This window comes from Ictalurus punctatus, chromosome 14 (genome assembly GCF_001660625.3).
Source record: "Ictalurus punctatus breed USDA103 chromosome 14, Coco_2.0, whole genome shotgun sequence".
Classification (NCBI taxonomy): Eukaryota; Metazoa; Chordata; class Actinopteri; order Siluriformes; family Ictaluridae; genus Ictalurus; species Ictalurus punctatus.
In genome coordinates, this window is record NC_030429.2 from 12167003 (window position 1) to 12234763 (window position 67761).

The following is a 67761-nucleotide window of genomic DNA, read 5'->3' on the forward strand; positions in this document are numbered from 1 at the left end:
ACTTAAAATATATTTTTAACTAACCATTTATTTTCAATCTATAATGCGGGTTATACTTTGCGTGTACCTCATTTATGTGACCTCGTCAGTCAAATATCATGCTATGATTTAAAATGAAGAAAAACACTGACTGCGTTTACATGGACAGCAATAATCTAATTATTGACCTTATTCTGAATAAGACAATACTGTGATTAAGGTCTTTACATGAGTTGATTTTAGAATATTCCTTTCATGTTCCCGTTTTCCCGTTCCCTTTCATGTTCCCGTTTATGTATCGTATACAGTTTTGGGTGTTTCATTTGTAATTTTACAAAAGCTTCAAGTGCAGTTAATTATTTGTCATGCTGTACGTGCAAATAGACGACTGCTTGAAGCCATGGGGCTTTGCTGCGTCCCAAACCGCATACTTACCTACTATATTGTAGCCGAAATACATGTATTTCACCTACTATATAGCAGGTAAGTACGTGGTTTCGGACGCAGCCATGCTCTCGTTTGCGGTCAAACGGTTGAGCACTGCCGTGTGTGTACATGTCCTGTCGCAAAATGCGGTGAAAACTCCCACACGACGTTAATAGTGTGATTAAGGTGTTTACATGTCTATAATGTGACTAATCGATAATGTGACTAAAACAGGAATACTCCACATGTCTTAATTTGATTTGTGTTTACTTCGAGTATGACTTTAGCCGGATTAAGATGATCAATAATCTCTGTTTGCATGGTAGTTTCTCAATCAAAGTATTGTCTTAATCCGGTTAATATCGGGTTATTGTTATTTATCAATAGAATGTGTTTGGGTAACAGAGTAGAGTAAATATGGGACACAAATTGTACATTTGATATAATGTACATCTATGGTGGATTACTAATGGAAAAGGATGTATCAAGCCCAAAATGTTAAATGGAGTCACACATTTGAAAGTATTTTCAAGATTATATTTCAAGGTAAAGTATATCTATAAAGGATTGGAAAAGGCAAAGTGCTGTAACATTGTATAAATGTGGTACTACTCGTGATTTTATCCATCTTCTAGCGCTTTCTCACCAGCGTCTCAGTCGCCTACGAGGGGCGGATGAACTTGTGCAGATGACCTGGAAACGATTTCACCGAGTCGCGTGAGGGGAAGACAGCACGGAAGTTGTTTTTTATTTTATTTCTGCACATTAATTTGCTATAGTAGATGAAATAACTGCGTTATAAAGGCATATGAAGGAATCAGAAAGCGTGTAGCTGTTCAGAAACCTAGCGGCGGCGGCGAGAGAGTCGGAAACATGTCTGAACCAGCCGAGAAGAGATTAAAAATGAATTTTCCCATGTGTAAAGCACACCGCGCATTCGTGGGCAGTAAAGCGAAGCAAAACTTCCCTGCTGTCGTTGAGGAAGGTTTATGTGGAATTTCAACTTCAGTGATGGAGTTTGCCTACCGACTCGAAGCTTTGGTAAGAGTTGATCCAGTGCAGTAGCTACAGAGTAAACAAAACCATAATATTGCGCAACAGGAATCTACACCCTGCCTGATGCTTTACAGAGACGTGGTTCCACTTGTGTACTGCGTTTCTTTCCATAAAAGTATGTTTTTATCTGCTCCTCATGTGACTTCTGACTGTAATCCTAGACCTTTTAACAGGTTAGGTTACATGGAAAACACACCATGTGAGTAAAGAGCCATATGTAGAAGTAGCAAAAGTGTGATGCTTTATTTCAATATGGTTTTACTGTGAGGTGAAAAATAACAAAACGAAAAAAAAAACACTCTCTCAAACTTTTTGCAGTCAGAACAAACTAACCTAAAAAAAGGACCCCCCCCCCCCCCCTCAGTGCACCGAACATTATTTAATTGTGTGCAATAATATTTTGCCTATTTATTAGAGCCATAAATCTTTTCACTTTGAGCTCTCTACTAACAGAACACATTTTAATCAGCTTGATGTTATTTATAGGCCTACTGATTTTTGAGTTATTGTTATTGAGGTTTGGATTAAACCCATGGCTGATAATAAAGAACTCAATAATAAATATATTATTTTAAAAGCATGTCGAAATTTTGCCACAGACATAGACCTCATTTTGAGAACCACTGGTCTAAAGCATGTCAACTGCTTTGAGCATGAATGTGTTGTGTACCCAAACAGACGTGCCAAGCATGGAAATCCATGAGCTTTCTCCTACAGAGAGTGCAGTATCTGAGAGATTTAAGAAAGAAGAAAGAAAGTTCATGAAGATGGGATGGGCTCAAGCTGCTGTGTATCACAGAGCATGTAAACAAACCTAAGCAGTACAATTAAATCAAGACAACATGCTGCATAGTGCTATATAAGTGTTACATAATTATTTAATAAGCTTTACAAATGTACCACTAGCTTTTAGAGCCTGTGGTTTGAAAAGTACTTGCAATCAAAAGTACTAGCACGGCTAAACACAACTTGATAAAGGACAGGACATTTTGATATGGTTTTAAACATGATCTACTTCTCTTATCTTTATTATTCATTAATCCGTTATTATCCATCCATCCATTTTCTGTACTACTTATCCTACACAGGGTAGCGGGTCAGCCTATCACAGGGAACTCAGGGCACAAGGTGGGGAACACCATGCACCCTGCCAACCCATTGCAAGGCACAATCACACACATTCACACACTATGGACAATTTGGAAATTCCAGTTCCAGGACCTTCATTAGTGACCTAAAAGTGCCAGTTTTGGGAATTGAACTCGTAACCATCAAATCACTAGAACAGAAGAGAAAGACTGAAGCACTTTACTCAGTTTTATAATGTAAAATCCTTTCTGGATCTTTGAGGCAATGACTGTAATTTGTGCCTGCATTGTGTTTTTTAGGCTGAGCTCTTTGAGCAGGATGATCTGCCCTTGTCCCGTGTGGCTGCATTTTTCCATCAGGAGTCTACGAGGGAGCAGGCACGGGCCGAGGCTCTGGTACAATACCTGTCTGAACGTGGGGGACATTACTGCAACAAAGTTATTCGGGTAACATTGCCATACCTCAATTAGTTGACTTAAGACCTGTTCTGCATTGCATAGTGTTTCCCACTTGCGTTTCTAAAATAATAGAGGTACAGTTTGATATGGCTCAAATTGTAAGGAAGAGAATTTTTCATAGATATCTTGTGCTATTTTAGTGCCTGCAGTTATTGCCAAAATGATATCCTCATCGTATTACCCAAGGCATCCATGTCTCCCTATATACCTTTAAAATCTCATTGCTTCAGAGGGGCTCTTGGCAGGCAAGGGCAGTGGTTTAGGGGGGAAGGGGTCAGAGAGAGAGAGGGCTAAAACCCCATGGGCTTTGCGGGGATCTCGTCTCTAATGCCTGTCAGGGTATACGTTTCCCCTGAGTTCCGGAAAATTGGGGAGATTAATGTGAAAGCGGAAGGACAGTGCATTAATTGTAGTTCCAGATGTACACTGTGGCACTGGTTCTGCTGCCACTTTAGCCCGGGACCCCCGCCCCCCTTTTTCTTTTTCTTTTTTTGGTTTAACCCCCTTCTCTTCCCTAGTTTTATGACTCATGTAAAATTGATCCGGAGTGAGGCTGGTGAGGGTCCATCAGCAGCGATTTGGAACACCTTGTTATCCGCTGATGCATGGAGACTAAGGCATGCGCATGTTTAAATGTGGCCAAGTGAATCCTTTAATTGTAAAAATCATCGTCTTGCCGAAAACTATCTCTGCCTATAATTGTTTTCACTGTCTTTAAAATAGCTATATTAAAGGTCACCAAACTTTGTTTTCAACTTTGGCATTTTTAATGCAAAACAGCATCAGTTTCTTCCATACAGATTGTAGCATGAACATTATTTATGCACAGTTTATCTTACTGTAGATTCAAATTGGGGAAAAAATTATTGTAAAAAACATCTGAAGTTGGGTAACAAGAACTTAAGATGTAGTTTCTGTTATATATTTATTCTTTATGATGACAGTTATGGCATTATGGTGTGTGTGTGTGTGTGTGTGTGTGTGTCTGTGTGTGTGTGTGTGTGTGTGCATGTACTTGCAGAGACCAGGCACTGAGCAGGTGTGTGCGCTGCTCCCTGCTCTGGAGCTCATGCTGGGCCAGTGGAAGGAGGAGATGGCCATCATGGTAGAACTATGTCGGCTAGCACATGAGCATGAGGACCCTCACACCATTAGTGTGGTCAAAAGCCACTTCCTCAGACCACTTGTCCCAAAGATCAAGCTTCTGGGTGACTTATTGACCAACGCTCAGAGAGTGGGATGCACCATTGACGGTACTGCAGGATTCGGAGAATATCTCATTGACCAGCTTTACAAGGAACTGAACAGTGCTTAAACTTTCCCCTAATAATAAAACCTCCCACTGATGCAATAAAAACCTGACTTGAAGTATAGAAAAGAAATGCTTCTATCTTAGCTTGTGGGCTTGTTAGAACAGTAACCCGACTTCATTACTTAATTAATAAAGTTTTTGTGTTAAAACCAAGCCATTCTCTTTTGTATAACAAAACTTAATATTTCAATAGTAAGTGACTGATGATGTAAGAGTTATGTGATATTAACGCTTTCTTTGTTACCAAGGTTTTTTGATACATATCCAATACAATATTAAATGAGTTCTCTATTTGTTATTTTGTTATTTTGTGTCAGTGTTTTCCTTATTTCACTATCTACATTAATTAATTGAAATAATCAGGTTTATATACAATGCCCTCCACTAATATTGGCACCCTTGGTAAATATGAGCAAAAAAGGCTGTGAAAATTTGTCTTTATTGTTGAACCTTTTAATTTTTTGTTCAGAAAATTGAAAAAAAAAAATACTTTGCTCTCATGGATATCAAACAATTGGAAACACAACACACGTTTAACCAAAAAATATCTTTGTTGAATATAGGTGTGCAACAATTATTGGCACCCCCATGAATTCATATGACAAAAAATATATTTAAAGGATATTCCCATTGATATTTTGCATTTTTAGTGCACCTGGGTGACTAGGAACAGAAAATTATATACTCTCACAGGGGTATAACTATGAGTTAACACATAGGCCAAATTCCCTTATTCATTCATAACAATAGGTTAGACCAATGAATATATCTGTGATGTGCAGCAAAAGGTTGTTAAGCATCACAAAATGGGAAGCGATTATAAGAAAATAGCAAAGCATCGAAAATACCAATTTTCACCATTAGGGTAATAATTATGAAGTTCCAGTCAACTGGAAAGGTTATGAATCAACCTGGACGAGGACATGTTTCAATATTGTCTCAACGCACTGTGAAGAGGATGGTTCAAGTGTCCAAAAAACAAGGCTCACAGCTGGAGAATTGCAGAAATTAGTTGCCTCTTGGGGTCAGAAAGTCTCCAAAACTACAATCCGAAGTCACCTACATCACCACAAGTTGTTTGGAAGGGTTTCAAGAAAAAAGCCTCTACTCTTATCCAAAAACAAACTCAAGCAGCTTCAGTTTTCCAGACACTACTGCAACTTCTAATAGGATCAGGTTCTATGGTCAGATGAAACCAAAATAAAGCTTTTTTGGCAATAAACACCAGAGGTGGTTTTGGCGCGCACAGAGAGGTAGCCATATGGAAAAGTATCTCATGCCTTCATAGAATTAATTTATAGTAGTGTTTTGTTTAATGTAGGCCATGAGATTATTTGGGTCATAGTTACTTTTGGAACCAAAAATTTTTGCAGATAGTTTTTGGAGACCAAGCAATCAAAGCGAATCTCATGGCTCTTTGGCACTTTTCTGCCCTCTGTTGGTGTAGGTATAATTCCGGCGGTGGCTATTTTTGTGTGAAACTAAATAAAGTACATGGTGGAAATAGATTGTATGAACCAAATGAACTCATGTCCCGTGTAAGAATGCATTTATTGGATTTGAATCATAAAATGTATTTGCTTATCCAAAGCGCAGAAGACAAGCTGATATCATGTGGTTTGGTACCAACATGCCTACAACAACAACAACAACAACAACAAAACAACAACAACAACAAAGAAACATTAAGAAGAAATCTCATCAGCCGTTACTTAACTCAGATAATAATTATTAAAATCGAAATTCATTTTATAGACATTTGAAATGAATTCAAATTAATTACTCTAAAATTAAACCTTTTTATACTTCTAATCTAATGTGATTTGATGCTTCGTGGTTTTCTAAAATCTTTTTGAATGTGTTTAGGGTATATTTTTGGTTATCACTACAGTTTGTAATAAAGGATTGAATCGCATACTGTAAGATCTTCCTGAATCAAATCCCCGAAGCAAATGCTATTTATTATTGCAGTTAGACAATAATAAAACGCGACAGTGTATTTAATGTAAACCCCAAAATGTATTATAAATATATATATGATATATGTGATGTTCAGATAATGACTTCTTAACGCTTTCTGTGATTTCTGTGTTTTTGATTAATGTGGCCTACGTGTAGGTATTAATAGGTTAAAATTTAACAGCCAGAGAAATTTTTGTGTTTTTTTTTTTAGTTAATATGTAAATATAGATGTAGATTGACTAATGACAGCAAACATAAAAGTTTCGTTTTATTCCTCCCACATTTTGTATACTAATATACCAAATAATATATCTATCTATCTATCTATCTATCTCTCTCTCTCTCTCTCTCTCTCTCTCTCTCTCTCTCTCTCTCTCTCTATATATATATATATATATATATATATATATATATATATATATATATATATATATATAAAATTTGTGATTTTTGACTTAGAAATGAATTTATAACTGTAATCTTCAATGTTGTTACAGTCATTAGGTCTCGTGCAGCTAGAATGAAGCTCCGCCTACACTGTCCCTGCCTATTGGTCAGACGGAAAGTGACAGGACACGTCCCCATTTGGCTGGACTAGAATATAAGGTGTCAGGAAGCCTCCTCAGCAACAAGTGCCTGGAAGGGTCCTCACAGAGCAGTGCGTTCAAGCCAACCCGGCCTTACTGTCTTGTAATTTCAAGAACATTACGAAATATTAGGTTAAACACTTAACTAGAGGCAGGATAAACTCTGGGCTACATCTTTTTTACGCACAAAAAAATCCCCAAATTTTTTTTGAAGAAAGGATGGAGCTGTCGGATATTCCGTTCCCCATCCCATCGGCTGATGATTTCTATGACGACCCCTGCTTTAACACCAGCGACATGCACTTCTTCGAAGACCTGGACCCCAGGCTAGTGCACGTGAGCTTGCTTAAGTCGGATGAACACAACCACATGGAGGATGAACATATCCGGGCGCCGAGCGGGCACCACCAAGCGGGCAGGTGTCTCCTGTGGGCGTGTAAAGCATGCAAGAGGAAAACCACCAACGCGGACAGGCGCAAAGCCGCAACTATGAGAGAGAGGAGACGCCTGAGCAAGGTCAACGACGCTTTTGAAACCCTGAAGAGGTGCACGTCTACTAACCCTAACCAGAGGCTGCCCAAGGTGGAGATCCTGAGAAACGCCATCAGTTACATCGAGTCTCTCCAAGCCTTACTCAGAAGTCAAGAGGAGAACTACTACCCGGTTCTGGAGCAATACAGCGGAGATTCAGACGCCTCCAGTCCCAGGTCCAACTGCTCAGATGGCATGGTGAGAACCTTCTGCAGCTTTGACATTCCTTCAATATAATATTCGCAGTTCGTTTATTAGGCTACAATGGCTCCCCCCCCTCACTATCCAGCTAGTCATGTTATTTAGATTAGATTAGATTAGATTAGATTAGATTTTAAAATAGCTAATGAATTAAAATGATTCGTGTTGCGTGTTTCCTAGATGGATTTTAATGGCCCTGCTCGACCGTCCGGAAGACGAAACAGCTATGACACCACGTACTTCAACGAAACTCCAAATGGTAAACACGAATGTCCCTCAATGCCATTCTAACAAGAAATACGCTTTGGATATGCTGTAATGAAATACTAACCGTTTTGTTTAATTATGGGCTTTCCAGGAGATGTGAGGAGTAATAAGAACCCAGTGGTGTCGAGTTTGGACTGTCTGTCCAGCATCGTGGAGCGGATCTCCACTGAGTCTCCCGCCGCCTCCTCGCTCCCTGCGGCTGAGCTGTGTGACGGGGTCACCGGCTCTCCACCCGAGACAAGCGTGCCTTCTCCAAATAACACCTGCAGCCCGTCCGGCCCGACCCACGACCCCATCTATCAGGTGCTCTGAATGGAAAGGAGGAAACAGCCATGCATACATCCACAACATTTCAGAGAACGCGAGAGACAATGTAAATTAATGAGGACTACTACTCCTGTCATGAACTGAGAAAAAAATACAAACTACCACCAAACTGTTAAAGACGTTGGAGAACAGAAGAAAAATCCTTTAGATGTTCTTTCTTTCTTTCTTTCTTTCTTTCTTTCTTTCTTTCTAGAAAATTGTCAAATTCCATTATGATCGTGGCTCTACAGAAGTCAGTTTCTTAACTCAGCTTATTTATATAATAATGTCAGTGTTGCCATATGTGACCATATTTTTCCCTTTCTTTCGTTCTTTCGTTCTTTCTTTCTTTCTTTCTTTCTTTCTTTCTTTCTTTCTTTCTTTCTTTCTTTCTTTTTGAGACTACTTTCTGTCACTTTCATCTTTTATTATTTCCTAATTATTTACAGAGAATAACCACTGCAGATATGAAAATTAGAGGACCATTTTTTTGTACATGTGTATATAAGAGCTGTTTTGTTAAAAAAAACAAACAAACATACAAACAAACAAACAAAAAAAAAAACACGGAGAAACGAACAAACATAATTGTGTATTTAATTTTGCCTGTTTGAGACGTTTGTTGTGTCCAGCGTTAAACTTTATATTTATACATCTTCAACGAGTGAATGTCAAATAAATAAAGATATGGATTATTTATACACAGAAATGTGCTTTTTCTCTATTATATTTTGGCTTCTGCATAAAATAAAATGTACTTAATAAATTTTATGAGATATAATTTGGAGAATTTATGACAACGACAATTAAACCGTATTTATTTTAAGATATATTTGAAAAATACTCTAATTCTCATAGGCCTATTTAATTTTTTAAAAAATAAATAAAATAACTGATTATTTCAATGAGAAAGATATAAAGCCTACATTTTTAATGGCCTTAAAGATTACTGGACGCTGAAAAATCCTGGACTGGCCTTCTAATTTCTGGTTTTCTCACTGTTTATTATTCACCGCAATTGCTCTTAAACAATAAATAATAATAATAATAATAATAATAATAATAATAATAATAATAATAATAATAATAATTGTAATTCGGTCAATTAAAAATCAGCCACAAAATTTATCCGACCCCTAATGATCTAAAATCTTTATAATTCGTTAATAAATATTTGAGTAACTGATACGTGATTGGCTGTGAATTAACCCCGCGATCAAGATCCAATTTCTCTTTAAATAATGCTTGAATTCATGAAACAACTGTATATTCAAATGCGCGCATTTTTTCCAGAATATTCTCTAAAGTAAAGCCTGCCTCGCTCTTGACTGGTCTATCATATTGTGCAGAGACATTTTTTTTTGTCAGAAGAGGAAATTGTTGCTCTTATAAACAAATCATTCTCATGCAGCTTAATTTAGGTGATATGTCCAAGATCTCATAATGTATACTCTTAATAGTCATTATGAGATTTATAATTCTCCAAATGTACTAAATTAGAGAAAGAAATTTTCTTAATAATGAAATATACAAATATAAATAATATACTCAATCGTTTAAATAATGTATTAGAATTTTGGTTAATTTATAAATTGTTTACATATGAACTATAGATTCAATAGCTTATAGGCTCCTTTTTTGAAGCAGAAAACTTGATCTTCAACTGGATCATGTGAAATCTCCCATATGCTCTCTCAAGTTTATATAAAAACATTTTTGACTTACAGTTTAATATTCTGCTATTTTGGCATGAGAAAGGTTTCAGTATATTGGTTTACCCCTTTATTAATTGCGAGATGTTTCGATCTCATATTCGTAGCACGTCTGTAATTGGGTGTCACTTTTAGGTTGTCCTGAAATGTGTGCCTGTAGAATGAGTACATGAATGTAAATGACATTTCGGAAATGCGCTTAAATAAATAAACGAATAAACAAACAAATAAATAAATAAATAAATAAATACGGAAATAAGCAAGTAAACAAAAACCGGTGTAGTAGTAGAGAACACTAGATATGGCAACAGCGCCACCTTGTGTGCACACATCACACATCTTTTTTTAATGTGTATAGTCTTACTGTTCCTCTTACGTTGTAAGTATCTCGAAATTAACTTCTCGTATAATTATTCTTATTACTTATTTAATAAGAATATTATCGATTTTAATTTCATTATCGCCCACATTGCTTTTTATTGTGCTACACATCAAGGTAAGCAACCAGGCCTCCTCACACAAAATCAGTGCCTGACCTCACTAATGTTCTTGTGGCTGAATGAGCACAAATCTCCACAGCCATGCTGCAAAATCTAGTGGAAAACCTTCCCAAAAGAGTGGATGTTATTATAACAGCAAAGGGGAACTAAATCTGGAATGGGATGTTCAACAAGCACTTATGGGTGTGATGGTCAGCTGTCCACATACTTTCGGCCAGCAAAAATTTCCCTCTGAATACGTGACAGCATATTCAGAGGGATGGAGGAAATAATAGCTAAAGATGAAAAAGCTAAATACATCAAATATGTGTAATAGTTAATATACATTAATAACGTATAAGCATTTTACAGTGCAGGATAAAATATGTTGCTAAACATAGCCTAAAACAGTACATATTTGCATGGATAGTTTAATCATGATTAGTTGTGTTTAAATGACCCATTACTGCATGAGGCAGACCCAGCATTTTTACAGTGTAGATAAATCTGTTTAATTTTGTGCTCATGACTTTTTCGTGGCCACAAAATACTAAATTGAGGTCACAAAATTGTGATGCTTGAGCACAGTTTACTTTATTCATCCGCAAACACAAAACATTTCCCTAAAGCATTTGGTTCTCCATTTCATATTGTTTTGATAATTGTTTCATAATCTTTATCCACTTTTTATTTGATACAGCCCATCAAATGGTAAAAAAGATATCTTGGATTTTCTGGTCAATACAAACAGTATGTTCATGCTTACTCTCCTGTCTCTTGTTATTCAGCCATAGCTCTTCATAGCTCCCATAATATGTAAATAACATAAAATACTAAATATTGGCTATGTTGTTGTTGTTGTTGTTATTATTATTATTATTATTATTATTATTATTATTATTATTATTATTATTAATATTATTATTATTAGCCTATAATAATACTAATACTACTACTACTAATAATAATTTTATTATTATTGTTATTATTATAAGATTTTATTATTATTACAGGAACGTTAAAAAATAAATAAACAAATAAATAAATAAATAAATAAATAAACCCTGTTAACTGTGTGTTTCGAGCTCTCGAATAAAACTGTGCCCACGATTTGGTTTATTTGTGCTTTCTTCTACAGACAGGGATTTAGTGTAGTGTGGAAGGATAGGCCAGCAGTTTGCTGCGGCTGGGCCACAGCTTTTTAAACTCCGTTATTGACAGAGATTATTTAATCAGTTAGTGATATCAGCGCCAAGAAACGTTATGGCCAACATAGCAATACTCTAATTTTGGTTATCTTGATTTGAAGCTAGCTTTATAAATGTAAAGTGAAGCAGAACTCCAGAACTAATGACACTAATTTCAGTATTACACACACACACACACACACACACACAAAGCGCACCGTGGGCTCGCAAATTTCAATGGAAGTATCATAAAGTTATTCTGTGACCATGTTGATAATATAGTAAGATTTGTTGATGGTAGATTAAAGTGTCTTTAATGATTCGTGCCACAACAACTCCTACACTTAGCAATTTAACTGATCACGCGTTGATTTTATTTGTTTTATTATTGAGAGTTTCCTCAATCTCCTCATAAATCCTTGAAATGAATAGCTGTATTAAACCATGTTCTTACAGGTACCTTAGTGAACATCGAATCGTTTTAAAGTGCGTTCACAGCAGCGACAGACAAAGCGACAGGCGAGCATTTATCTCCTACACGCGCGCGACACGGAGCCGCGATGTGAACACCTGCAGCAGGGGCGTGGCCAGGCCTGGGCATTAGGGCTGTAGCGCCGAAGATTTTTTTCTTTAGCACTGAATAATTCTCTACTTGGAGCGATTTGTCACTGCGGTTTGTCAGTAAAAGAAGACAACAGTGTTGTAATTGTATATCTTCAGTGAACGGAGGCAAGACCAATCAGACAGGGTTTACAGGAAAATAGATGGGAATACTCGTGTCTTATTGGCTGACAGCTTTCAATTCTGTGAGGAAAAATGGATATACGCCGATTTTTTTGTTTGTTTGTTTTTTAAAAAAAATATATTTAATGTTTTATTTTTTAACTAGTAAAAGGTGAAACTGAAACAGTAACATCCTCTGATGCTGAGCAGGAAAACAAGGTGTGTAAATGTCTATATGAGTTCCAAATTATGAACATGATATGAGCAGAGCATAAGGAAATATAATGTACTTTACATGGCACTGTAGCAGCTAAACCCATACACTGACAGTTGTGCCTCCCCTTAGCTAGCGACACCAAACTAGCTTGATAGATAGCTAAAAGTTGGATATTTTTATAGGTCTGATATGTCTGCAAACAGTGATAAAACAGATTTTTTTTTTTGGAGAAGAATCTGGGCTCAGCCCCAGGTGATTAACAGTCCAGCTAATGCCCCTGATGCAAAGGTCAAAAAGTGACAGCTGATATGCGAAAGCTGAGATTTTCTCAACTATATGCAAGTTAGGCATGATGGGCAAAGTGACAAATCCAAACCACTGGCTCGATTGATTCATTGGATTCCATTTGGGGCACATGGAACACATTTTTTTCATTCCCAATTTTAGTCCCTATACCTGCATTTAGTTCCTATGCACTACTTGACTAAAACAAAATGGAAGAAAAAACTTGTTTTCACTATGCAATTACCCATAATGCAGTTGTTGAAGAAGAATGAAGATTCAGATAGAGGCCGGCGGGACACCAAGAGAGTTTGCATGGAGACATTGTATGAAATACTTTCTAGTCAGTTCACTTGGCCTTATGAAACGCTGATGGAAAAAGGCAGTAATCCTTGTCAGGAAAATGTTTCAAGCAATTACTAGACTGGAATTGTTTTTATAACAATTTATAGCGATTTATAACAATATTTGCATTATCTATCAATTTTTTTTTCCAGAAGCAGGTTTCTTGTTGAAAATGCTCTTTACTGTATGCATTTTTGTTTTCTGTTTCAAAAGATTAATAGGCCTTTGGTTAATGAAAATAACTGTAAATGACCGGGCCTATGAATGACAAAAAACAGCATCCCTACTGAGTGGCTTTAGAGTAACACTTTATTTACATGAAAAAATTGAGAACCAAACAGCAGTCCAAGACAAGGAAGTGTGAGTGTTGAACAGCTATTATTACAGAGACCTGCAGAGTAGCTACTTAGTAGACCTGTGACTATTAAAACTACAGATAGCATGGTCACTGCAGCTGGTGGATGGTTGCTTTTTAGTTGATTGCACAGTAATCGCCATCTGTCCATCAGCCATGTGCTTGCTAAGGATTGTGGAGCGGTCCACTTACTTCCTGCGGCGGGCGGCAGCTCCCTTCTTGCTGCTGTAATGTGGCAATTGCCAGGGACAAGCAAAGTCAGACACTCTATTTTTACTACTACCTGTTCATAAGCCAGGTTTATAATCATTTTTATAAGCCACAATGTAACTGTAAGTCTGAAGGTGTTTAGAGTGGCACATTGGCTTAAGTACAGTGTGTTCAGATTATACTGCATGCCACATGCCCAGTCACAGCAGGCATCACTTACCTTTGTAAATTTATGTCAAGTCAAACTATAGACTTGACATAAATTTGCCTTGAGACACAAGGCAGTACTTTCCGTTTGACTTGCAGAAACAAGGTGTCCAGAGATGTTGAGCGGTAATGGTTAATAGAAATGAATGTATGTTTAATGTATAAATGAATTTTTTTTTTATATATATATATATATATATATTTATAAAAATGGTGAAATGCTAGTTATTGTGCCATGCATAGAATCAAAATGATGATGTAACATTACATGGCTGATTAGAGCAGAATAGAATAGAATAAAATAATATGGGATGGAATGGGATGGGATGGGATGGAATGGGATGGGATGGGCAGTGGCGGTTTCCAAAAAAGTTGGGGGCACTGAGCAAAATGTAAATAAAAACAGAATGCAATGATTTGCAAATCTCATAAACCCATATGTTATTCAGAATAAACCATAGAAAACATTTCAAATGTTTAAACTGAGGAAATGTAACATTTTAAGAAAAAAAAGAGGTTATTTTTAATTTGATGGCTGCAACACGTCTCAAAAAAGTTGGGACAGGGCAACAAAAGGCTGGAAAAGTAATTTTAACTAAAAAGAAACAGCCGGAGGTTAATTGGTAAGGGGTCAGTAACATGACTGGGTATAAAAAGAGTATCTTAGAGAGGCAGAGTCTTTCAGAAGTAAAGATGGGCAGAGGTTCACCAATCTGTGAAAATCTGCGTCTTCAATTTGTAGAATAATTTCAGAATAATGTTCCTCAATGTAAAATTGTGAAAACTATAAATATCATCTACAGTACATAATATCATCAAAAGTTTCAGAGAATCTGGAGAAATCTCTGTGTGCAAGGGACAAGGGTGAAAAACAATACTGTATGTCTGTGATCTTCGGGCCCTCAGATGGCACTGCATTAAAAACAGGCATGCTTCTGTAATGGAAATCACTGCATGGGCTCAGAAACACCTCCAGAACTCATTGTCTGTGAACACAGTTCGCCGTGCCATCCTCAAATGCTGGTTAAATCTCTATCATGCAAAGAATAAGCCATATGTGAACATGATCCAGAAACGCCGCCGTCTTCTCTGGGCCAAAGCTCATTTAAAATGGACTGAGGCAAAGTGGAAAACTGTTCTGTGGTCAGACGAATCAAAATTTGAAATTCTTTTTGGAAACCATGGATGCCACGTCCTCTAAACTAAAGGGGACTAAAGAGGAGAGGGACCATCCGGCTTTTTATCAGCGTTGAGTTTAAAAGCCTGCATCTCTGATGGTATGGGGTGCATTAGTGCCTATGGAATGGGCAGCTTGCACATCTGGAAAGGCAACGTCAATGCTGAAAGGTATATACAGGTTTTACAGCAACATCTGCTTCTATCCAGATTCCATCCCATCTTTACTTCAGAGAGACTCTGCCTCTCTAAGATACTCTTTTCATACCCAGTCATGTTACTGACCTGTTGCCAACTAACATAATTAGTCGCAAAATGTTGTTCCAGCTGTTTCTTTTTAGAAACACTTACTTTCTCAGCCTTTTGTTGCCCTGTCCCAACTTTTTTGAGACGTGTTCAAAATTAAAATTAAAATTGACCTTATTTTTTCCTTAAAATTGTACATTTCCTCAGTTTGAACATTTGATATGTTTTCTATGTTCTATTGTGAATAACATATGGGTTTGTGAGATTTGCAAATCACTGCATTCGGTTTTTATTTACATTTTACACAGCGTCCCAACTTTCTTTGGAATAGAGTTGTATAGAATCTTAGCTTAGGGTCCAGGTGAGGACCAGTCGCTCTGCTGGAAGGACTGTTTAGTCCATACTGTTGCTGCGCTAAGCAAAGAAAAATGGATGTGCAATAGAACAAGCTAGCTAGCTAGCAATTTAATGTTACTTACACATCACAATTGTGAAATTGTTAGAAATTGTTAGCTTACTTCATAATTTCCAAAACTTGATGGTTATCACTAAAAACGAAGTGAGCTGGGATTTAAACCTTTAAAACAATAAAGTTATTTTCCTTTGTTATAGCACACTCTCACAGCGTTTGGGTTTCTGTGCTTGACATTCATAATAAATGCTCCCATCTAAAAGCATCTAACTACACAACATGTTGGATCTTTGTGTTTCACAAATAACTAGGCTATTTCAGATTTTTCATTTAATGATCCCAAAGTGAGGTCTGTCCTTGTTGTTATAGGGACACTGGCCCTCCTTGGACCCTGCTTAGAACCGCCACTGGGGATTGGATGTGATATAGCAGACTCATAGACGTCACTTTACTAAACTTACTGTTTCTGGAGTTCATCAATGCGATTTCTGAGTGAGATGACCTGAAAACAACACATCAACACCTTTTAACAAGCATGAAAGCATTCACGGAGGGGGAACCAGCTCTCACCTCGATATGTCCAGCTCTCTCCACAAGGCCTGTTGGATCAGGACGACACGATACTAACACCTTAACTACAGTGTGATGTGTTTACTTACACACTGTCCAGGTCCTTTTGAGGTGGAAGTGCTTTGGTCTTGTTATAGAGAAATCTTTCAAGCCTTGTTGCCCTGATTACCAGATGTTTTCCCCCCACAAACTAAATTAATGATTTCATTTGCTTATACAAAAAAAGGAAATGAAGACCTTGTGGGTGCCCTATTCCACTCTGTCGCGTCTGCCCTGTAAATGTACTGAACAAGCAGACACAGAGCATGCTCAGCAGGTAGCTCAGACTAAACCTGTAACAACTTACAATTTACCCAGCTCCTCCACTCTCTTACGCAGTGTTGTAACCTGGAGGAGATTGATGTTGGGTTTATATGCATCACAGGTGGAACCTCTCAGCCACGATTTACTGAGAACACTTCTAACTATATCTATTCTGACTGCGAATGATAAATAAATAAATAAATAAATAAATCATAGTTTAGTTAAAATATTTGAATTTCCTACCTCATATTTCTGTTTCTTCAGCCTCTCCATATGGTCAAACTTCTCAGACTCCAGGGTCTTCATCCATTCATGTAGCTCCTTGGCCTTCTCTCTGTGACACGTCAGTGAGGTTAGATCTTACAGCGCCATCTGCTGACACACTACCTGCTCTCATTCATATTGTAGTACAGCTTACCTCAGCTTGTCCTCATTGAGGTGGTCAATGTTGAGTGGCTTACGCCTCTCAGCCAGGATCTTCTTCTTCTTTTCTCTCTCTGTCTGTTTCTTGCCACCTCTCTTGGAGTCAGCCTGGAATTTATACCCAGAGCTAAGATTTAGTACACACATATTTAAAAGACAGATGATTAAAAGTGCTGTATGTGACAACAGGACAAAATCACCTTCTGCAGGTAGCTGCTGAACTGGGAGCCCATGCTTGTCAAGGCTGACTTCTTCTTAGCATCCTCATCAGCCTTCTTCTTGGCATCAGCCTCTTCCCTTCTCAGCCTTTCTTCCTGTTTAAGGCACAAGTAAATTCGTAATTGTATGTATGCTGGATTACATATGGCATGAACGTGTAAATGAGAAATACTGGTGTGGAAGACATACCTCACGCCTTGCCTGGCGCTCCTTATCCTTCTCAGCCCTGATCCTCTGCTGCTCTGCCCTCTCAGCTCTGCGCTTTTCCTGTTAGTGGACACACCACAAACAGATACATATTACACTGGTCCTGATCTATGATTCGCCTAATTTCTAGGCATCTAAATTATTGCTAATTTTAATCATATTCACAGCCAGATTCACTCACAATTCTCTCCTTGAGAGCGATGAGCTCCTCCTCCTCCTTCTTCCTATGCTCAAAGTGAGCATCAATCAGTGCCTGCAGTTCCACAAGATCCTTGTTCTGACGCTTCTTCTGGATGTCCTGTTTGGTAGACATGCAAATCCTTGTTTTACTCAATATCCAAAAAATGCCACCAGAGTGTCTATTCTGAAAAATCATAGTTCTGCTGTTAGATTATTAGACCCTTACATCAAAGTCCACTTTTTCACCATCAGGGATCCTGGGTGCAGATGGCCTTTGGTAAAAACATAAATAAATTCAGTTAGATAAATTGTTTATAAATACATTTGTATATAACAAAATCCCTCGTAAATTCCAGAACATAGTTTAAGTATTAATCTTTGCTCACTGCATTCACAGTGGTGCCGAATGTGGATTTGGCTACTTACTTGAATTTGGGCTTCTCCTCTGTAGATTAAAAAACGTAGAGGGAACAAGCACACATAATTTTGTTAGAAGTCCACTCTTGGTAGTATATGATGCAAACTGGTATTTCAAATCAAAAGTCAAAATGGGTAGTAAATTACTTAGCAATCACATAATTATTTCACATAATGGTCAAAAGATTAGGAAACAACAACAATTTTTAAAAAAAATCCTAATTTACATAAAAATTAGGTACACATTAATACATGAACATTACAAAGACATGGGAACTTTGTGAATTAGATTAAAACGTGTTATATTGAGTTATTATCATTCTCAGTGGTCAAGGTTTAATGATTTAAATCAAAGTTAAATTGAAATTAACTTTGCAAAGAAATAGAAAGACAAGAAAGAAAAAGAAATATGTGATTTGCTGCTGCTATCCAAGGCCCAACCCATGTGTGTCCATTTTGGACTGCTCCAAAATGATGGACATGCTTAGTGGCTTAGTTAGTACCTGGTCCTCCCTCTGGATATGAGTGACTCAGTGACTGGTGCATGACATGCAGATTAAATGGCATAGCAGGGTTAGACGAGTGCGCAGTGGCTAGTGGTTGTTAGCATTTTATATTCTTTCACCCTTTTCCTATATAAATATGGACACACCATTTTTATCGATTTATGATTGTTAATTCATGTCTGTCTTTAAGTTTATTGGTCAATTATAAAGCAGTGCTTCTTGCTCCAAAAGAACACGTTTTACTGGGAGGAACCTCAGTGCACACATTCTCCAACAGACGGAGACTACAAACAGCTAAGACAACGGACCAAGCTGTCCTTCCAACATACAAAGGTAGGATACATCTGTAATCAACATACCTTCCTCTTCAAAGACCTCTGCATGCAGTAAGCAATGAAAGCAAAAGCAGAATAAACAAAATTAGCAAAGCCAATACATCTGTATAGCGTACAAGTTACATTTTAAGGTGATACAATCAAACATACACTAAAAAGGAGAAGCTGGATTTTGGGGAGATAATCACTTATGACTATTCTCCATAAATCATTTTCACTAAGCAATTTTTTTTTTTTTTTTTTAATGAGGTGTGGTAAATTGTAGCCACAATATAAAAGCAGAAACTGTTTGCTTCTTCTGAAATGGGAATTATGCTTTGATGAGAGGAGACCTAAATGAAAGGTGAACCCAAGTATTTTCACATTATACATTATTATTTTCTCTAACTCATCAAAGTTCCCGGGACATTTTGCTTTGAGGCGGGCATAAAGTACAAATCCTTAAGTAGGGCAATGAATAATAAATTATGAAATATAATTAAGTGCATTGATAACATTCTAATCACCCCAAGTAAGGATAAGGACTGAATAAATAATATTCCTGTAAATCATCAGTTCACTTTAAGTTTAAGTGATGGCACTGTAATCCACAGACATTCTGATAATAACGATTTAGCCATTGCATGACAAAAGCATCAAGGGGCCTCTCTCTATCACAGGCAGTCAACATTGCTTGAGCAGAAGTGCTGAGAAGGGTTGATTCCTATCTATAATCTTAGAATATAGTTATATGGCATTGAAGCAATGGGGATAGTCTGAAAGCTGCATCATACACTGCTCAGTGCAATCCGATAGGGGACAGCAGAAATTTATATAGCAACTGGGAGTCACCTGAAGACATGAATACATGTTTAACTCGGACAATTACCAGGTAAGAAGAGGAGGTTATGCATGATTATTCAGGAACCCTGAGTTTGGAAGGTGGGGTAAGGGGTGCGGTACGACCCGATTAGTGCACTGTGACTAGCATGTGATGGGATGGAGCGCACTGCTGCTTTATGGTGAAGGATGAGAGAATACTCCATGCCACATACCTTCTGCCACAGCCTCGGCTTCTGGCTCAGGTTCAGGCTCGGGCTCTGGGGCTACTGGCTCTGGTTCTGGCTCTGGCTCTGGTTCAGGCTCAGGCTCAGGCTCAGCCTCAGGTTCAGGTTCTGGGGCTGCCTCAGGAGCCACCTCTACATCTACTACCTCTTCAGCTACCTCTATACGTGTGTAAGGGAGTGGGGATGGGGAAAGGATGGTTATGGTTAGAGAGGTTAGTGGATGAGGCACAGGGTAAGAGATTGTTGGATATTATCTGGAGAAGAGTGTGGTTATTAGTATCCTGATTGGCAGTAATGGAGTGGAGGAAACAGCAAGGCCACCAGGGGGCGCTTTCACGGGAAATGTAGCACATGGTGCAGAATGAAGAAAATATTGGTTACACAGATGATGCAGAAACAGGGACCTAGAAATCACTTTAGAATAGTGTTACAGCTATTAAGTTGTAGCAAATGGAGCATTTGGAAAATCAGTGCTTGTGATATTGATTTAATATGTAAACTGAAGATTGGAGTAAATATGGTTACTTGCACAAGTAGGTTTGGTAAGTTGTTCAGAGTAGGTTTGGTAATTATTCGGTCAAGCTATACAAAAAATAATCAGTTTAGAACACGAGCAAACTAAGTAAAAGAACAAGAGATCAGTAAGCTAGCAGGTGTCATGATATTGACTGGAATGGGAATCTTCACATGATTTATGGGTCCATGAACAACAAAGAGTGACAGTAAAAGACAAAGAGATAATAAAGTTAAAGCATGCAAGAACATTTATATAGCATCACTGGTAGTAAAAAAAGGGGGGGGGGGATATTGCGGGTAAAAAATAATCAATATTAGAAAATTAACATCACTAGAGAATTAGTGTTGATGGCAGTAAAACGTCCATTTAATTTTTGTATTTTACCTTCATCGTCAACTTCTTTTTTAATTTGTAAAAAGAAAGCAGTAGATTAGCAGAGGTATCAATAGTGTCCAGCTGTGCATAGATCAGTGATCTGTGTACAGTTGGAGTCATGCCAAGCACACACTGTCCATTCCTCCACAGCTGATAAATTCATACCTTTTTCATTGAGTGCCTCTAATAACAAAAAACTCATCAGATTTCAACAAATGTAATAGTATGTGAACTTATCCAGCTGTGGAGTATGCAGAGTGTATTTTATCAAAACAAAGTGCATAAACTGTTGCAAATGGAGTCATACACATTTTCAATTGATTGATTGGAAATAAAATGGTTTATGGTTAAATGGTATTTAGAGAGACAGTCATAATTCCTGACTTGGTGCTGTCTAGAGCTTTAAAGGATTTTTGGGTTTGTCACTGTGTAGGGTTGTAGGCCTCTACATAGGGTTTCCCAATTAGAAAAGTTCCTAAGTAGAATCCCTTTTGAAGCTAGAACCATTAACCATCCAAAGAACTCTTGAGGAACCCATTTTTTAAGAGTTTATCTTCTAATTGTCAGGGTTTGCTGGCAGTTTTGGTATCATGCACAGTTTTAAAAAATGCTGAATATGACACTGATATTACAGAGGCATTGTTCAACCAAAAGCTTAATATTAACACAAACTATTGTGGTATATTGAGATATTTATGATTGAGGAAGTTATAAATAACTCATAACCAAATAATACATGAACTAATGACTTTCTGTAATTGGCTATCTTAAAACTGAATCGGAAGGAATAATTGTATTAAAGGTAAAGTGGCAGTACTTACCCTGTGTCTCACTGAAATCAAAATAAAGCAGAAAATGTAGTTATTTTGTCATATTTATCCCAGAGTTAAGCTTATTGTACTTGATGTAAAAGTTGATTGGTGCCATAGCAAGAGAACTCACACATCCTCTGTGTCAGACATGATGATAGTGGACTTTGTGACTGAAAAAGATAAATAGATTAGATTCTTGTGGCAAAAACACAGAGTCCACCTTATACTTGCTCATCCTCAGATTATATATAACAGGACTTGGAAAATGCCTATACTTACAATCTCACCCTGCTAAGCTATGACAGTTCCAGAAGAGCTGGCATATTAAAGTGAGTGTAGACAGGAATGGCCTTTACCAAACTCTTTAACTTTACCTAACCACGTTCCTGTGACATGCCATTTCTGCTAAGATAGACAGCAACAACTAGATTATTAGCTATAAAAATCTTCTGAAACCCAAGCTGTGCTGAGTTGTAAGTGAGACATCTCCACATATGGTTTTATGGAAATGTTCTCTCAGTCTGAGAGATTAATGAGCCTGTCGACATACCAGGTTCAACTATAAGTCCAGAGTTCAAGCACTTTTCATCAGTACAATTTGTTTAGTGGGGAAAAAAAAGTTATGTTGTGTCTTTAGAAATATTGGATTTTGCCATCATGATCCTCTTGTGATCATATATTTTGATAAAACCTATAAGCATTGAGTTAGCTGAGTTAGCTGCATTGTATCTGAGTTGGCTGATGGAGAACTGAGGCAGCACTAATGTGAGACACCCATTAAGGTTTCTTGTGTGTAAGTGTTCCATCTTAGACAGGTGCAAGTGCCTTCCTGTCTTGGTTCAGGATCCGGTTTCCATCATCAAGATCAGATTCATTCTCTTGGAATAGTATCTGTAACACACACTTCATTCCCTTATGTGGTCACGGCATGTACAGATACAGATTTGGAACGTTTGTAGAATTTGATCAAAAATTCAAGCCATATTCAAATCCAAGGAAAATGATCTCACGACTTTTTTTAAACATATCAGATGCAGCCTTTCGAATACATAATAAGTAATGCGAGATGTATTATTGTAGTGTTTACTATTTTTGATTGACAATTGATATTTCAGTGTTTTTGAGATTTCTATTTCGCTGTTTTGTCCCTGTTTTTATAATTTACATAAATATATATTTATATCCCATAAAAAGTATCCTGTATTATAAAATTCTGAGGCCCTTGAGTATTACCATTAAACCAACATTAAATTGGAACTGATGCTGCTGAGGTATTATTATATTTTATATAAAGTTGTAAGTGTGCACAGGAATGTTTGAAACAACCAACACTGGCCTGACTGAACCAAATTAGTCAATCAACCAAACAAACAGCTAACACCACCTACTGCTAATATATTGGACCCAAAATGAACTCTCCCTCTCTCTCTCTCTCTCTCTCTCTCTCTCTCTCTCTCTCTCTCTCTCTCTCTCTCTCTCTCTCTCTATCTCACACACACACACACACACACACACACACACACACACACACACACAATCAGTTTTTTTTAAAAGAATAATAATAATAGCATCAGAAATTTTCTTTAGTGTGAAATATTCATTCTTTCTTTACTTTCATAAATCATAGCATGACGATATGTTGTACATACAAGCAAAATTTATACATTCTATGCCTTATTTAACAGTCTTCAACTAGCATGCACACTACAGTACTCTGTACATTTGTGCCAAACTATTAACCAGAACCTGGTGTAGCGGCCCCGGTGCACTAGCCTTTGCTATGTTTGTTCTCCATCCCCTCAACTGAGAAATACCAATGATTTCAGTCATCAGCAGCTGCGTACATGGTCACAACCATTGGAAATAAATCTGTATTAATTTCTGTTGATGATTAAAACCCCAGTTGTGGACTATCCTCTGCTTTAAATCCTGAATGTTCCTGCACAGTGGCAATGCTTTTTGCACACTTATATTCTACTGATGGAGCAGGATGCCCCATTCTCCACTTACTGCTTTCTCTCACTCACACTCACACACACTGCCATCTTCCTTCCTTTCCATTACTGTTCTATTTCTGTTTCAGTGTCTGCTCTCTCTGTCTTACCTCAGAAAAGCTGAAAAGAAGTGAGCTCCCTGGTGGCGGAGACTGGCTGTAAAGTTCTGCAAACTTCCAGGGCCGATTAAGTCTTTCTGTTATAGTGATACTTGATCTGTGAAGGTCTCCCATTGGCCGAGAGAGCATGGTGGGCATGGCTAAGGAGGCCAGGTCCAGGTCTTGGCGTAGGCACTGAATAAGGAGATGTAACGATTGGGGGAATGTGGACGAGGCACAAGTTTAGAATGGGGCAAGATGGCATCGCTATATTTGCTGTTGCATTAGGCTAGCAAATTGAACATTACGTCTGAAAGTGAGGCATTTCAAACATGGAGGCATCAGCAGAGTGATCGTAGGCTTAGAGCTTGGTAATTCCTCAAGAAAGGATTTGCAAATGCACATATGGGGAATCTATACATATGTGGGGATGCCAGGGTGTCAAAATGTATACTACAGACCTTGCATAACTGATTGAACATTAAATAAATTAGGAAAAATTTAATGAATAACTATACCATATTTCATATTTTCTTTATATCTAGCTATCTGAATACAAAAGTATAAAAGAGTGATATATACAGTACTGTGCAAAAGTTTTAGGCACCCTATTTTTTAGTACAAACTTTGTTATAGAGTTTTATTTTGTTAATTCTACATTATCGAGTCTAAAAAACATTTTAGATTCCCAAACATTAGTTTTCCAGAACAAAATTAAATGTTACAGGAAAATGTTTGAATCTCAGTAAAAAAAGCAGCACATTAAGTGGTAAGAGATAAAAAAACACAATGAAGGTTGTTGGTTATGATTTCTTTTGCCAAGAAAAATTTGAATGAATTTCAGCCTTCTGAAAATAAATCGACAAATTTATGTTAACATAACTTAATGTAATTTTGTCTTGACAACATATCCCACAAGTCTTTGTTAGTGTCATGATGATGTAAGGTTAATGATGTGTCTCTTTAAGAAGTGTCTCTTAATGTCCATGTCTTTCCACACCCTGCTTTTGGTGTCACGTTTACTGCCAATGGGTTCAACATAAATTATTTGGCCAGCAGGGGGCAGCATTTTTACAGTCACCGAGGCTTCTTGTGTAGACTTTGGTAACTTGAGGCAGGTGGGGGTGCTGGGGGCCGTATGTAAGGTGTTCTGGCCACCTCCTGCCATGCGGACGGTCCCTCTGCACCACATCACCACTCCGTGCACATTCTAAGTAAAGGGTTCAGGTTTTATTTTTGGACTGTTATGGAGCTAGTGCCCTCCAATTTGGATGAAGGGACGATAGTTGAGCTTAACATGAGTCTCTTGTTCTGATACTCCAGGCTGGGAGAAGCAGGCAGCAGCCAGTCACCCCTAACCAGCAGAAACACAGGTAAAATAAACCTAAATCAGTTTCAGATTTTTCTTGTTTGGAAAAGTGCATGCCGAGGTGTTAACGTCACTACACAGGGTGGTGTTGTGGTTTAGGAGCAGGTGCTGTGGGTGTTGTCTAGTCACTTAGATTAGATGGATTAGATGTATTATATCAAGCTGCATCAGCCTATTGTTGGAAGATTGTGATATTTTTGATGATGGACTTCCATATTGTAATGAATAACAGCAAATGTTGATTAGAAGAAATCAGATTAAATAGATTAAATATTAAAACAAAAGATTAATAATTATTAATTTAACTTAATTGACATCAGTTGGACATTGTTTGTATGTTTTCTCCAAATGAATTTGTTTTTTTTGTTGATAGTGTTGTTGAAGTGAGCCATCTGTTATCTGTCTTGGTAAGTTATTTTTGTGCATTTCTTATTTGCTTGCAGGTGTGTGTTTACATTTTTTTAGTCAAAGGTGTTAAGAAGAATTACTTGTGCAAGGCCTGAATCTACTGCCTGACTATTCTTACACTTTCCTCTTTTGAACATGTGTTGGAGTTACTTCAAAATGGCTAAGCCTCTAGAGCCTTAAAAGGATGACCCCTTCTCATGTGTCATGTGTCAGACGACAGGTTCAGTTTCTGTGGGAGTGAGGCTCTGAGGAACTCTTATGACCACCGTGCCTATAGGATCATTGTGATAACATTTCCACAATTTTTTAAAATACATACTTCATTTTTGACAGTTAAATAAGATTTGCACAATTAGATCATGGTAAGATAAAATGAAAATTTTTTTGAACATTTGACATTAAAAAGTCATCAAATGCATTAAAAATATTGTTTTGCTTACTTATTAAGAAAGAACAGAAATAAAAGTATAGCGTGTCTAGGCCCAGCCTGAGCCAGACTCAATTAACTAACCACTGACTGTTAACAAAAACAGAGGGATTTCTTACTTTAAAAGAAGTCAGTTTTACAGCACATAATCTGTCAGTTAACTGTATACAACATATCTGAACTGGACAGCAGTGGCTGTCTGTCACATATGTTGATAGACAGCTACTGCTGTCAGATACATTGTCTGGGAGCTGATTAGGTGTCAACTGTTTGTGATTTAAAATACACCATAAACCAATCTCTGTCCTGATCTGTAACTGCCCCATGTTGAAAAAACAATACTGAAGAATTATTTTAGATGCTGGGGTGAAAGCGTGGCACCAGATTCTGTAACAGGGAACAGACAGCGCTGCCTCGCCTCTGCCTCCTAAAATTACACCAAGGAATTCTAGCATTTGAGTGGGGTGTGGTGCTGTGTCAGAAGAGGTGGGTGTCATACACTGTACTGGTCTCCTTACCATTACAAAAACAGATGCTTGGTGTAATCATCATCCGAAAATGATTAAACTCACACCACACTGAACTGAACTGAACTAAATTACGTGTAACTAGGCTACTACAGTCAATTACACTACACATTGCTTAGTGAACAATAAAAAAAAACAGCAAACAAGAAGGATGTTAATAATAAAAAGTAAATTTTATTAAACAAAATACTAGTACAATAGAAAAGGGTTTCAGCTGTAAAACATTCAAAATATATATTTTAAAGAAAAACAGGGAAATCATGCTGAGATACTATATTGAGCGGACTAGTGGTGCAAATGATAATCTTTGAACTGAAATGTTTTTCATAAATATAGTAAAGTGGATTAACTCCAGTGTTCAGGTTAATGAAGGATATTTCTTAACCATGAGATGTTGATTATGCTCAGTGACAAACTAGACACCATATACCAGTGTCGCTTACTGGAGAAAGGCTTGAACCTATCTCTATTTTTTTAGTATTCATTCTATATAGAAAACAAACTTCAAAAAGCCTAACTTTACTGTTTGGCTCCAAATCATTATCCATCTACAATATTTGGGGCTAGGTCTAACTCCAAAATATAACAATGATCTTTTTATTTCCTCTAACATCCTATTTACATATACATAACCATATCAACAACACAGCAAACATTAGAATCTGATTTTCGGTCTGGAAACATGTGTGGATACGTTTTAAACAAGGACAGGTGAAAAAAAGCAATGTAAACATGTGCTTCATCATGACATGATAATACACACACACACACATATACACGCATATATATATATATATATATATATATATATATATATATATATATATATATATATAAATATATATGTTTGTGTGTGTGTGTGTGTGTGTGTGTGTGTGTGTGTGTGTGTGACACATAAGAAAATCAACAGGACCCATTCTATAATAAAATCTACTGCTAGACATGTATCTTAATACAACTGATAGTTGATTATGCATGTGAATGTAAAACCTGTAATAAACAACGCATCCTTGTAAATCATCCAAATCACCATTATATGGCCTTTACAAGTCATTGTGGCACAGGTCCCCTAAAAAACAAACAAACAAACAGTAAATGTTAGTTATGAGTCATGATTTTAAAATAAGCATTTTACACATTTTATAATAAAATTTTATGTAAATGCCCTACTTATATATATTATTTATACCCTTGGGATAGAAAAGAAAAAGTATTTTACTTTATAGCAACAAAATACTTGTTGTGTTTCACAGATGTTCCAGTAGCAAAAGTAGCCAAATAGTGTATGTTAAGATATTAACAATGAAATTAATTTCCTTCTCTGAATCCGATTTAAATATTGAGGGAATAGAATGACTTTATAAAGTAACTGTCTCCAGTGAGTCTCTGAACAGTTTTTGGATCCTCTCTGCTGTAATATTCAGAGACCCATGTAGCACAATCCCTTGCATATTCACCTTCACATCTGTTGTAACTCACCTGTCAAACACTGGGTTTTTTTTTTTTTTTTTTCAAATTATGTCTGGAAACTGAGAGGATCCTGGCAAAATTTATATTCAAAATATTTTTCAATGGATTTAATATTATGTTTTGGATTGTTACCTTGTTTCAGGCTGTACCCATTTTTTACATTATGGAATTCTATCTTCGTAGGTTAAAATCAAACCCCATCGGGGCATACACTTGTGCACTAAACTATATACGCTAATATGTTTTTCCTATTTTTTCAGGGGGCTGACATTTTCTATGGCTGTAAATATCCGCAGCGTTGCCCAAGCAGGCCTGCTTTCCCAGCAGTACCCACCCCCCCTACTTCCTAAACCTGGAAAGGAAAATGTCAGACTCCAGAAGTTGCTTAAGAAGAGTGCTAAGAAAAAAGCTGCTGCCCAGGCTTCCCAGACACCAGCCCCTTTCCGCTCATGCCTCTCTCCAGTAACTGAGGCCAGTCCTGACCTGGAGTACAGTGACCATTCAACTCCACCCAAGACACCAGAAACACCAATCTATGGAGGTACATTGCACCCACGGTTCAACATCAGGCCACTGTATCAGCATTCAGCATCCCCTTATCCGCATCAATGCCGCAGTTCTTACATCACACCAGCAAGATTCTCCCCACAGCCCTATGTTACACCACACCATTCGGCCACACTATTTTCATATACAACTCCTCCCATTCTTGCTGGTGAACCATTAGTTCCTTCATATGCAGCAACATCTATAACTGTTACATCTGTAACTACAACGACTGAGATAATCCAGCCTACTGCTACAATACCAGTTTTTGTGGCGGTAAAGCAAACCAATAATGTGCTGGCGACACCCACGTTTATCATCTCTAAAGCTGCAAGTCCTCAGCCGACCTCTAAACCTATGTTTGATGTTCCCCAAATTACAAATTACACTTCTAAGACAGCCACATTAACACCCTCTCAATATCCATCCTCACCAACAATGCAAAGGAGTAGAACACCCATTTCTGAGGTACTGCGAGGTCCGACACCAACATTTGAAGTTAGAAAGATTGTCACACCAACCTCAGAATTAAAGAGAGACAAAACACCAACTAGAGAAATCAAAAGGGTCACAACACCTACATCTGATATTAAAAGGAGTGTAACACCTACAACTGAAATTAAACGGGGTGCAACACCTACATCTGAAATTAAACGAGGTGTAACACCTACATCTGAAATTAAACAAGGTGTAACACCTACATCTGAAATTAAACGAGGTGTAACACCTACATCTGAAATTAAACGAGGTGTAACACCTACATCTGAAATTAAACGAGGTGTAACACCTACATCTGAAATTAAACGAAGTGTAACACCTACATCTGAAATTAAACGAGGTGTAACACCTACATCTGAAATTAAACGAGGTGTAACACCTACATCTGAAATCAAACGAGGTGTAACACCTACATCTGAAATTAAACGAGGTGTAACACCTACATCTGAAATCAAACGAGGTGTAACACCTACATCTGAAATTAAACGAGGTGTAACACCTACATCTGAAATTAAAAGGGGTGTAACACCTACATCTGAAATCAAACGAGGTGTAACACCTACATCTGAAATTAAAAGGGGTGTAACACCTACATCTGAAATCAAACGAGGTGTAACACCTACATCTGAAATTAAAAGGGGCATAACACCTACATCTGAAATTAAAAGGGGCATAACACCTACATCTGAAATTAAAAGGGGCATAACACTTACATCTGAAATTAAAAGGGGTGTAACACCTACATCTGAAATTAAAAGGGGCGTAACACCTACATCTGAAATTAAAAGGGGCGTAACACCTACATCTGAAATTAAAAGGGGCGTAACACCTACATCTGAAACGATGATTGACACAATCCCAATTTCTGAAATAAAGACTGTGACTACTCCAGCTTTAGGAGTTAAGAGAGGTACTACACCAACATCTGAGATAAAAAGTGATGCGACAGTTATGACTGAGACAAGAAGGGGCAGAACCCTGACAAGAACAAGGACACCAACATTTGATCTTTCACCGTCAAAAACTCCATCAGGACGGCCAAAGACACCATCATATCATGTTTCACCTGCTAGGACACCTATTATAGAAATTTCAAGACCCAACCCACTTTTATTTGCTGTCTCTCCTGTGTATATGGAGGGCAGAAGATCCAAAACACCAACTTCAAGTTTAGTTGGACCAAGTGATGAAATTCCTCTAGAAACTGAGAAAATAAAGCAAAATAATCTTTCAGAATCTATACAAAATGGTGAGGTCTATATAAAAACATCTGAAACTTCAGAAGTTAGACTGTCTTCTGAAAAGCCCAGAGAACCTGAGTTGTTAAAACCAAAGGTACAAGCTGCTTCAAAGACTACAGAGACCACTGAGTCCCAAAGCTCAAAGACCAGCATACATGAAGGTCCTAAACCTCTAACTCCTTTAGTTGAACGTCGAAGTCCCAAAACATCAAACTCTGAGTTTTCTGAACCTGTTAAACCCTTATTGGGGTATCAAAGACCAACTGTACCTCCGTTTGCAGGTCAAAGACCAAGAACACCAACAAAATCCAAAACAAAATATTATGGATTAACCCCAGCTGAATATGTTGCTTATGGGGGAATACAGAGTTATACACCTGCATTTGGTATCTCTAGATCTATATCACCAGCCACTGTAGAATATCAATCTCCAGAACAGGCAACACCTGCTGTGAATGAGAGGCCAGAGAGCCCCAAGACACCTGTGGATAAAGTGTCATCATCCATTACTGCTGCTATTGAAAATGGAACTCCTGTTGCCCCAATTGCTGAAGTCTCAGCAGCCACAATACCAGTGGCTGAAGCAGAGCTAAAACTGGAGCAAGGGATATCAACATCAGAGAGAATGGAAACAAAGGAAAAAGCCACTGGAGTTCCAGAAGTTAAAATTCCAACTATTGTTGTATCTAAAGTTGACACACCACCTTCAGAGACTCTCATGACAGTGACCACTATTCCTGTTACACAAAGAGTTAGGACTCCAACATATGACACATCTAAACCAAAGACAGTGCCATCTGTACCTTTAAATGAGACTACTAAACCTGAAACTCAGCCAACACCACTATCTGTAAAAGCTGTAAAAGCTGTAACACCTGACCAAAGCGCAGATAAAAGCTCAAAGCCAGCAAAAATAAGCACAATATCACAGAAGACACCACAGCCTCATATGTCTTTACTGGAGAGGATCAAAGAACAAAAATCTTTATTTGCACCTCCAACAAAGGCTCCTGAAATACCTGTGACTGAAGCAACAGAAGATAAGCCTCTGGTCAAGCCAAAAGATGACCAGAAAGACAAAGTTAAACCTGACGAAAGTGATTTATCAACACCTAAAGAAAGCATACCAAAAGATGCTAAGCCTGCAGTCAACAATGAGAAGGACAGCATCCTCCCAACTGCAGAGCCTCTCCTAAAAGCTTTTCAGAAACCAAAAGGCATGAAGTCAAAACTCAGTGGCTGGTCTCGTCTAAAGAAACACATGGTGGTGGAAGTAGAGGAACCCACGTTTCCTGTTTCTGAGCCAGAACTGAAGAAAGATGCCCTTGATGGAACTGCTCCGGACAAAAGTGAGCAGGAAAACCAAGGCAAAGAAACAAATAAGACTAGTGACACAGAGGGCAAAGATGCCCCCAGGGCTGCAAAAATGTGGGACGCTATCCTCTTCCAAATGTTTGCAACCAAAGATAGTATCATGCAACAGATTGAAGCCAGCAAAACTGAGGAACAAAAGAAAGAAGAGGCTAAATCAGATAAACCGAAAGAAATTCCTGCATTTGCACATCGCCTTCCAGTTCTCCTTTACAGTCCTCGATTTGATGCCAGGAGACTGAAAGAGGCAGCTTCACGACCAGTGACAAAGATTGCAACAGCGTTTGAGATGGGTCTCATAGGCCGCAAAAATAAAGACGAAGAACCAAAAGACTTTAACAGAACAGCCAGAGGGTTCGCTACTACAAAAACTACTGATGTCTAGGTGATAAGTAATGGAATGGCCAAGGATACTGTAATTTTTTCAGTAATTGTGTACAGTTCTATTTATCACAATTCAACTATCTTAAAGGTGAAATTAAATAAGAACGTGAATGTAATGTGTTTGTATGAATTACACAGAGGAATTGTGGGAAAAGCATATTGTTTTACCTCACTTAAATCATATTATTCTGACAGAGAGATTCAAGATGTGGTAAAAGAAAATGGAAATGATTGAGTGTTCATAGCTTCTTAATTTTATAAATTGCCTCCAGTGTCATTCTAAAATGCCTGAATGACAAGAGGTACTTGCACAATGGTATAACAATCTACATACTATGTTATAAAACTCAAAAGAAGTTTTAGAATGGAGGGAGAAATTTTATGGCATGAATGCAGCGTATCATGGAATGTTAAATTTATCTCTGAAGCATTCATGTATAGTTTAAAAGTGCACTACAGTCACTGCCCACTTTATTAGGAACACCTGTACACCTGCTGTTTCATGCAGTTATCCAATCAGTCGTTCATGTGGCTGCTGCACAATGAATTAACTCAAAGTGCCCACTGTAGCCTCAGATTCATGTTCTTGCCAATCCAGTTAAAGGTTGATATGCTTTTCTGCTAGGCTCTTGACATGTATCTGGATGATTTTATGCAATACACTTCTGGCACATGATTGGCAGATTGGATAATTGCAAGAATGAGCAAGTCTACACAGATGTTCCTAATAAAGAGGCCGGTAATTGTGTTTCACATTTAGTGTACTCAAAATGGTGCTTTTCAATTTTTTTTTTTATCTTTAACTTCTCTTCTCTTCTTTTCCATTATTTTGTCTGCTGCTTTGTATAGCAATGCCTGTGATACAAAGGTCTGATTGTATGTTCAGTGAAGGAACAGTATTTACAGGGTGTTGGAAAGTTGGAGTTGGCTGGATAGGTGGAATGAGGGCAACTGAGAAACAATAGAGTCTTGGAAATAAAGGAAAGTGTGAATGGAAAAGAGAGGAAGAAAAACCTGAATATACCACAGATCTTATATCAAAATGATGACCAGAGCAGGTCTACATGAATCTGTATATGACTAAAGTGTGACAGGCAGTTACACTGGAAAAATGGTTACATGATGCAAGAGTGTGTACTGTCAGCTGTTATGCATGGCTTAAATATTTGGTTTTGATTGTGCTGACTATGTTAAAAGTAATGTTAAAATGAGATGGTAACTGTCTGGCATATGGTTTATGATCGGCCCTTTTCTTGTGTGTGTGTGTGTGTGTGTGTGTGTGTGTGTGTGCGTGTGTGTGTGTGTGTGTGTATGTGTGTGTGTGTGTGTGTGTGTGTGTGTGTGCGTGTGTGCGTGTGTGGGTGTGTGTCATTAAAAATCAGAATGGGTACACGTTCTCTATATGGGCAGTGAAATGTGATATGTATAATAATGTGCATTTTAAGGTGCTTGATTAAATGTTTTATATTTTTTGTAATAAAAATTGCTCATTTGGGGAAGATTGGACATGGATGTACTTGGTTATAATATATTCTTAGCTAGGTTTCCGCATATGTGCAGTTGAAGAAAACATATCAGAATGTTTTAAACAATTATATTCATTGTAAAAAGGAAATATGCCAATATTACACAATGTAATAATATAATGCAAAGATTCCTTATTCCTTACTTGATTTTCCATTTGCGTAATCACTGTAATGGTCATCATCAATGGAAATCTTCTCATATTTGCCATGGCCGGTCACAACAAACTTGTAGCGTTTGCCAGAAGAGGTGCCCTAAGAATAAATTTAAAAAATGAATAACACTTGTAAATCCAAACAGTAAGAAGACAAGAAAAGTTCTAAGAGTATAGTAAGCAAATTCATAATTTACCTTCCCTGCTTGACCTGACTGCCCGGTTGCTTCCCCTATGATCTCCCACATGTTCTTCTTCTGGAGCACATCTCCTGCTTTAACATCCTGAGAAGAAGCACAGAACAATCTTGGAGACTTTTCTAAAAAAAACAAAACAAAAAAAAAAACAATTTTGCTATAAACACTAACAAATAAATGATCATCACACCACCAGAGGGCAGTGTACAGAGGGAATACAAGGTCGGTTCCTGTGAAACAATACTCCCTCAGATACATTTGCTACTATTGTAGCAACGATTTTAATCATTTGCCCCAAATAAGCTTTTCAGGTCAGAGAGAAGGAGAAGAAATGCTGGTCTTTTTACTGTAAGAGGGAAAGATAATGAGGCATATGAAAGAAGCAGAAAACAGAAACTGGAAGCAGAAAAGATAAGGAGGTTTTGATGTATTCTTGCATGCACTGAGCAAGTTAAAATATCTTGAATATAGTCAAATTTATCTATTATTTCATATAAGTTTACTTATCTTATTAAGAAACGAATATAGATTTAGTAAACTTAATTCTGTCCTTTTCTTTCTCTTTCTTTCTTTCTTTCTTTCTTTCTTTCTTTCTTTTACTAATGTCAAGCTTTAAATATTGGCAAATAATTTAGCTAATTTTTAACATTTATTTCTAGAAAGAACCAAAATTACATGCCAATAGACAGAAAATTTAAAGCTTTTAATTACTAAAAATGTCTATGGAAAAATATTTAATAATAATATAATCTTATATTGGTTTATTGTAATCTTATAACTGCAAATACTAGTTAAATTGTACTGTATTTAAGAAAAATTTCACTTGCTAATACAGTATGTCTCTTTTTTTGCAGTGAGGACACAGAGGTGCATCGATATATATTCTGCATTGTCCCTCTGGTAAATTTCATACAGAGAGTTCATTGTGTTTGCAAGCACTGTCTACATCAGCAACGGAGTGATATGACTTGAAGCCTAGTCAGCAGACACTTACACATGGTTTGGGCTGTATGTATCTGTGCCCAGCCTCTGGACTTCCTTTTACCCACTGAGTGATCAGATCAGCCACGCCCACCTTCAGTCCATCGGTGTCCTGAAGCACACACAATAAGTCTCTAGAAGTTCAACTCAAAGAGACTCAAACTCAAGGAAGTAACACAAAAGGACATATTGTGCAGAAATATTTGCAGGAGTATGCCAAATTTGCAAAATCCATGTTCTGTCTCTCTGTTTGGGACATCATAATTGGATATTTTGGGGTTTATAAATGTAGCTTTTTTCCTGACAGTCATATATTTTCTTCCTTATTTGACAAGTTGCTTTCACTTTTACTTATACTATTCATTCATTTATCTTTAGTAACTGCTTTATCCTGGTCAGGGTCACAGTGGATCCAGAGAATATCCTAAGATAGGAAATTTACAAGCAATTTAGTGTAGAAAATCTGCCTACCTGCATGTTTTTGGACAATAGGGGGGAAACTGGAGAACCCACACAAACATACAATACTTTGCAAAGACAATAACCTGAGCTCAGGATCACACCAGAGACCCTGAAGCTGTAAGGCAGTAATGCTTCTTACTGTGACACCCTTGTTACAACCTGACTTTGAGTTGTCATTTTGAATAATCATACACACTGAGATCATTTCCTAAATTTCCACTAAGAACTTGACAGGATGAGAATGTCAGCCAGCATTCATGACTGTGTATATAACAAACAAACATGTTTTTATGTAGTATATGATAACATTATTTTCATAACTATTGTGTTGAATAAAGCCCTTGACTGTACTGTAGCGTGTACAGCCCTAGCAGAACAGGTGTTGTTGGAGGACGTTTTGACAGAATTCTGTATTTCAGCTCTTGAGTAAACATTTCTTTCTGCATTGCTATTTATATTTTAGCGAGTATGGTTGTTTTCACACCTTTGATGGAGTTCCTTTGGATGTGCCCTGGTTCCAGGCCTCTCCTGCCTCAAACAGGTTCTTTTTGGCAACCACTGGTTCAGGAACACTGGGCATGTCCACGACAGCTGACTTAGGTGTCTTTGGTTCTTTTGACGAGCTCTAAAGAACAAAAAAACAGAACGTCATGTTACCATACACCAAGGAGTAATGGATATATTTGTGAGAGATGGCTCTGATTTTTAACTTATTCCTTCCCATTGCCAACAAACATCTGTCTTCATCCAAAACTCACCCCAAATATCTTGTGGCTGTTTGTCTTCATATGGCATGCTACATCTCACAGCCCAAAGGCTCTCTTACCACCAGACAAACTCATTTTTGCCATGAATTCCAATCAATCTTAAATGACAGACTGGCAAGCAAGTGATGGCAAAGTGCCTCCAAATAACACTAGGGGCTCACTTGACTCAATCTATTATACAGCACCCGGCATTTAAAATCAAAGCATGATGTTAGAGCTTGTGAAAAAAAAACCTATGATGATAAAATAGTTTTAAATTAAAAACTATGATGACAAAACATTTAAAGTTACAAGTGGAGTCGCATTCATTCATTTCTTATGACCTCATTTGTATGAACTGGAGTCATAACTTTCTTTCCCTTGGATCACATTTAAATTGTCTGTGAATCGTGTTTAACATTGGGATCAGACTACTTAATAATGATCTGTCATTAGACATATAAATGTTGAACTGGAATTTGACTTTTAGTGCTGGACTCTGATACGACCTCTTAATGCTTAACTGGGATCCAGCTCCTTAAAACCAAACTATGATCAAACTTCTTAATGCTGGTCTAGTATCAGACTCCTTAATACAAAACTGTGATTAGACCTTTTAATGGCTGACAGGGATCAGACTCCTTACAGCAGCATTAGGATCAGGCTCTTTAATACCAATCTGTGATCTGACCTCTTAATGCTGTTCTACGATTAAGACATCATAATGCTGACTTGTAATCAGTCTTCTTAATTCTGAACTGGGCTTAGAGTTTTTAATTGTAAGCTTGGATTGGATTTCTTAATGCTAAACTAGGATCAGATTTTCTAATCCTTAGCTGGATCAGACTCCTTAATACTAATCTATGATCAGACTTCTTAATGATGGTGTAGGATTAGACTCTTTAATACAAACTATGTTCTGACTTCTTAATGTTGGGCTTAGATCAGACTGCTGATGGAGATTAGACTTAATGGTGACCTGAGGTTCGACTGGGGTTGGACTAAACTAGGATCAGATTTGTTAGTGCTGAATTTAAATCCGAGTTCTTAATGTTGGACTGAAGTCAGACTTCTTAATGCTGGTCTCTGATCAGACTTCTTAAGGTTTCTCTGGGATCAGTGTCCTTAATACCAAACTATGATCAGACTTCTTAATGTTGGACTATGTTAAACTGGGATCAGATTTTTTAATGCAGAATGGGGATCAACCTCTTTAATACTAAAATTTGGTACATGAAAGTAAGGGAATGAGAACTCACCTCTATAGCATGAGTGTACTGCTCCAGTTTGTCATCGATCTTAGATAGGAGTAGCGGTGGCTGAGTCTTCTTAAAGCTGTTGCTGTTTCCAAAACAAAGACACTTGGTCTGGGCTTGTCAACAACTACACGGCACATAAAAGCTTTAAACCTCACCTCATCACCTGGCCAAGAGCCCAGATATGAATGAGATGACTTATTATCCCAGGTGGAGTACTTTTTTCCTCCAGTTTTATGAAATGTCCCCACAATGAAATCAGATATTGTAGCTACTATTCACTCATTATCATTTCAAAGTTTATCTATCTGTCTATGCACACTGTTATTGTTGACTTTGAGACACCAGCCAACCAAAATCTCTAAAAATATGTTTGGGTTTTTGCGTGCATGCACATGTGCAAGATGCTGGCCTCCTCTATTTTTCTGCCACACGTTGGAACAATACACTTCTATGAGGGGGAAAAAGGTGAACATTCAAAACTGTATTATTCATATGCCAGTCACTTCATATGTATAAGATATTAAATCAGCGAGTATGTGGGAGACATGTGTTAGTCATTAGTGATACAAGCAGGTGATTAACTAGCTTCTTTAGAGATGACGCAATGCTTTCCCATGACAAATACTGTCTACAAATCTTTGCACTGAGTTGTCTTATGGAGGAAAACCGACATATATGGAAAGCACTTTCATTCTGCCAACAGGCAGACCGTATTACATAACACATATCCTTCTAGTTCCCATTTGCTGTCCTAGTGTTTTAACCAATCACATAGTGACATGTACGACTGTGTCATCTTTTCTGATACTATCAACAAATTGCTAACAAATATTCATATTCTGAATAATAAGAATTAATGCTGAAATCCAGCACACATATTGCGTCACATAAGCCATCAGGACCTCGTCTTTGTGGGCTTCACTCTGCCTCCATCTCCCATCTGTTTCTTGTATTAAATCAATTTTGCAGCCCAAAAGTGGACATTTTTGCTCTTTATAACTCGCCGACTTTACATTTCTACGAGAATACTGATAAGTTTCTGCCTCAGACTGCACGGAGCCTGGTCTGAGTCTACCACAATAGCTCACAAGCCACCAGAGGAAACACACATTTTCCACATCTGGACAATGTTACCCAACCCATAAATCACTGCTAACAAAGGTGATGAACTAACAGCATATGAAGGTGATATAAAGCACCCAAGCACCTATGTCAATGTTTACTTTTAGACAACAGTCATTTAGCTCGAATGCCTTACTTTTGGTCTAATGTTATTTATAGTCAGCCCAAGACTGGGTTTAGGTACCAAAAGTAATTTGCCACCAAGTAAATATGTGAGTTGGACATGCTTTGTGGTGACTGACAAGGCTAGATAAACTCACCTTTTCTTTAAGGACCGATTCAAGGACTCTGTTCTGTCCATGATCTGTGAAAAATGAAAGAGGAAAGCATTATAATTCAGTGGCTGGTGGTGTGAATACTCCATTCCATGCACTGGGACCTACGTGCATGAATTAGCCGTAGTTCTTATATTCATGAGCTTTCAATACATTAGTTTTGTCTTTACTGCATTCTCAGAGGTTAAAAGAATCAGCTAAGAGCAAGTGAAAGTATAAACATGAATAATCAGATGGAAAAAGATTTAGGACCTACACAGTTCTTTCCCTGCTCCTGTACTTCAAAGCAAACAATCTATCAGTGTGTGTCCTCAGTGACTCTCAATTCAACCCCACAAAAGAAGCCCTTGTGTAGCTGTCGAGCATGCTGGCTTTTTGATCCCCAACTTACCGAGCATGTACTTTCAGCTGTCAATCTCTCCTCATGCTCTCTCTGAAATTGCACATGCAAGCAGAAGGAAGCTCAGGACCACAGACATGAAACAACAGCTAACCACAAACCCACAATATAGATAGAACTTGTAAACCAACAGAGAAGAAAACTCATAACGCATAGTTGTTGATGACCTGGGAAAACTGTGGATGAATCCTGGGAAACAGCCAAAAATAATTGGTTTTGACTCAAATGTTGTTTGCTTATTTTCAATTTTTCAATATAGAAATGTTTTTATTAACATAACATCTTGTGTATATATATATATATATATATATATATATATATATATATATATATATATATATATATATATATATATATATATATATATATATATGTTTTTCCCAGGCCAATTAAAGATATAGTTCATTATGAACATCCCTTCAGAAAGCAATAGTGATAAGTGTAAACAGTAAATTTTTAGAATATGGTAATTTGATAGATGCATGCAGTGGTACATCTACAGCAAGGAGGCACACACAGTATAGCAGCATAATAAAGGTACATTCACACACACACACACACACCAACCAAAGTCTAAGATTAAGGCAGTATTATATATATATATATATATATATATATATATATATATATATATATATATATATATATATATATATATATATATATAATGTGATGTATGCTAGTGATATCAGGCTGTGAACAGCAATAACACTTACACATACTGTAAAAGCACATCCCAACATAACACAATCTCTTTGCGTACTCTCTTAGAAAAAGGGTTCCTCAAAGTTTTTTTGGATGGTTAAGGGTTGTAACCTTTTCTAAAAGGCAAAATGTCTTTTAGTAGGCTTCTACATAGAGGCTTTATTGGTTCCACAGAGCAACAAATCAAAGACTGCTTTAATATTGAACCTTTTCTATAAGAGTTTACATGCACTTTATATGTATTTAGAAAAGTGTTTAGAAAAAAAATGCCAAAAACACTAAGGAAAATATGTAGGACACACATCATCTCACACACATGCAACTTACAAATTTAAATGGAATCTATCATCTGTAAAAATAGATCTTTTAATCAATTCCATTTCATCAAGATAAATTTACAGTACATACAGTATCTCACAAAAGTGAGTACACCCCTCACATTTTTGTAAATATTTGATGATATCTTTTAACGTGACAACACTGAAGAAATGACACTTTGCTACAATGTAAAGTAGTGAGTGTACAGCTTGTGTAACAGTGTAAATTTGCTGTCCCCTCAAAATAACTCAACACACAGCCATTAATGTCTAAACCGCTGGCAACAAAAGTGAGTACACCCCTAAGTGAAAATGTCCAAATTGGGCCCAAAGTGTCAATATTTTGTGTGGCCACCATTATTTTCCAGCACTGCCTTAACCCTCTTGGGCATGGAGTTCACCAGAGCTTCACAGGTTGCCACTGGAGTCCTCTTCCACTCCTCCATGATGACATCATGGAGCTGGTGGATGTTAGAGACCTTGTGCTCCTCCACCGTCCGTTTGAGGATGCCCCACAGATGCTCAATAGGGTTTAGGTCTGGAGACATGCTTGGCCAGTCCATCACCTTCATCCTCAGCTACTTTAGCAAGGCAGTGGTCGTCTTGGAGGTGTGTTTGGGGTCGTTATTATGCTGGAATACTGCCCTGTGGCCCAGTTACCGAAGGGAGGGGATCATGCTCTGCTTCAGTATGTCACAGTACATGTTGGCATTCATGGTTTCCTCAATAAACTGTAGCTCCCCAGTACCGGCAGCACTCATGCAGCCCCAGACCATGACACTCCCACCACCATGCTTGACTGTAGGCAAGACACACTTGTCTTTGTACTCCTCACCTGGTTGTAGCGAAACACGCTTGACACCATCTGAACCAAATAAGTTTATCTTGGTTCCAGTAATCCATGTCCTTAGTCTATTTGTCTTCAGCAAACTGTTTGCGGGCTTTCTTGTGCATCATCTTTAGAAGAGGCTTCCTTCTGGGACGACAGCCATGCAGACCAATTTGATGCAGTGTGTGGTGTACGGTCTGAGAACTGAAAGGCTGACCCCCCACCCCTTCAACCTCTGCAGCAATGCTGGCAGCACTCATACGTCTATTATTGAGGGAACCATGAATGCCAACATGTACTATGACATACTGAAGCAGAGCATGATCAGTATGCAGTATTCCAGCATGATAACGACCCCAGACACACCTCCAAGACGACCACTGCCTTGCTAAAGAAGCTGAGGGTGAAGGTGATGGACTGGCCAAGCATGTCTCCAGACCTAAACCCTATTGAGCATCTGTGGGGCATCCTCAAACGGAAGGTGGATGAGCAAGATGTAAGGTCTCTAACATCCACCAGCTCCGTTATGTCGTCATGTAGGAGTGGGCAGAGGACTCCAGTGGCAACCTGTGAAGCTCTGGTGAACTCCATGCCCAAGAGGGTTAAGGCAGTGCTGGAAAATAATGGTGGCCACACACAATATTTACACTTTGGGCCCAATTTGGACATTTTCACTTAGTTGTGTATTCACATTTGTTGCCAGCGGTTTAGACATTAATGGCTGTGTGTTGAGTTATTTTGAGGGGACAGCAAATTTACACTGTTACACAAGCTGTACACTCACTACTTTGCATTGTAGCAAAGTGTCATTTCTTCAGTGCTGTCACATGAAAAGTTATAATCAAATATTTACAAAAATGTGAGGGGTGTACTCACTTTTGTGAGATACTGTACATATATACATGCATGTACATAAATACTCAAAGTCTGGAATACCTACACTACTGCCTTTTTATTTACCTTGAAAGTGGGACTCTTTGGACTAAGAGGGTTGAATGACTCATCCCCATCTGGGGAGGACATATTCAGGCTCTTCATCCTTTCAGCTGCCTCCATCCTTCTCCTCTCAATATCCTCCTTCATCTGCCTCTTCTCCTCCTGTGAGCCGTGACACACAATTATTATTATCAACCACACACATTGCTCTCATTATACAGTATAAAATGGCTTGAATGTATTAATGGAGATTGTATTTTTGTCACCTCCTCCTTTGCCAGACGCTGCTGCTCCTCCTCTTCCTTCCTGCGCTCCTCTTCCTCACGCACTCTTCTGCGTTCCTCTCTCCTCTTCTTGAGCTCCTCTAGCTCCACCTCAGCCTCAGCCTGCCGCTGGCGAAGCTGCTCCAGCTCCTGGCTCTCCTTTTCCTGGTGGCTCCGTCGGATCTTCTCCAACTTCTGCTCTGTCTCCAGACTGGCCCCTGCCTGTTCCCTTGAGTCTGAGCCCTGACCTATGACCCTGCTGGAGGAGAACATGAGGAAAAGGAGTCATGCAGTATCAGTCACAGCAGGCTGTTTTGGAAGTCCCCTGGCAAGAAGCCATGTCTGACAACACTACATCAGTTATTTTCTTTATTTGGCTCCTCCAGGGCATTCACACAGATTCCTTTAGAAATTAAACTCTTAGACAATTAATTATGACACTAATGTTCTTTATCATTTAGGCATAGCTTGGTAATGCTTGAATGTTTGTATACCTAATATCGTTTACTGCATTAGTTAACATTAACAAACTACAAACTTTTATATTAAAGCTGCAGTATTGAAATTTTGCCTCTCTATCGCCATCTCTATTTGAAACATAAAACTGCAAGTTACTTGCAGAGTTTTTTTGTTGTTTTTTTAAAAAAATGTATTTTATTAATTTTTTTATGTGGGTTGTGCTTCAGCATTGTTCCTCTATGCGGTTGAATCTGATGGTTTGAGGTATTTGTATGTGGTGTATATTAGCTCCAACACTTGATCATGGAGGTGGTGGTGGATATGGTTTTCTTGGAGTAGAGGTGATTTGCTTTTTCTTGAAGTAGAGGTGATTTGCTTTGTGTGTGTGTGTGTGTGTGTGTGTGTGTGTGTGTGTGTGTGTGTGTGTGTGTGTGTGTGTGTGTGTGTGTGTGTTTGTAAAACACAATGGGATTTTATAGGATACAATGGGTGGTGTCATGTGACCCATTGCAAACCATAAGCTCATTATTTTCAGCATGTACCAAAAAATTTATTCCTCCTATACCACAGCAATTAGCCAACAACTACAAAATAATAATAATAATAATAATAATAATTTTAATGAACGACACACAATCAATATATCCATTTTATTAATTTATACTTATTTGTATAGCTATATAGTTTTATGTTGTGGAACATCAGTGAAAAAAGTTCCTGTAATTCATTTATGTTATAACAGCTGAAACAGTTGTTCCCTCAGGAACCTCTCTTCTCTCTCTCTCTCTCTCTCTCTCTCTCTCTCTCTCTCTCTCTCTCTCTCTCTCTCTTTCTCTTGAAGTTAGTAAGACAAAATAAAAATGCCACAAAGCCCTCAGTCCTGAAAACTTGTTGGAAAACTTAATGTAACAACCTTACTGCTGACTGTTACAAAGCCCTGACATTGGAGACGCATTACACAAATGTTAGTAAATTTCTTCTCACTGAAAATTTCACTATATCAACAATTACACACATTTATAAATTAGTTTTGTGTGTGTGTGGTGGATCAGCCATACAAGTCCCTGTGTAAGTTCCTACTATGGAACTAATAACATATTAGAATTGGCAACCAGGTCTACTGACAGAGCTGTGCTGTTATAGAAAATTAATCAACACCTTCTGACTAATCAGATTCAAGAATTCATCAGTACTGTAATATAAGTAATAAGTAATGCTTAAGTAAACATAAGTAATGCTTAAAATAAAAAAGTAAGTTCATATATGTATTAATGATCAGTTAATGACCAGAGCTATGGCGTGTAACATTTCTGGTGTGTGTTGTGGTAGTGGACCAGCAGTAAAGTGTGGGGGAAAACTTCCGGAATAGGTGTCCTTACAGGGATTATACAAGATACAAATAAATATACAAATAAAAGTTACATTTAGCACCCTAAAGGATTTTGAGGTTTGTCACTCTAAAGAGTTTATGTAAACCTCTACAAGAGACAGTTTTCATATAAGGATCTTCTTAGAAGGCTAGAACTCTTAAACTTCCAAAGAATCACTGAGCAGTAGCTGGATTTTCTATAAAATATAAATAACTCTATAAATATTTCATATAGAGCACTAAACATTGTTTTATATATTATTCTTCAAATAGCATAAAACCCACCTTGTAGTCTTTCTTGTTTTGAGTAGATGCGATGTCACTTCCTCTCCATCAGGATCCTCACTATTGGTGATGGGTGTTCTATCTTGCTGCAGGAAGACTTTAGATGTATATGAGACCTTCACTTCTTTTCTCACTTCTTTCACCTGATAATTTAACCAAGACAAAAATATAATAAAGGTTTTCTCTGTTAGATATACAAATATAAAAACTGATTTAGAAAATCATACCATGTCAGCTCTTATCTTATCCTCTATGTGTGGCCTTGACTCCTCGTCTTGTCTATTTTTAACTCTGATTAAATCTTCCTTCCATTCTGGTGTCTCTCTGGCCCTAAGGCTGCTTGTCTTGTCTCTGAACAACATGCGCTTCTCACTGCTCTTCCTCCCTGGGATGTAGTCCACCATTTCTTCCACTTTGCCTTGTTCAATATGCTGTTGATTTAGTACGGTGGAGCTGATCTCCTCTCTTCTGCTTCCTCCATTCATGGTTCTTTCCACCTCCAAGTCCTCCTCTCTAGTGTCATTTTCCTCCTGCCTGACCCGTCTGCCCCTCTCCAACCTCTGAGTCCAGTCACTGAAACCTTCATCCTCTTCCAGTGTACCAGAGCTGCTGGGTTTCAGTTCACTCTCAAAGCTGCACACACAAAAAGAGGCCAAAAACTTAAACTCATAAACTCCCAGGACCCATTGTCGGGTAAGGGCGTGCACTCCTTACTCTCGTAACTACATAGATTTGCAGCTAGATTTATTGTAATAACAATGTATTGTTTATTGTTATTTAATAGGCTGCTTTAAAATGAATACTTAAATATTAAGCTCAGGCTTCATGTGGCTAGCCATTTGACCTCCACATTATTTATTTTCATTTGCCCTTCAGAAATGTGTACTTTCCAATTGTAATTATACAACCTTTTTGTTTTCTTGGTTTCATTTTTACCCACTCTCTCTCAACCCTCTTATCATAGTCTGATAATATCACTATGTGGAAATGCTTTCTCAATTCTCATATTAAAGACACAATTGTTCCACTAAAATGGAAGTTTTTGCTTTTCTGGCTCTGGAAAATAGAACATTTATGAAAATCGGTGAAATCTGAGAATATTTATAACAGCTGAACAATCATATAGACACTCAGCGGTTATATTCTGACATTGCACAACACATCTGAAACCATCTAATGTAAGTGGCAATTGGGAAGTGTTACATTTTAACAATGGTAACAAGAAAATGGCCATAACCACTTTATGAGAGATGTGCTCAAGTTAACATCCTGCAAAGCACGAACAGCCATGTGGCAAAGCAACATATGGAGCCCAAAGACCTGCAGCAGTATAGCTACAAATATCCAGTCATAAACCGACACTCTGATGTCATTCACTCCATCTATTAACACCAGCGTCGACTTCAAACGCAATCCAAGGAAGCAGATGTTTGAGGTGTGATTGAGGTTTTTATGTGGTTTTGTTGTTTCTCTGATTCTCTTGCCACAGGCAAGCAGACACCAATAACAGATGTCAGGATGAATAACACTTGATATGACAACACCTGAAATGACAGCAAGAGTAGACAGCATAATAACTCAGTCTAATGTTGCATTCTATAGAGAATGGAGATTGCAACTAAACACCACTCAAAGCCTCAGCCGCAAGAGCATTCAATCCAACAAACAAGACTAAAACACGCCTTAGAATTCTAGGTTTGAAGATTGATATGGGTGATCATGTTCCATCAGCATAAAGATGGGATGGGATATCTGATTGATTCTGACAAACAACATCAAGAATTAAATAGTTTTAATACTACAGAGATTTTGTTTCAAGTTATACTCAATTAAAATTAAAAAGTAGGACTGTCTCACACATTTGAGACACCTGAGACATCTGAGACATCTTTCTCAGCACAATGTCTCTGCACCTTTCCCATTAATGATCTGACTTCCCATCAGTCGATCTTTCTCTGGCAAGTGCCATGTAAGCTGACCAACTCTGGAGTCTATCATATAATCAACCAACAAACTCTTACACAACCTATCACTGCTCACAGTCTTTCAGGCTAATCACACACACACACCTGTTCTCAATCAGTACATAGACCTGCCCTTTATATACTCTAGATTATTCACCCTTATTTTCCAAAGTCTTGCGCCAGCATTCATGTCTGTGACATTACTGAGAGATTGTTTTGTGTGTATTGCTATCCTGTCTTTCTGGTTTTGACTCCAGATCCTTTGCCTGTTGGGTTTTGTCCAGGTTATGCCCATTAGATCTCTCAACTTGCAAGCTTACTGTTTATTATAAGTATTGCCTAGTCATTTGTGTTGTTCACTTTTAACAAAGCTTCACCTGCACTTGCATTCTTCTGTCTGTGAGCAATAACAGAAGACTTTGGCATAAGAATAGATACAGCCATCACTGCTCAGGGCCATATTGTTGGTGAACTACAACAAATTTCCACCTCACATGACTACATATGCACTCTGTGGTTGTTTCAGAAAAGTGAAAGGGCCTGGAAGGAAGGCCATAGAGACACCTGACATCCCTACCAATCAAGGGCACGGGTATGGCTATCCATTAAGCACATTTGTCCGCACTGTTGTAGCTGAGAGCTGATGCTAAGATACATTAGTCCCATCAAGATCGTCCAATATATAAATGAGGTGATGTAAAAAAAAATTACTTGCCACATATGTATTGCCTATTTATGCACTGGAATATCTTGAAGAGACCAATGTATCTTGGCATCAGCTTTCACACCCAATTAGAACAAGTCCTCAGTTGACCACCAGGAAAGCAAAAGCTCATGTCAGGAAATGATTATGCTTATTTCCATCAAATAATTATACAAGATTACATGTTAGTGGAACATGAAATAATCATATCCTTTTTTTAAAAATGCTGGTTGCTGGTTATTTGTAAGATAACATTCCTAGCAAAGCAATATGCTGCGTGCAATCGTTTTATATCATTTTTTAATCAACAGTGTGATGGTCCCCAAAGAAAGTGCTCAAAATTGTTCAAAGGTTCACAGCCAAGATTCTTCTATGATCAGCCCATAATTACAGGGTGCTCTCATATAACATGTTCTTCACTTAAAACGTTGGAAGAAAAAAAAATCTGATTCTCTCTTTGAATGTCTGAAAGTTATAAACCAGACAGGCTATAATTTTTCTGTTCTGATAAAAACTGGAGGTTGTGCAAAATGTAGGACAACCATGGAGCCCACTATCTAACTTTGCCATTCTATGCATTCTTGACTGCTTAGGTAGTAATTAAAGGGTAGTTGTGGCTCCATGTAGTAAAAGAAATTAGGAAGGCAGAGAGAAAGAGAAAAAAATAGAAGTAAAACACCTTTGTCTATCAGACTTACAGGCACTCTTCAGTGGGTCCAGAGCTGTCCTGAGGAGATCCGGCTGATCCGGTGATGCTGTGTTCCTTTCTGAGAGCCTCTCGTGCCCGGCGGCGGCGTTCCCTCTCGATTTCTTCCGCATCCTCAATACTGCGTTGAGCCGTCACTCTGTGGGAAACAGGACATAGAAATGTAATCATTATACTGTACATATTCACAATTGCTGTTACATATCACCAACCAATAATGAGTCATTATTTTGTACTGCATAAAAAAATGAGAAACAACCCTCAATCCAAAGCCACATGGCGCCCAGTGACATTCTGGATCATTCACAGCTTCTTTGGAAGATTCTCTAAACAATAGCCTGTTACATGATCTGGATGAGAGAATAAGCCAATGGATCTGTGACAGGGTCGAGCAACAGCCATGACTAAGTAAAGACATCCCACACACACACAAACACACTAGGTATGTTGATGCATCCTTGTGTTTATATAGCCTGTAAGTACACACACATTCATGCCACACACATCCATTGTGCCTGGACATGTGCGTGCACGTGTGTGTATGTGTTTGTGGTTGTGGTGGAGGGAAGAAGGTTTACACTGAGCCAGAATGCTTTGTGTAACAGGTCATAATGTTGATTATTTGAGTAAATTCTCAAATAATGTGTTTAAAAATGATGCTACTCAGTATGCCAGAGAAAAGCTTTTGCTCTTCTTCTGTGGTAAGAGATTATCCCATTCCCCTTTGGGACAGTGTTGATGGACTTGTCAAATAGCTTCCATCTGGGTGCCCGGGTGTCGTATTACAATAAACACCAATCTGGCTTCTGAATCACTTAAGAATGTATATAGGTCACTAATAGGCCATTAATGCATACCAGACCTTCTTACCACTAGAGTCACAATCTGCTCCAGTGGCTTTTATGGCACATCCTAAGACCGTGTATTACAAGAGAGGTCCATAAATGATCATATGGGGGAGTGAGGGATGGAGCTACCACCCCTTTCACATTCTTAAATGAGCTATTATGCTGTAAAGAGACATTCATTCTAGTCTCTCTCTTTCTCAGCACTACAACATGCCTGACCAAGCCAACACAAGTCCTCAGGCATTCTCACAGGAAGCGAAAGTAGCCTGGGAAGTGAGGGGAAGGGGTAAAAGGGTTACAAACCAGATGGAGTGGTGCAGCAAAACCCCTTTTCTTTCAGTCTGTTATATTTCATGCAGGCACATTTGTAAATCACATAATACACACAGAGAAACCTATTGTAGCTTAATGCCGAGCTTCTGCAATGTTGATTCAACAATTACAATCAGGGGTGAAAGGATGAATAAAAGTGTTTTTCAGATGTTCACTGTAAAAGAAAATGCATGTGGCAATGATCAAACATTTGACCCAAACCTTTATTACATGTGGCAATCAACTAAAACTTTCATGCTCTCTTATTATTTGTTTCCTGGCACAGGCCTCTTGCATGACGTCATGATGGAGATTAGGTCATTCATCGTGCTGGGATTTGTCTAGTAACCACAGGCTCACAGATTGCTCTGTTATTTCATTCCTTTCTGCACAATAAAAAAACAAACCTTTTAATTTAAGTAAAGCCCTTACCCAGTCATTGGTTACAGTGTCCTTGCTTATTAAACAGCCTACAAAAGACCAGAATACTTTTTACTATTTGTATTTGTGTATTTCTCACTACTTACTACAGAGAAAGAAAAAACAAGAATCTGACTTGCCTCTGTGTATCTTACCTTTCTCAAGACTGTTGATTCAGCTTCCTAAGATTGATGCAAGTAAGCCCAAAGGCAGAATGGATGGGGAAAAGGGGCGGGGGTTGGGGGGGGGGGGGGGGGTTAATGGGTGCATGGGTGCAGGCATTAGCTTTCACTTGGCTATTATTGCATTTGTTAATTCACACCAGAACAAGCCTTAACCTGTAGCAGAACACAATGAGTCAGTGGCTGCACAGCCAGATCGGTCAGTCTTTTATATGTTATATGGAAGTCATGTTTAAGGATAAAACGCATCATTGCAGTATGTTTCGGAAATAATACTGACTGTTTATACTATTGTGGTCAATATAAAACTAGAACATAAGTGCATGTTCAGATTATTTATTGGTTTTAATATTAAGGTCACATGATGGTTTTAGTCATTAAGTTATATGATACTTTCAGAAAGTACCATAAAGCAATACAATGGATATGCCTGAATTTCATCCTGCGATCACATTGGGTATGTCCTGCAAACATTTTCCAGATCCAGCAATCTGCCTTGTTTCAAGAAAAGAAAAATAACCAAGAAAATGAACGATGTCATTTAACCCAGAACAGGCAGGAAATTTCGAAATTTTAAACTCACAGTGCTATAGTTCATTCACAATGCACAGTTTAAAAACACACTCTGTATTTGCTTTGATTTAATAATTGAAAAATGTGTCAGACAATCCCTTACTTTCTCATAGTGCAGGAACATTTCTAAGGGTCTGGAGTTCATTCGGATGTGTTTAACACACTCTTACTTACAGCACATGAACACATCTAAATCCGATCTGAATGAGACCCAGAATTATGCCTAATGATAAATCACTTTTCATATTTGTTTCTCTGTGTAAGCAGCTTTGAGATGGAGCAGCGATCAAATTTCCTGAAAGACAGATTAGCAAAACACAATAGCTAAATTAAGCCAGCTTTTTTTTCTCTAGAAAACCAAGGATACACACCCTCCACAGAACTTGTTTAAGGTCTTTGCTTTCAGAAAAAAAAAAGAAAAAAATACACCCTTTTAAAAGAATTGAGTGCACAGGATTTCAGGCATCGATTGGGTAAGCAGCTGAGCCAGATGATGTCATTATAGTGAGTCATATTTTGAGAGTAAAAGAGAGCTATTGACCCAGACCAGCTGAATGTCTCCCTGCTGACAGTGTACAGTAGAGACTCAACAAACTCCTCACACAAAGTCCCCCAATGTATAAAAAGTAGCTTGTGGAAATCCAGAGCACCAGTTTAGCATTTGTGGAAAATCCCGGTGCAGAAGCTCACACTAATTATTACATCTAGTAATTCAAGCTTGTAATTCAAACAGACAGGTAAACCATATCTCTCTGAGGATAAGTGTTATTTTCCAAAAACATAGTCCTATCTATATTTACCCATCTTCCACTAGCAACAAAGGAAAAACGTGTTTGTGTAATGTAAATAGTGAAGGAGTGAGGGATTCGTCCTTTGACATCCAGAGACGCCAGTCAGCATGTTATGTCTGAGTGTCCAGACACCAACAGTTAACAAACTGTGCACAGCCCATTTGTCCTGCCTTGAGTCTGGAAATCCACAGGCTCCACTTGTCTAGCTGCATAGGGGGTCTTGCTGAAGCCTAGGAACTGAATGGGTTTTGTATTTAGATGATATTTAGTATAGAAGATGATATTTAGTATTGATTACGCCACTGGTATCCTAAAAAAGTTTTACAAAAAAAGCTAAATAATGCCCTTTGTAATAAAGGCCAGGCCTGTTTACCTTCAACTTTTGTAAAAACCAGGGGAATGGCAGCGAGTTTATTGCCCCTTCAACACAAACACCTATCCCCCCACTTTCCCCTCCGCATTCCTGCAGTTCTTATCACAGTATCGTCAACAGAATCGAGGGCAGTGTAAAATCCAGGGATCAGCTTGGTCATGGCTGGACCCACAATGAGATAGTCTGTTCATGTGGATCAGTGAGCATGATGAGCTTTCAGTCTCTATATGAATCGCTTTAGGTTGTCTCATTATTAAAAAGCATGAATTATGAACGTATCAGCTCCAAACTGTTCTCAAAATTTCAATGGTCACTGCATTAGTGCGACATCTATACATAGCCACCTGTATGTGCATGCTTCAATCCATGTGAATACGCTGTAAATCCAGTGCAGACCGACAAGGGATTCTAACTACACTGATTCACTCCAGATCACTGTGATTCATCACATGCCCCTCTGGCAAATAGCCATGTCATTTATTGATGGGCCTTGAGCTCATGAACAGTTTTTATCTACCTTTCAGCCACTCTATTTCTTCCTTATCTGCTTTATTTTATGACATACTTCCTTGTTTCTATTCGTGTGGTGGTAGTAAACGTAACAGAGACCACAAATTTTAAGGCTACTTGGAAGACTTTTTTCAACAGTTGCAGTTGTTTTCCTTTAAGCAAGTGCGATTCCTTCCTACATGTGTCTAAGAGGTCATTGTAATCCATCTCTGTATACTCTGTGCTTTCAGTTGATAAGCATACAGCATGGCCAAGCACTTATGCATTCTATCAGTACATCATCCAGATGACATGTTATCTATTGTCTTCCACGTGCAATCCAAGAGAGTGAAATACTGAAATATATACAAACATTTCGATAGCAGAATGTCTGTATGTGAAGATGAATCGCTTGCTTTGCATTGCGCTATTATGAATCACACTGTTTCTCGTCTGCTTACATACACACTTAGGGAGGGAAAATGCATGCAAGGAAATGGTTCTTGAACTTCTGTAAAGTGTATGCACAGCATCAAAAGCATTGCATGAATGCATCATTAGTGTTATGTCCGGTGTCTGCCATCCAACCTATAGCGTAATAAAAGAAAAAATGAATGCTGGGCATTTGAGTGCAAATACAACTTGTCAGCTATTAGAAAGGACTGTTTTGTCAGCCTTGTAAAAGCCCAAGGAAAGGAATCCACCCTCTACAATGCAACCTGTGTATACTTCATGAAATGCCTTTGACAAAGTACACCTGATCCTCCCAAAGCCCTGTTTCTCCAGATATGAATTCAGTGAGAGCCCTGAGGAGCTTAAAGCACTCTGGTCTCTCCCAAAACACAGGCTTGATGCATGGAGTTTCTCATTTGTTCTCAACCTGTTCTTAACAGACTGTGTTGATCCTGATCACATGCAAAAATGAGATCAGGTTTAGCGAGATATTGGATTTTATTGCATAGTTGTAAGAAAGAGTATGAACACTAACACTACCCCTAATCCTAGTGTTAGTTTATACAACATTTCATACACGCTTATTCATGCAAATTTGTCCAAGAATAAGACTACGCTGACTGTGATGCTTTCATCTTTAAGCATGGTGATTATGTGATAAGTGTTGAATTGCTTAAATCTACAATGTGTTGCATATCCCCCCCCCCCCCCCCCTGAAATTTTTTAACATATTGTAGTCTTTTGACCTGGAACTGAAATGGAGTTAAATGGGATTATATGTCTGTAAAATAGCTCATAATATTTAAGTGAAAGTCAATATAGTTTGCAAAATAATTTATAAATAAAAATATAAAAGCTCTGATTGAAGTATTCACCCCCCATTGCTGTAAAACCCCAAAGTGTGAAACGTTCAAGGCATTGTATGTAGGACCAAATCGATGTTATTTATATCCACTGAGTTTGGGAAAAAGTATGTGCTGAAATGTATAGAATAAACTCAAAACTGAGGAATCTTAAAGCCAAACAAGCCCTACCATGTCTGGAAGCCCCATTTCAGAGACACCATCTTTCCATCTTTCAACACCCCAGGCAAAGTTCATGTGGTCACTTAAAGCTAAGTTTTAATAAGTGGACCTTTGCACCTACCAAATACCGACTTTACCCTCCCATGTCTACAACTCCACACCAACTCCTGAAGAAACAATAAACTCTCTCAGCAAGTCTCAACAAATGTCTTTACCAGCACTGATAGTGACCCATCTAAGATTAATATGAAGGGCTGAAGGTGAACGGATTTTCCTGAAGGAGTGTCGTACAATACTATTGTTTTGTTAATCTGACCATATCTTCAGAAAATAAAATGTCTAGGTATAAAAAAACAAACCATGAAATAAGCAGTAGTTTAGGCAGTAGCTTATCTATTACTAACAAATCTAGACCTTTCATACAGAACAAAGACTAACAAAGACAAAGATCACATGACTTATGAAACACTGTGCCTGTTACATACTGTTAAACTTTACTCTAAACATGAATCCCTACTACAGTATCAAATTACATCTCATTCAAAGACTCACCTGAGGAGGTTCTGCAAGCCTTGTTTGCTGGAGTTTCGTCTCAAGATTGCACTTGACATCTCTCTTTCTTCTGTCGCTCTTTTTACTGAACTGGTAGAGCTGAAAGAGTCGTTCTCTGCACTTTGGAATCTTTGTATTCCTGTGTGTCTTTCCCAGCTCCACACAAATAGCACTCTTCCTGTGAGCACTTTTCCTACGTCCTGTCCTCACCACTGCCTGGTGAAAATATCAAATGAGATCCACACAATGCTCAGTCCTCTCTGAGTGACATGCTTTAGTCACAGCCTTCCTTCACCCCTCCTCTGTTCACCTCTCCTCCCTCTTTTGCTCTGCCTAGTTTCTGCATGTGGTTCTCATTGAGAGACCTCAGGCTGTAGTTCAACATCTCCCCCCCCCCCCTTCTCGAGCTCTGTGAGGTCATGTGGCTTCTCCTGGGGGAACTGTAAGATGATATCCTCCACCCCATGTCACTAATCCACCTCCACAGCCCCCGGTCCGCTCAGCAGACCTCGAACTCACTCTTCTTCGTCTTACAAAGGCATGGGATGAACAGAGCCTCTTGAAATTACTGCAAAATTCTGACAGACACTGAGTGAAAAAAACCCTGAGTGATTTATGGTGCTTATTTTTCTTTGTATTTGAACAGAGGATTACAAGCTCATTGTATTCAGCAAATGATGTCTTGTAAAGACTTGTCCTTAAAAAAATGGTATGCGCTTCCTATTCTCAGACGTTTTTAATGTAGCACTATTCTCTTTTTTGTCATTTAAACTCTTAGCTTATTATTTAAAGCATATTATTCTGCAGAACCTATAAATCATTCAGTAACTGCAGAGAAACTAATAGGAAAGGTATGTGAAGTTATGAGAGAGAGGAATGTAAATATTTAGTGTTTAATTAATATTTATTCAAATTCAAAGCCATTCAAAGGCTAATCAGATAAATCTATGTTTGTTTGTTTGTTTGTTTGTTTTTTAACTCAAATATAGTGAAACCCACCGTGTAATAATAGATAATCCACTGTGAATGGTTCAGTATGGGGAATTTTCTAAACTTCTGTGTAGTTCTGGGACTTTCACAAGATGCCAGTCTTGATAGAAAAGCAGCTCTTGGACTGTTACAGTCAGTAAATCTACAGTCAATAACTGTGAGGTCAGTATTTATTATTGCATTGTTGTTATGCTAATCTTCCACGTTTTCTTACCAAGTAATATTAGTGCTAGTTCTGGGGTGGGTATGATGCTGAGTTAAACAGATGTAGAAAAGTAATGATTTATAGTCTCACTATCCGGTGTCACCCAGCAGAGGCTGAATTCCATTCCATTCCTCTCAAGGTTTCTTCCTCGTGTCGTCTAAGGGAGCTTTATACTGTCACTGTCACTGGGATTTAAATCTACATCTAGATATCTGTACAACTGCTTTGAGAAAAGATCTTCTGCTAAAAGTGATGTGCAAATTGAATTGAATTAAAGTAAGCACTCTACAAATTGTGGTTGATTTACCCCCATATGTAGTCTGGTACAATTACATACATGTGGTAAATGTGTATGTAGAGGTACGTAGTAATATGCTACACTTACTTCATTACATTTACTTGAGAAACTTTTTGAAAAAAATGTACTGGCCATAACTATACTCTTTCTGAAGTTCATGTTTAACCACAGAAATGTACTTTTACTTTGCTAAATTCAGTGGCGTTCCTCAGATACTGTTAAATATCCATGGATATATGTAGTTTTAATAATTAGTTTATTGGTTTACGTATAAGGAGATCACGAGTCTTGAGATACACTGCAGTGGTCTGAATGCGTCCGCAACAACTGCTCATTTTTTAGTGGCTCAGTCTAGGAGAGGTGGAAGAATTGAGCGTGTTGAGGGAGGCAGGACACACAAACACACACACACACACACACACACACACACACACACACACACACACACACACACACACACACATACTAACACACACACACACATACTAACACACACACACACTCACATGCACTTTCTCTTCTGTTCTGTTCCATAGTCTGTTCTTTTGTTCTCTGTTGTCTTGTTTAAATGTAGATGCTGACAAGTTTGTGTTCTTAGCGTGTTAAGTCATTCTAATGTTGGGGAAATGTTTGTTTTTTGGGGTGTGTGTGAGATTTTGTGTTGAAAATGACAGGTTCTGTGTTATTGTATGCATCACCGGACTGGGATATGCTGCTTCATCTTGAACCCAGGTTTTATATCATAGAAACAGAACAGACCGACTTTCAATGAGAGGTATGACTTACAGTTCTCTATGTAGTGTATGCTGTCCAAGTGTTAGTGATTCTCTACCTCTTCAAGAATTTGTGTAGACATGCTGTTTACTGACACCGACCTCAACAGCACCTACTTGAGTACATTTTCTCATGTGTTTCAACCACGGATCATAAAGCACTGATCAAAAGCATGCATCTCTCATCCAAGTCCTCGCCCATTCATGTCCAGCGTCTCCCATTGTGCCTTACAGCACACATACACACACTCACACAGAGCTAATTCAATTCCTCAGACCCCAGCAACACTATTAACATTGTTACCATGGCAAAAAAACACCATTCATGAATGAAGTGGTGCTGTTCTCCATAATCACATGTTGTACAATGGAAACATGTTTTGTCCTCAGTGTCCAGTCTTGTAAACAACAAGAAAGAGCTCTTATGGATATTTTGAAAAACAAAAGTGGAAATGTTACACTTTCCAAGGCTTTTACTGGTCCAGTAAACAGTTCTATGCTGGATCTATATCTATATCCAGTGGTTTGACAATATGATCCTGCTGTTCAAGTGGAATTGAGGAGGGGTCTACAGGACAAAGCTTTTCCTTACATAGGAAAGAAAGCAACAGTGTCACTAACTGAATGAGGTTTTCCTGCTACAGAGATAAACAGATCACAACAAGCATCCATTCTTCTGACACTTAATCTAGACAGTGGCAGAGTGCCCACAGTAAGAGTAAGGGCATTATTAAGATACAGGAGGATCATCAGACTTTGCTTTGTGTGTCTGTATGTGTGTGAGGACAGAGAAAGTGTAAGAGTGATGGACTTACAATGAAGGAAGTAAAGGCACGGGAACAGTACCTGTGTCAAGTCTAGATTTCCACTTTTCTTGTAGCAACATCTATTAATCTTGCCGGATCCTGGCTACGCTGCATGGATATAAACAGGAAGAATTACCTCATGGTGGAAGTCAAAAGACCGCACATGTGAAGGGAAATGACACCAGTCCTAGTACACATTCAAGGACATGAGCAGTAGGTGGGTGGATATTTATTGGAACTTTAAAAACTGGAGCAAATATGCAGAATACGTAGCAACCAAACAGACCTTTTCACTGAGAACAGACTCTGTCACTGCTTATGAAATATCTGAGAATCAGCTCTCAACACCACAGCTGCACTAAACCCTCTTCAGCCAACAGTCTCAGCCATAAAATATGTGCAGCCTGCAGTTGTGTTACAGCTGGTGGGAAAACAGAGACATGAATCGGGACACTTTCTGTCATTAAGTAAAATAAAGGATATGGTGTATGCAGTATCAGTGATGAAAGGCATGGTATATCTCAGCAAGCTTAGCATGTCTGTGTTTTCTTGGCTATCTGGGTGCAGTATGGCGTTAAAAGAGCAGTGAAGTGCCTACCGACTCAGGGAGTGTCTAGCCTCAAGTCATCAACCTTCTCACCTCGAGACACACTCACTCATTTAGTGTTATGTGAAATCTTACTATGTTCCCATTTACACTCTAGGCTGTGTACTGATACTTCATGATGCCTACAGCACACTCAGATGGTCCTTAAGCTACTTACTATAGCCAGTTTGTTTCAAAAACAAGTTAGTCTATTGATAGTACTGTACTTTTTATTTGTATATATTTCAGAAATAATTTGTGTCAAAAAGGCTTTTCATTTTGAAGAAAATTATTATGTAAGGAATAGACTCCTTTTTATGTCAGAAATAGATTCCTGGGTAAGATATGTCACTCTTTGTACAAATTCTCAAGCCTGAATTTATTTTCTAAAATGCCCCATTGGGTGTCAGAATTGGGAAAAAATGGTCATAAGCACTTTCAGTTTTACCACATAATATCGGACACCTTTCCAAACCAACAGAAGATGGTTGTGGTTATTGCGGGTAATTAGGAGAGATAATAAATAGCTAACTTTCCACAACGTCAGTGAAGTTGGCTTGCTAACTAAGAATTTAACGGGCTTAGCTTTCTAGTTAGCTATACATGCCTCATTTATATTGCTTTAACAAGCTTACATAGCTCACACATTTACATACCTAGCTGGCTGGAGTTAGATAGCTAGATCACATTCTTACTGAGGCTTTGCCCATCATGGACATATTTATCTAGCTAATTTTGTTCAGTTTATAAATGAGTTTATTACATCTGGTTAGGCAGCAACTCAGCTTTCATTGCCATGACTTGCAACATTCAAGACATTAGGTCTTGAATGTGTCCACAAACAACACACAAACTTGTGAGCAGCAAGAAGCCTGTATGCCTTCGGTTTCTTTCTAACACTCAGAGTATTAGATATGTACAGTATATGTGTCCAGTCATTGTAGGTTAAACCACCACTTAGAATCATTTAGTCACTGACAGGGTGTCAAGACATAAGGATCTTCTAGAGGTACACCATTTGAAAGTGTTCGTTTGGCTGAATAGCACTCCCTGTCTTTTAGTGGTAATCCATAATAATAATGTCAATAACATTTTAGCTAATGTCAGTCTGATTCCTAAATACAGGTTTCTAGATTCTAGATAGGTTCAGACAGATTATAACTAAGTAGCATCATGTGTGCTGTATTAGAACAATAATCAATGCCAGGGTGGTTTTACCACCACAAAGTGTATTATTTGCCTATTTTTAAAAATATCCCAAAGTGTTTTATTCCTATATATGCCCCAGCAATTTGCTATTTATGCCAAAGCAATTTATCCCACCATTTATACCACCATTTTTCTATTTATTAAAGAATGACATCAAATGTTTTATTCATGCAGGTATGTTCACATGAACAAGTTATTTCATGTTATCATTTACAACAACTATAAACAGTTGTTCTCTCACCAGCCTCTGTTTTTTCCCTCTCTTTTGAAGTTAATAAGACAGAAAACACAGTTTGCAATGTTACCGAGAAACTACAAAACATGTTATTCTGTCTTGTAAGCACCAGCCTTACCTCAGGCAGAGCTGACATGGAGACTGCCTGCTAAATGATAAATAAACACAAAACCTCAGCATATCAACAATTACACACATGTCCCCATGTAAGTTGTTATGACCATGTATTAGAATAAGCACATTAACATGAACCTATGATTTGCTCTGAAGTTGCCACTACTCTCAGAAATGAATCAAATATAATAATATCATAGGAAAATAATCAGCACCTTCTGATCAGAATTGAGCAGAAACAGCGCTGTGGCATATGTAAGTACATATTTAAAAATATTCCTTGCATGGTATGCTCAGTGTCATTTTGCTCAGGGTGGCTCACACTACATCATTTTTGAAAGAAAGTGTTGGCAATGATGTGGTGTGAGCCACCCTGAGCAAAATGACACTGTTTGTTGTGGAAACATCTGGCTCTGTTTTCAGATCTATTGTACTGACTGGACTGTTTGGACTGTTTCAGAGTCAGAAAGCTGTACAAATGATCTCGTACTTTCATAAGCCACTGAGTTCTGTCAGAAAAAGAGAAGATCTTCAGTCCCATCCTTGAGGATCCAGTGGCTCCAGTTGTTTTCTATAGCAGAGACCAAGGGCAATACCTGGAAACTAAATATTGAGTCTCAATTCCTATAGCATCTTTTATTTTCCCAGTGGTTAGACCCAAACAACTATGCTGTATACTAAAATGTAGAACATCTTAAATGATCAAGAATTCACAAGCTTGTTGTACCTCTTTGTAAACTATTTGCTCCAAAGAAAAGCACACTCAATCAGCAAAGCATTAACATTCTGAGGCCTCGTAAACTTCTACAAGTAGCAAATGGTCGAATTATTTTTCCATGTTTGGTTGATGTTTAGATGAAGATGAGACAACCACAGCTGTATAAGAAAGCATCACATTCACTCCTCATTATTCATGGCTTTTGTTACAACCTCAACATTCTCTTGCATCTCTCCTGTATTCCCACCTCCATCTCTTGGGGTCTCTTGGGGATGTCATGACCTGCGCTGCTCCACCACTACAAACAGTAGCAAAAGCACAAAATCTGTGTCTAGGGAAGCTCTCAATAATTTTCACAACCCAGTTTACTTAACCAAGATAGAATGAAAGGCTTTTTTGTCTTGATTTGGCTTAATTTATTACGAGAATGAATCTAAATAGGATTTCTGACTACTAAATGGGGTCAGGAGGTTAATTTCATTGATTTTACTGTGGAAATATACTGTACTATTATCATATATTCAGTGAGGAATTCATAGCTAAACAAAGGGATCACATGCCCACAAAAGGTCATTTTGAAAGGTCATTTAGCCATCATAAAACAAACTCCCTTACAGCCTGCATTAGCTAGAGTCCCTAAGTAACATGCCCATAGGAGCTCCAGGGAACTCCTATCCAGCTCCATCCTAAAAGTCCCCTCCTTTTCATCTGTTCTGAAACTGGAAGTCAGTCAGAAGGCAAAGAATAAAAAAGAACGGCAAGAGCTGTACACTGAGTACAAAACCCACAAACACTATATATGATTCATAATTAAAGGATTGTCTGGATTGATTTTATGTTTCTATGGATGAGGGCAGGAACTCTGGACATGCATGCAACTCATGAACCTGTGGCTCTCCCTCCTCCACACTGTGCACTGCACTGCTCATTTCAGCTCAGAGATGAAAGAGAATCTTCTGCTGATCATAGGAAATAAATCCAGTCCTCTCAGTGTTAAGGGTTGACCCATGACTCAGTGTGAGGAATGCAAAGGCCTGCACTCCCTCTCCCCCACACACACACACACACACACACACACACACACACTCACACACACAATAAAGAACACTATCACACACAATCTCTCTCTTTCTCACACTTACACACAGCCATGCTCATCACTTCCCACCTATACAGTCCAGCAACAGAAATATAAGAACTTGGCAAGCACAAGGCTTCTTTGAAACTGATCACTTACACTCAGTGACAAAAATACATAAAACATATGCGGTTCACATCAACATGCTACAACTGGAGTGAGTCAGTATCACAGCTTATTCTCTGGAAATCATGACAAACAGGTCTTTAAGAAAAAAAATGACGATAGTAATCATCCTTGTTTAAAGTTCAAGGCTGCAGCTGCATGCAGTGGTGTTTGGTAACGGATAAAGAACAAAACAAAGCCGCATCATCGTGATACAACGTGTCAAAAAAACGTACAGCATAAAGCATCATGTTCATAAAAACTGGAATGAAACCCAGATGTGCTAAACGTCAGTACTCAGTACTGTTGAGAGACTCCTGTTCTACAACTCAGAATTGTTCTTGCCCATTTAAATTCCCAAATTAAAACTAGCAGAATAATCATTTTGACCATGCCATGACTACCACCGGATAACAGTAATAATGGTTTATAAATTTAAATGTAACAAACTGAGCGTTTATGTAATGATCGTTAGGTAAAACTGAATGTTATGATTCATAGAGAGTGGTAAAAAGAACTAGTGATTTAGCACTGTTATAAAATCTACAATTGCACAAGGAAAATCATGAATCAACCTCACTATTGCAAATAAAACTTTTTGAATTTACACAGTCATCTATGAGTAGAGGGATTTGGCCTCTTTGAGATTCAGTCCTGCTTTAAAATCTTCATGTGAAACTCAGAACATGAAGATGAACATGTTGTTCTTATGGGTTGAACTGATAGATAGTTCTCTGTCAGGCTTTGCAAGCCACTTTCATGCCACATTCCACATACTCATTCTTTCCATCTTAAACTGTGCAGGACAGTGTAAGACTGGGAGCAGAGATTCTCTGTAGTACACAATCTCATATTCTTTTCCTACCTGTAATGTGTTAATTTTTTTACACAGTAAAATATTGATTCATGTCTCTCATTTAAATTTACTAACTAGATACTAACAAGTAAATGCAGACGTTTGTACCCCCATGGCTCCTGATTGAAAATAATGAAAGAATTCCTCTTTACTTACCTCTTTATTGTTTAATTTTTTTAATAGAATTTGTAAAAAATACAGATGTATGCTGTGACAAGACAGCAATCAAGAACATGAAATAGAAAAGTGTCTTTCAGAGCTTCAAACATTTGCAATGACCTTCTTTCCATCCTTACTGAACACATGTTTTTCAAAAATATGTAAAAGTGCATAGCAACATGTTATGCCATGAAATGTGAACACACGTGACATCAGGAGAACACTAGTGAATAATGATCACGTGAAAAATAATTATTTACGTGAGAAAATAAATAATGGAAACATGCAAATGGAAGCATGCAAGTCATGTGATTATTTACATGTGAAGTGCATATTACATTTTTTTCAACGGTTGGTCTCTGACTATTTTTTGTTACTTGTGATAATGAAAAATAGCTGTAAATCCTAACACAGTAAACAAAAGAGAACAAGAGAACCTATCCAACATTTTCTAAAACATGCATACACATTATTGATTATTGAACAGCAATCATTATTTCTTACACTACATCATTTCTCATGTCTGCGATCCACCATGATCCAACATTGAAATTGATGTAGTCTTCTTCTCTCCATGTTGCTCAGCATCTGCTGCCTAGGTAGGTTAGGTATTTTTACAGAGTCTAGCTGGCTTTTACTGCCCCCACCTAAAGCTTTACAGCATGCAAGTCATACTTCATCCACAGCCAGAGTAATGCTCCAATAGTCGGCTTTGTGAATTTCAAGCTCCAGTGGTGCTTAAACTTGCCGTGATTTGGGAATAGAAGCAGTGTGTGGGTGCATACCAACAGGCTGAGATAATAACACAGAGGTGATGCAGATTCCTAGTATGATAAATACTCACCATGTGACTCGTCTCCTGCGGTCTGGTGAGTGGGTGCGAACAGGGCTGATGTCATTGAAAGTCTACAACAAGTTTACATTTGTTTTCTCTTCCAGATCAATGTCAAACACTGCATATACCAATGTTTAATTTGCCTAAAAGACTAAACATGAGCTTCCTGCCAAAATGAACCATGTGTGGCCTGACATATTTATACATAAATATAGTACCTTCCACTAATATTGGCACATTTGGTAAAAATGAGTAAAGAAGGCTGTGAAAAATTGTCTTTAATGTTTAACCTTTTGATTTTTTGTTCAAAAAATCCACAACAATACTCTGCTCTCATGGATATCAAACAATTGCAAACACAACACAGGTTTATATATATATATATATATATATATATATATATATATATATATATATATATATATATATATATATATATATATATATATATATATATATATATATATATATATATATATATATATATATATATATATATATATATATATAAACAAAAACTAATAACCTGGGTGACTAGGAACAGGAAATTGCTCAACCATGACTTCCTGTTTCACAGGGGAATAAATATTAGGTAACACATTGGCCAAATTCCCTTAGTCATTCATAACAATGGGTAAGACCAAGGAATATAGCTGTGATGTGCGGCAAAAGGTTGTTGAGCGTCACAAAATGGGAAGTGGCTATAAGAATATAGCACAAGCATTGAAATGCCCTCTTTCATATTCATCTTTTGATCTCAAACCCAAATGTCTTCAATGTATATACAGTTTATATGGTGTGTCTCTGTGTGTGTATAAATAGATGGATAGATGGATAGATTCCATTTCATTATTATTATTATTATATCTCTGTCAGATCCTTAATGTTTTATGAATAAAAAAGCAAATATTTCAGCTTGGAAAGGCTGGACTATGTTCTGTTTATAAGGTGAATTGAATGGGAATTTCATATGAATGCAAATCTCAGTAAAACATTATACAGATTATAATATTTTCTCTGGTTTTCTTGCTTGGTTTGAATTGCAAATGTCTTTTTCAGCAGTAGAGCAAAACACTATTAAAAAGAAAAGAAAAATCAGGCCTATTGTTTAAAGTGGCAAATATCTATGTGGATTTGAAAAGCAACTGAAGCCTCTCTGACTCCCTGCTAAGCTCTGGACAGTTGATAGTCACTGATTCTGCAGATAAAGATTAGTTCTCAGTCCTCAGTCATCTTCTTTCTTACCAAATCTTAAGGAGATAAGGAAGTATAAAAAGACTTGTTTTATTCAGTTACATTCTTAGAAACAAGGTTACATCTAGAACTCTAAAAAGTGCCTCTGGAGGAACCCTTAAAGGAAACCTCCAACCTGAAACACATTGCACATTGAAATATGTGTGATTTGCTTAATGAACTTTGTTAATTTGTTGGTTGATGCTGTATTTTCATCATTCCCTTGGGAAGGTTGCATCTCAACATAAGTGATAACAATTAGATTTTGCTTTTAGCTCTAAAAAAAAAAAAAAGCATTAGAGCATCTTTTCCCACTCACCATTTTCCAGCAACATTCAGTGTCATATTAATGAGAAATCCAGATTTTAAGTATTGGAGACAGCAAATGCTGGACTCAAAGTTCCAGAATGCAGTGCAGATATACGGCACAGTAGTGTTGAGTTGGATCAATAGTTTGTGATCCGTGATATGTCAGGCACAGTGGCACTGACAGCAGTATTAACATGAATGTTGAACCTTTGAAGCTGATCTGTTTAAGCAGAGTGCACAGCTCAGATCAGCACTGCTGCATCACTCTCTTTAGGCAGTGATGAAGCAAGGGTTAAATCTCACTGGTGCTACTATCAGTGGGTAATCGAATGGCATTGTTGTTCATTTATAAACCATTAACCAAAGTGCAAGCAGACCAACATGTCAGAAAGAAATTTAAACCAAAAAAATCCACCACCAACACGCTGAATATCATGTACTGATTATAAATATTCATGTGCAAGTCAATCAGGGTGGATTTTTCCTTTTAAGGTTCTGTGCAGAGGATTTCCTAATCAGAAAGAGTACCAACTAGAATGTCCTTAAGAAACTAAGAACCCTACTACTCCTTGCCAGACCAATCTGAGTACTTCTAATCAAGAAATCCAACAGCTTCCTATAGTATGTGTCAGTGCAAAGAAAATATTATGAAATATACATTACATTAGACAGCATTCTTAATGTCAGAGCCTTTTCAAAACTCTAAAAAACTTTCTAAAAATTCTCCCCAATGTATATTTTTTCTTTATTTTGCCTGAAGAAAACGTAAACATATTTAAAGGCTTAGATATTTAATATGAGGTGCCAGATGATTGTTGCTTTCTTACAGAGCCATGTATCTGTGGGAAATGTAGACATTTCTTTTAACTTTATATACCCAAAGAGGGCAGGCAGTGATATGCCAGATATTATGACATGTGCCAGCTATGATACTTAAGATATGAGATACTACCAGTCCTGGTGCAAGCAAACCAGATATAATGAACAACCTGGCAGGGGAAAAAGCATGTTTTTGAAAAACATTACCAACCTTGCTGTTCATCAGATATTAATTTGTTTTTCATAGTTGGGCTGATATCTGTAGCAAAAACAGCTTGAAACTATTAGGAAGAGAAACCAATAGAGGGGCATGTCTGGGGCACGATAAACCCAAGGACATGACCTGGGTCCATGCACCCTCTAGTGGTTAAATTAGGATACACAGAAGATCAGTTTTAATGAATAAATTAATTAAAGTTCCGTAAACATGGGGGGACATGGGAAAAGATCATCTGAGCACAAGAGTCAAACACTGAGCACAAGCCAAATACACAAGTTACATCGCAACACAACTTTTTTTTTCCAGTAAGTGAAGCTCAAAAACTTGAATTTCCTCAAAAAAGCCCAGAGGCACACCGAGGCTTATGACGAATGCTATGATCTCATGCAGTCTGGGGAAACGAGGGTTGTACTGGGGTTTAGAGTGTAGGTTAATGCAGGTCATTTCCACATACATCCTGTACAGCCTGCTCTGTCACCGCTGATAGCATCATAGTGCATGCTTAAACAGGCATTAGAAGCTGACTCAATCTACCTCACTTTGGATAAACTTTTTACAATTCGTAACAAGTTACATTATATGTTATGAAGTCATGTCACCCAACTCACTTAAAAGTATTTCATGACCTTAGTATTATAAGGTTCTGTCTAGGTTAAGAATAGATGAGAACATTATGATACAGAGGTCACGAGACAGTTGGTATTAAAATGGCTAATTTTCATTGTGGTATCATATAAACACACAGAAAACTATATATTTAGTGGAGCCAACTAACAGCATGCTTCCAGTTAATCACTCTCTGTTAAATCTTTGGACTGTGTGTCTGTGCTGCTAGAACATTATGCTGGTGTGAACATGACACACTGTGTTACATGTGCTATGTTTAACCAGATGGTGGTAGAATTGACCTGTGCTCTGAATCTGTGGGGGATTTAGTAGTCCAGAGAGACCACCCATTAAACACCCAGAGTGAGCACGGCCATTACAGCTAGCTCCAAACTCAGTTACAGTCAAGTTACTACCTAATTCCTTTATGTCTGCATAATTTCCCATATTAGATACTCCAGGTATTAAGCCGGCTTTTCCATATACTATGTGTTAGAGAATTAAAGTATCATAAACTCTGTTTGTACTCTGCGAGCAGTGCTGTGGTGTGTGCTCTCTGTAATGAGTGGAAGCAGCTGTTTTCAGCCTGTTTTCTCACACTTTCTTGCATTTGAAAGGATCTGCAGTGGGTCATGACATCATTGGCATAATAACATGTTAGCTTTAACAGGCCTGCTGGCTGGATTTATTATCTTCTTTTTATTTCTGGAAAAGTATGCAATATGTCACTGCCAAAAAAAAAAAAAATCATGGGATAATGATAACTTAAACCCACTTTAAGTCATACAATAACATGACTCAGTCAAATATGGGAATTCATTATACTTCAACATTCAAATTTAAAATTTCTATATGGTATCCTGGACGAGTAAAAATGCCACCTCGCTCATAACCATATTTTATATCTGAGCGCGTCTCAGTTCGCGTCTTGTGCACCTAACATGGCTCAGTGTCCTCTTGCAGTCAGTGCTACAGATTCAGGAGGTATTCTTAGCAAGTCAGCTCATCTTGGTCGAACATTCGAGCTTCTAGAGGTAACTTAAGAACGACAGACACTAAACAAGTGGGCATGGCAGAGGCTATTAACTCCAGGCAGCCCTCACCATACATGGAGGCACCAGGTGTCCGAGCTGAAATGTGTGTCTGGAAGTGAAAGTCACTTTCTGCAGTGAAAGTTGCTTTGGGACTTTCTGGCTCATTTATAAAGTAAAAGGAATAATGTGATGCTTAATCTAGGGCCTGAAAACTAATTATTTCTACTAGACTGTAGAGTATCCAAAAGAGGTTTGGGAAAAGTGATCCATAGTTTAAATAACTGTAATAGGTTTGGGGCTGTTAATAAAACATTTGTAAATGCTCATGATATTCCTGATCATGTGGCTCATGTTATCCAGTCATTCTGTTACTACAAAACAATGTAAAAAAAAAAAAAAACAAACAAAAAAAAACATTATTTTCTTTGGATTAGCTTTATAAATGAATCCTTAAAATATATTTTCTGTAGGCATTTATGAATAGACAGTCACAAGGCACATGAGATCATAAGGGCAAGTGCCTGCCTGCAATTTCAACTAATCATAGGCCTATGTGTTTCCATATCCATTCACCCTGTTATTTAATTTTTGTTAAAAACAACTCCAATATGATAATGTAAAATTAGGACATTTAGATTTTGAAACTTCTTTTTACATTAACATTTTTTAACATTTACCCTCAGGTGGACTTTTTCATTTGGCGACTTCATTTACAAATGTATAAAACAACTTTGTGGAATTAGGGATTAGGGAAGAACTTTCTAGAAAACGTTGTTGTGAGAAGTTCTGATTAGTTATGCATGCTATGCATGAAAGAAAAAAAAGCAAGAAACTCCATCTCGTTACACCCTCCTAGTTATTTGATTCCCTT

The 67761-nt window shown here is 37.9% G+C and overlaps 5 protein-coding genes across 13 annotated transcripts; 3 read left to right on the forward strand and 2 right to left on the reverse strand.

Moving 5' to 3' along the window:
- Positions 1-1092: 1092 nt before the first annotated feature.
- Positions 1093-4618, forward strand: zgc:172145 (Ferritin light chain, oocyte isoform-like). The gene is made up of 3 exons (XM_017485523.3): positions 1093-1446; positions 2850-2996; positions 4030-4618. Exons 1-3 carry the CDS (start codon positions 1279-1281, stop codon positions 4321-4323), a joined length of 609 nt encoding a protein of 202 aa, XP_017341012.1. The 5' UTR covers positions 1093-1278; the 3' UTR covers positions 4324-4618.
- Positions 4619-6888: 2270 nt separating this feature from the next.
- myod1 (myogenic differentiation 1) lies at positions 6889-8883 on the forward strand. The gene is made up of 3 exons (XM_017485522.3): positions 6889-7598; positions 7782-7860; positions 7960-8883. The coding sequence occupies exons 1-3, from the start codon at positions 7089-7091 to the stop codon at positions 8178-8180; spliced, it is 810 nt and encodes a 269-aa protein (XP_017341011.1). The 5' UTR covers positions 6889-7088; the 3' UTR covers positions 8181-8883.
- Positions 8884-13410: 4527 nt separating this feature from the next.
- Positions 13411-23868, reverse strand: tnnt3a (troponin T type 3a (skeletal, fast)). Of its 6 annotated transcripts, none has more exons than XM_017485515.2 (15): positions 23740-23868; positions 21766-21805; positions 21645-21655; positions 20833-20847; positions 19920-20090; positions 18910-18927; positions 18054-18072; positions 17854-17899; positions 17629-17745; positions 17430-17507; positions 17222-17335; positions 17017-17129; positions 16842-16932; positions 16187-16227; positions 13411-13699 (listed from the first exon to the last, which is right to left on the reverse strand). In XM_017485515.2, the coding sequence occupies exons 2-15, from the start codon at positions 21783-21785 to the stop codon at positions 13663-13665; spliced, it is 891 nt and encodes a 296-aa protein (XP_017341004.1). In that variant the 5' UTR covers positions 21786-21805; positions 23740-23868; the 3' UTR covers positions 13411-13662. The 6 variants fall into 6 exon arrangements, with proteins under 6 accessions (XP_017341004.1, XP_053541462.1, XP_017341008.1 ...); XM_053685487.1 differs by lacking the exon at positions 16187-16227 and adding an exon at positions 16642-16682 and having other exon boundaries at positions 23740-23864; XM_017485519.2 differs by lacking the exon at positions 18910-18927.
- A 1017-nt stretch (positions 23869-24885) lies between these two features.
- prr33 (proline rich 33) lies at positions 24886-33476 on the forward strand. 2 transcript variants are annotated; one of them, XM_047160120.2, is made up of 3 exons: positions 24886-25100; positions 25470-25503; positions 28189-33476. In XM_047160120.2, the coding sequence occupies exon 3, from the start codon at positions 28205-28207 to the stop codon at positions 31967-31969; it is 3765 nt and encodes a 1254-aa protein (XP_047016076.2). In that variant the 5' UTR covers positions 24886-25100; positions 25470-25503; positions 28189-28204; the 3' UTR covers positions 31970-33476. The 2 variants fall into 2 exon arrangements, with proteins under 2 accessions (XP_047016076.2, XP_053541463.1); XM_053685488.1 differs by lacking the exons at positions 24886-25100; positions 25470-25503 and adding an exon at positions 25525-26417.
- lsp1a (lymphocyte specific protein 1 a) lies at positions 26613-53950 on the reverse strand. Of its 3 annotated transcripts, none has more exons than XM_017485511.3 (14): positions 53643-53950; positions 47617-47763; positions 44479-44884; positions 44252-44394; positions 42142-42394; positions 41900-42037; positions 39080-39121; positions 38674-38717; positions 37292-37373; positions 35771-35911; positions 34838-34936; positions 33844-33930; positions 33638-33746; positions 26613-27527 (listed from the first exon to the last, which is right to left on the reverse strand). In XM_017485511.3, the coding sequence occupies exons 1-14, from the start codon at positions 53699-53701 to the stop codon at positions 27502-27504; spliced, it is 1776 nt and encodes a 591-aa protein (XP_017341000.1). In that variant the 5' UTR covers positions 53702-53950; the 3' UTR covers positions 26613-27501. The 3 variants fall into 3 exon arrangements, with proteins under 3 accessions (XP_017341000.1, XP_017340999.1, XP_017341002.1); XM_017485510.3 differs by having other exon boundaries at positions 42142-42397; positions 53643-53948; XM_017485513.3 differs by lacking the exon at positions 39080-39121 and having other exon boundaries at positions 42142-42397.
- Between the last annotated feature and the right edge of the window lie 13811 nt (positions 53951-67761).

What these genes read in the sequence shown, in the direction of transcription:
- zgc:172145 (XM_017485523.3), top strand. Translation starts at nt 1,279, where the DNA reads ATGTCTGAACCAGCCGAGAAGAGATTAAAAATGAATTTTCCCATGTGT. An exon ending in CCTACCGACTCGAAGCTTTG is followed by an intron (nt 1,447 to 2,849) that starts GTAAGAGTTGAT and finishes TGTGTTTTTTAG; the next exon opens with GCTGAGCTCTTTGAGCAGGA. An exon ending in ACTGCAACAAAGTTATTCGG is followed by an intron (nt 2,997 to 4,029) that starts GTAACATTGCCA and finishes ATGTACTTGCAG; the next exon opens with AGACCAGGCACTGAGCAGGT.
- myod1 (XM_017485522.3), top strand. Translation starts at nt 7,089, where the DNA reads ATGGAGCTGTCGGATATTCCGTTCCCCATCCCATCGGCTGATGATTTC. An exon ending in CCAACTGCTCAGATGGCATG is followed by an intron (nt 7,599 to 7,781) that starts GTGAGAACCTTC and finishes CGTGTTTCCTAG; the next exon opens with ATGGATTTTAATGGCCCTGC. An exon ending in CTTCAACGAAACTCCAAATG is followed by an intron (nt 7,861 to 7,959) that starts GTAAACACGAAT and finishes TGGGCTTTCCAG; the next exon opens with GAGATGTGAGGAGTAATAAG.
- tnnt3a (XM_017485515.2), bottom strand. Translation starts at nt 21,785, where the DNA reads ATGTCTGACACAGAGGATGT. An exon ending in TGAAGAAACAGAAATATGAG is followed by an intron (nt 16,228 to 16,841) that starts GTAGGAAATTCA and finishes TGTTGTTTTCAG; the next exon opens with GTCATCTCACTCAGAAATCG. An exon ending in ATTGATGAACTCCAGAAACA is followed by an intron (nt 13,700 to 16,186) that starts GTAAGTTTAGTA and finishes GCCACATTACAG; the next exon opens with CAGCAAGAAGGGAGCTGCCG.
- prr33 (XM_047160120.2), top strand. Translation starts at nt 28,205, where the DNA reads ATGGCTGTAAATATCCGCAGCGTTGCCCAAGCAGGCCTGCTTTCCCAG.
- lsp1a (XM_017485510.3), bottom strand. Translation starts at nt 53,701, where the DNA reads ATGTCAAGTGCAATCTTGAGACGAAACTCCAGCAAACAAGGCTTGCAG. An exon ending in ATAAGATAAGAGCTGACATG is followed by an intron (nt 44,395 to 44,478) that starts GTATGATTTTCT and finishes TTAAATTATCAG; the next exon opens with GTGAAAGAAGTGAGAAAAGA. An exon ending in TTACGCAAATGGAAAATCAA is followed by an intron (nt 27,528 to 33,637) that starts GTAAGGAATAAG and finishes TTTGTTTTTTAG; the next exon opens with GGGACCTGTGCCACAATGAC.